Here is a 72089-nt window from a genome sequence, read left to right on the forward strand (position 1 = left end):
GCAGGGCTCTGCCAGCCCGGAGGTACGCGGGAGAGGCGGTATCTGCCTTTGCCTACCAGCAAACGCAGCCGTAACTCCTGCACCACATCTTCTGTCTGCAGCTTTTAAAAACCCAACAACAGCTCCTCTAAAAGCGTGAAAAAAAGTCTGCTGCACGCGAGAGAGTAACAATCACCACAACGGCGGTACAGGTGGATATATATACGCACCCAGACATTTTATCTCTGTCTATATACACAGATTTAAAGATCCAGGGAGGCGAGGAAGGGCTGCTCGGCAGGACCGCGTTCGCCTGCTGTCCATCAGAGGCCATTTCCAGCGTGCCCTGCGCGGTCCAGTTCAACTCACGAACGCCTCGACGCTTTGGGGGTCAGCGCTGCCCTTCCCTGGCCCTCCTCTCTTTCTCAGGTGTTGAAAGCCAAGACCCCGCTGGAACCAGGTTTCCACAGGGACCCCGCGGAAATGACTTTCTGCGGGAGCCAACAGGCAGCTCTGCACAGTAAACGGCAGGTTTAAAGCTGAGAAGGGACTAAGTTAGAGACGGGGTGCCGAGCCTCACAAACCGCACCTTGCCTGGGCTTGAGGGGCGTCTCCGGGGCCAGCCCCGAGCCTGCTCTCCACCGGTGCGGGGAGCGCTGGGCAGCCAAGCGCGTGTTCGTGATTGCACGCAGCATCTTCGGTTGCTCACATTAACCGATAAAAACCCACTGTGTGTTTCTACAGATTGAAGCAAGGCTTTGTAAGGAACCACAAAAAAAAAAAAAACCTTCTTTTCCACAGGCTGAATGTTTCTAAACTGTTTCCCGTGAAACTCTGCAATAAAGCCTCTCTAAATTATACTCATTAGTTAAATTGGGTTTTATTACCATCCTTTCCCTCAGTGCCCATTACACCAGCTGGATGCTGCATTTCAGGAATCCATTACATGCTAACAACAAAAATGTTTCCTCCTAAAAAAAATTAAAAAAAAAAAAAAAGAGAAAGATTCATTTGGTGATAAACTTGTTCCTATTTCTTTAAAGGTCCAAGATGTCAGAGAAGGGGAGGCAGATGAAACAGCTTGTTTTGGACACCAGAGTGCTCTCCACAATGCCCCCTTCTTACAATTTGGGTTTTTTTAATAAGCATAATTAACAGAAGCAATAAGTTGTTATCCACGTGGGCAGCTTTTTGACTAATTCAGGCCCTCTTTTATGCACTCGGCAGTCTCTAGGAAACCTGGGCAAGACAAGCCAGCACAGCAAGGGGAAGGTGGGCTGGCACATGGGATCACAGCTAGTCACCCCCTTGAGCTGCTCAGATGTGGCATTTGCCACCACTAAAAAAAAAAAAGAGAAGAAAAATGAGACGTTGATAACGGACATGTGCAGTACCAGCCTCAGGGCTTACTTCCCTTAATTTCATGTTAGAAAATAAACTAGAATCTTGCAAAACCTGGATATTTCTAAAACCTGACATTTAGGTAACCAAACTGCTCTCTCCACTGCAATCTGCCCACATCCAGGGATTTCACTCTGTTTCAATCTGAAGGTCTTTCACACATATTTAGGTGTTTCAGGTTGTACTAAACTGGTGAATAGAAGAAAATGAGAAGGCTTCTGCCTGTTGGTTTTATATATAGGGTAATTCCAGTCAAGCCAAAACCAGAGCAGGCTGTGAGCTTCAGTGCACCTGCATTACTGAAAAGCCCAAAATTGAAGGGTGGGAGGGAGGAGCAAAGAGCATTTTTAGCATAAGTTAGTTGGGCTGAGAATGCACAGCCTTTAGACCATTGCCAACAAACTCAGTCGTGCCATGGTACTTGGTAAAACAGAAAGAAAACTATTACAGCTATTTGCATCCCTTCCGTAACAAGGGGAAAAAACCTCTCCTATTGCTATGTGACAGGCTGAGTTTAACACTTCCTCTGTAATGAAAACTTTATCCCAGCATGGTTACAGTTTTGGAAACTGCTTTTAGTGAGTTTGATGAGTTTTGGAGCTAGGGTTTAATGCCGCTTTTAAATTTAATCTTATTCGGATTACATTTAATTTGATCGCGCTGTGGTGCCTACTTGCATATGAGCATTTTACCGTTTTGCTACGTATTCACCCCTTCGCAAGCAAGACACCCCCCTCCCCGGGTGCTGGCCCCCAAACACAGCACAGTGGGTGTTCATAAACCACAGGGTGTCCTGCAAAGCCTACAAAGCTGCAATGTTTGGGGGTCTTGGGGGGTTCTGTCCCCTCCAGACGTACATGCTGTCTAGGTTCTGCAGCTACTGCTGAAGAGGATTGCCTTTCCCACACACATACATACATTTTACCTCCATTTCTCAGTGGTTCCCAGCACCACGTGAGATGAGGACAAGCCCTGTCCTGCCTCACTTACCTGCTGCAGGGTTTCCCATCTCCTCCCCAAGCAGCTTTCCAGTGCCCACATCACAGAGACACTGCCCTTGGTTTTGCTCGCCCTGTGCTGCTTTAGCTCTTCCACACACCTGCCTTCAACGCAAAACTAAGTCGCTGCCGATCGCTGCCACCTTTCTGCCACCCACATCTTTGGCTGCAGCTGGCAACAAGCAATATGTGAAGAAATTGGTAGGTTATGTGCATTGCTTCAGTCCTTGGGATGTCGTTCAGACACAGAATAAGGCTGTAACCCCCCTGAAACGCAGCGTGGTGGGCGCAGAGGAGGCGAGCAAGGGATCCGCTGCTCTCGCACAGCTCACGCAAAGTCTATGTTAGTCACTCTTGGCCTCCCTGATCTTATAATGTAAAATGTCAGCAAATAATTTAGTCTTTACCATGTTTAATTCACTCAATTAGCTCGGTAAAAATTTTCAACTCAGTTAGCAAAGTCAAAACAAAGCCAAAAAATGTCGTGGAGGAGCGCAAGGAGTCAAGCCTTGCAGACCTTAGCAGTCTTCCCATCCTCCACATGCCCAAGGACGCAAGAGAGTAGTTTATTAAAAGACCTTGGAGAAACCGATATCCAACCTAGGAATCCAGATTTCCAGACAGCTCTTAAGCCAAATTTTCCAGTGTGGCACAAGAGCAGGTGCACATTTCCTACAGTCTACATGGCCAAGTGTATTGGTGACACCACTAATTTGGGACATGAGCAGAAGTTAGCTGTTTTGGCTGCTGTCGTGAGTCGGGGAAATGTCAGAGATGGCATGGGCCGATGGCCAAGAGACCTTACTGTTCTTTTTGAAGAACACCCTTGAAGCTGGTGGGTTTTCCTGTTGCATCTCACCATGGTACGTTCACCTCCGCTGCACTAACCTGAGCGTGCAACTTGAAACTGAGGAAGTGTCTGGCCTTCAGGATATTTAATAGTAACAGAATTAGGGAAAAAAGCTCATGTTCTGAGCTTCTGCAGAAATGCACAGAATTACTTCGCTCATTCTCTTCTCCTCTTTGATCTCAACTGGTAAGTTTCTAAGAAAATTAGTAATTAACAAAATTAATTTAAAATAATGCAATTTTATCTGGATTGGCTTGGCTGAGCCCTGGGCAGAAGCAGCACTGCGTAGGGAGCTACGTATTGTCATATGTTTTTCCGCATACTCCTCTAAATATATCATTTCAAAATGTTACTGTCAAATAGATTTTTACCCTCTCTACATATAGTATCTGATGAGTGGGAAAGCAGTAAACCAGGAGTGTTTCTTCTGGAGAAAAAAAATCACCCAGGGATTCGAATGGGAGTGTGGGGTGTGGGAAAGAGGCGGCAGGTTTAAAACCCCTTGTGTAGCAGGGCTGGCACGGCTGTCCTCCTCGTCTTGCTGATTTGCAGTGGGTCGTCTGGAGCTGAAACACCTCCCGTGGTCTCCACCAGGCTATGAAGCCCACTCCAGCCAGGCTTCAGCTGGGTTCAGGTGTTGGCTCTGTCCAAGCCAAGCTGTTACCCTGTCACCGTTACGGTATCGCAGACGGAAGTGACATACTTGGATGACACTTCAACGGGAGAAGGGGAAAGGAGAAGGCAGCACGCACGTCCTGAAGACATCCTGGTGGGGTCACCTTCTTTTCCCATGAAATACAACTTCTGTTCACCAGCACCCATTGGCAGCTGACGTTTCCTCCTCTGGCAAAGAAGGGCTTTGAATCCTGTGCAGCAGAACCCTTGGTTTGGTTTTGAGTGTAAGGCCAGTCTTAACCCATCTGGTGCCATGAAAGAGGGCAAGGGCACAGCGTCCTGGCTGAGAGCCCCGACTCTCAAAGCCATATCAAACCTGGGCTCTCAGGTTTTATTGAACCAAAACGGTCAGTTGCTCCCGGTGGCACAGACCAGGTGGCCAAAGAGCCGAGAAGACAAACAACTTCCAGCTCCTGGCTGTAAACCAGGGCATCGCATTCCCTCCCATCCCAGAAACAACTCTCGATGTGGCCTTGTTCGTGCTCCAGTGTTCTCTTCTTGAATTTCCTGTAATTTTTCTCAGCCACAATATTATAGGGTTTATGACATTTTCTGTTGAGGCACAGTGAAGGTTGTAAACATGCGTCTCTCCCACTGTTAATGCTGAAGGTTCATCACTGGCAACATGGCAATATCTGGGATTCAATAATGAAGATGGCTAATAAAAATGGGGCAGAAAGTCTTGTTTCATGGGTCACCTAATCAGATTTTTCCAGCATGAGGGTGGGCGTGATGCATGGCACAGAGCTGCGTCCACCTGGCTGAACTTCCTTCCATGAAGAAATAGCCATGGTGAGAGGGCAAGGTATCCATCTGCCAAGGTATTTTTTTAAGTTCATTTGATCTCTTTTCCCCTTTTGCATGCAAGTTCAGGATTGTGCAACAGGCAGGAATATTTACAAATTGTCTTTAAAATTGGGGTTTAATATTCATGGTTTCATTGTAAACGAAATCAAACAAAACCACGTAGCTGCTGTTGCAGCTGAATTGGTTGGAACCTCTGCACCACCAATTATCCAGGCTGGTGGTGCACCTCGAGGGCTGCTCTCAGTTCTTTCTGTTGGCCTGCATCTGCAAGCAAAAGAGCTGAGGCCACATACATTTTCTGATTGGCTAGAAAAATTTGGATACAGCCTCTGTTGGGATGTATAAATAGAAAGCAAAGTATTTTAGACCTTTCACTTTGAAAGCAGAGCTGTCAAGGCACATGAAAATGCACAGAGTCACAGCGGTCATCCTCACGATTGCGATCTCCAGTGGTGAGTTAGCTGAATTCTGGTAAACATTGCTCATTGTAACCTGCCTTCTTCTTCTTTCTCTTTTTTTTTTCTTTCCTTCCCCCCCCCCCCCCCAATGAAAAGTATCTGTAAGGATTTAGGAGCAGATTTGTTCTCTGCCATTTGTTGCTTTTGAAAATAATGCCTCTCACATTGCATAGAAACCTCCATGTAAAAATCCCTTTTAGGTATGATAAAGAGTTGTGGCAAAATGTTGTTGGAGTAATAGTGTTGATTGAATAAGAAAGAATCAGCTGAGACACATCAATGACTAACAGCATGCGTTTTTTCTTAAAAGTCTTTTACTTAAAGATCAGCCCGCTGAGCGTTCCCTGAGATGCTTCTGTCTTTAACGTCATCACCTTTGATTTAACAAAGAATACACAGTTCATTAAAATAAATGAAGACTACCTAGAACAAAGGGCTGTTTTGCTTGAGAAAGGCATTAGAGATTTCCTGCACCCTTTTAGCACCAGACCTTCAGCGCCAGCACATCATTTCCCCTGTTTGCGTGTACTCCTAGAGCCCAACGGGGATGGTGGCTGCCGACCTGCTCACGCACACGAATAAACCTCAACTCATTGGTTCTTGCTGGACCAGCCCCATTCTCGCTAGAGCATCCCGTGGGAAACCCACATAGTTTTGGTGGGGGGAGCAGGGCTGTTGGAGGCTTGTAGAAGGTACCAAGTCAGGGGTTGCCTTTCCCACCTTCTATCCTGTAAAGGTCCTCCTCCCGCAGACGTCGCCGGGGCTGTAGGATCAGCACGGGTTGACCATGGGTGATGACAGCTGGAGTCTGGAATAAAAAACACGAAGATGTTACCCTAACTGGCTGCTGCTTTGCAATAGTACCACAGAAACACTGGGAGCTAGAAAATGCAATTAGTATAAGGTAGATGACAGCTTTTATTTTTGACTGGATCTCACATTAGGGAATAGGAACGGACTTGGTGGGTCTTTCTCAGCCCTGTTTTTACAGTTACAGTTCAGTGTCCCAACATCTTGGGTGGCTCAGGTCACCTTCCAGGCAGAGACATCCTCTTGCTCCAGCCCCACGTTTGCCATGTGAATGCAGCACGTCTGCCCTGGGGCAACGGGGGGAGTGGGTCACCCCATGACGTCCCCTCCGGATCTATTTGTTCTGCATTTTTGCTTTGAAGCCACTGCTTTAAGTACCCTCAAATGTCATTCGACAAAGCATAAAACAAAAAAATGGTCTGTTTCATTGCACCCCTAAAATCAACTTGCATCGAAAGATGAACAACCTTCTAGTTCCCTGAAGCCTGATCCATGATTACAGCAAAATCCAAACGGACCTTGATATTGATTAAACAGCACAGGCTAGGAAACTCCTTTTCTAGCTTGTGGGTTTCATCTTCTGTTCTGCTCTTCTCTTCTTCTTTTCTAGCTGCTGCAGCACAATGGGCAAAAATCTGCTCAAGTCAACCTGCAAACAAAATCAGAGGCTGTGACTCCCAGGGCTGCGGCACATACGATGACCCCAGGTCCTGGGCTGGGCTGATGGGTGATGGCAGCGCTTGAAGTTTTCTCAAAATAAAAACAAGGGTGAAAAAATGAGCGTGGAAGAGCCAGAGTTCTCAGAGACTAAAAGCCTCTGGAAAACCATTCACAGGGCTCAGCAAAACACAGAGAGATTTCAATCTTGTGACTGTGTCCCTGGAGTTTGCCCTTTTTTTCTAACAATATTAGGTGTTGTAAAACAGTATCTTCCCTTTCCCCCTTTCCCTTAGATGATTCTATATTTCGAGTTCGCTCTCGAGGCCCCGAGGATGACCCTGCTAAGCCATCATCGGAGAGCATCGCTGGGAAGCAGCTGTCTGGCTTTGGGCCTTCTAGCTGGCCAGGCACTCTGCTGCAGGCTAACCCGCCTTGCTCCTCTTCTTCAGAGGCGGGAGGAAGCACCGGGGAGTGGACGTGGTGTGCGAGGACAGCTCGGTGGTGCACGCACCCTTCGCGGGAGAGATCGACAAACAAGCCAGGCCCTACGGAAACGGCAACGCCATCGACAACGGGGTCCAGCTTTCAGGATCAGGTACCAGCGCTGGAAGACGTGCGCCTTGCAAAGCCTGACTGCAAAATGCTCCGATTCGTTTATAGAGCTTTAAACTGAGCCAAAAATCATGAACCCAACCCAAGCTGCAGTGCGCTTGCATGGGAATCCAAGGGAAAACTGTAAATTTGAAATCTAAGTTCTGTTAATGCAGGAAAATTGATTGAAAGGATTACAGCATTTCATCTCTATTAAAAAAGCCAAAGGATGAAGCTGGTCCCTTTGTACATTTTGGATGATTGAAGGAACAGCCTCCGACTTGCTCCTGCAGCTTTACCCACCTTAATCCCCTTCCCCACCCTCCTCCATGTTAATTTATTTCTTTTCGTATTCTCTCTTCTTGATGCTATAGGAACATCACAGCGTTTTCTGTAACTTTTTCTGCTACTGAATCTCTTATCATTTTATTGTCATTTGTGTTTTGCTTCTGAACGTTATGACTTTGCCAGGCTTTTAAACCATTTCATAGCAGCAACAGTTTCCCCCTCTTCTCTCTCCTCTATTAACAGGATTCTGCGTTAAGATGTTTTACATCAGACCCATCAAGTACAGCGGCCCCACCAAGAAGGGAGAGAAAATCGGCGTCCTGCTGCCCGTGCAAAGGGTCTACCGAGGAATTACGTCCCATGTCCACATCCAGGCTGTGACTTAACAGACCCTACTCCCAACCTGTAGATGGGAGGCTGCGCATCAGGGGCAAAGCCTTCGGCCCCCACTTGTGTATTCCTCACATTGCTCGGGCACAGGTAGTCACTCCAGTGAAGTGGAAGCCACTGACCCTCAAACAGTGAGCCCTGCTGCAGCTCACCCAGCTCGGACTTCTCTCCTCTCTTTGCAGCCAAACACAGAGATTTCTTCAATAAGCCAGAAATTTTACTTGTGCTTACATACGGAAAACCACATTATTAAAGGGTTGCTTCACTACAAATTGCTTTGAATGTCTTCGGTGCTGCCATGGAGTTTGGGCTGGGTTCTGCTTTTTTAATGCAGCTGGGGAGAAAAAACCCGGATAAAGCTGAAACCCAAATCTTTCCTGGGGCTCATCACAAAAAACATAAAAGAACATTAATGAAGTAACTCATTCCTTTTTCCCAGACTCCTGCTTCAGGATTGCCTTGGCACACCCCGGTTTCTTTTTGTCCAAGTGAGGCATTTCTTTCCCTTAGTAACTCAGCTGAAGACTTTCCCGGGACAAGAAGCTCTTGTTAACGGGACAGGGCTTTTCAGGCCAAGGCTACCAACATGCTACCGGGAGTCTCAAGGGCTCAAGCGCTGCAGGCTCACGTATCTACTAATGCAACTGCAGCCTCGGATAAGCGGGGAAGCTGCTTCAGTGGGAGCCGTGTACGTCCTGACAGCAGATTTGGGTTTTTCTAAGAAACTACAGAATAATATTTGCTACATCTGTGAAAAGTGCTTAACCTGCTGCGTCCCATTCACCTTCCCCAGGAACCACTTTAACTTTGCTATGAATGAAACATCAGCACATCTATATAAACAGACAGCCCAAACGTGCAGAGACAGATAGCAACCAGACATTGATGGTGAGTCAATACAGCTGAGTTTTCTGTGAAAAAAACTTTTCCTTAAACTGAAAGCAGAAACATTTCAGCAAAAGTCCCCAGTGGTTTTCCAGTTTTGACCAAATTTTTTTTATTTTTATGATAATAAAAATCATCTTCCACCTAAGCGCCACTTGGTTAAAATCCCAGGTTTTTACCTTGTTATCAGCTTCTCAGAGGTGGAAAGGGAAGGTCCCAATCAAGCACCCACTTCTCCCTGCAAAGCCTAATGAAAGAGTGAGCTGACCTTGCTGACTGAGCAGGGCTCTGAGCCTCCAGCCAACAACACACCTTTGCTCCTCTACAAGGAACATTTTCACCTGTACATTAACAATAGCAGCTCAGCACTTTTCTGGTCTGTCTCCACAGACTGGTTTCACAAACCTTTTCAGCGAGCGATTTTTTAATCTGAGTTTTTCCAGCAGCACAGGGAGGTGCAGCACTTTGGTTCAGGGATGCAGGATGCTCCTGCAGGTGCCTGAGAGACGTACAGGGCAAATGCTAAAAATTCCTGTTTTAACTGGGGCTGTCACCCGGCAGCACGGAATCACAGAATCATTAAGGTTGGAAAAGACCTTTAAGATCATCAAGCCCAACCATCAACCCAACACCACCATGCCCACTAAACCATGTCCTGAAGTGCCACGTCTACACATTTTTTGAACACTTCCAGTGATGGTGACTCCACCACCTCCCTGGGCAGCCTGTTCCAATGCTTGACCACTCTCTCTGTAAAGAAATTTTTCCTAATATCGAATCTAAACCTCCCCTGGCGCAACTTGAGGCCATTTCCTCTCATCCTATCGCTGGTTATGTGGGAGAAGAGACCAACACCCTCGTCACCACAACCCCCTTTCAGGTAGTTGTAGAGAGCGATGAGGGCTCCCCTCAGCCTCCTCTTCTCCAGACTAAACAACCCCAGTTCCCTCAGCTGCTCCTCATCAGACTTGTGCTCCAGCCCCCTCACCAGCTCCGTTGCCCTTCTCTGGACACGCTCCAGCACCTCAACGTCCTTCTTGTAGTGAGGGGCCCAACTCTGAACACAGGATTCAAGGTGCGGCCTCACCAGTGCCGAGTAAGAAAAGTAAGAAAAAGTAAATAGTGCTTTCTATTTTAGGTTATAGAGCAGTGGGGGCAAACGGTGTAAGTAAATCCGGCTTTATCCCTTCAGTCTAGTAAAAAAAAACAGGCTGCAGAGGAAGGGAAAGTACAATTTGTACGTGATGCTGGGAAGGAAAAAAAGGGCTGGTGAAACACACGGTTCTAGAAATATTCAAGGTGAGGGGAAAGGGTGCTGGGGGAAGTAACGGGGGCAACTGGGCGTTTCTGGAAAGAGCTGGCAAACTCGGGCCATGCAGGATTGCTTTGTTTCTGCACCAGGACTGCTGGGATCCTTTTCCTTGCTATCCCTTTCATTTTAGAAGTTTGTACCCCAAGGTCCCAGACAGAGAGACAAGCTGGGATCCCAAACTGTGAAAGTCCTGACTGCCTAAGGCTGCAACCCAAGTCTGCACTATTCCCTTCTACTTCCCTGAGCATTAAAGGACTTTAGGAGGATTCATCCAGAGCTCTGTCCTCCCCACAGGACAGGACATCGGTAGCAAAAAGATTATCTTTTGCGTTCCTCCATCCTCCCCAATAAAACTCGCCTAACTCAATTAAAAGGCAAAATAAATTCGAGATGGACTTTTCAATCAGAACTGTGCACCAGCACAACTTCAGCTTCATCTTCAGCTCATTCTTCGCAAAAAAGGAAGGCAACATCCTCAGACCTCAAAGACGTGCCCAGCCATGCCTGTTGGCTGATCAGCTAGCGCAACCTGCTGATTCCCCAGCGATACTACAGTACAGACCGCGTACACAAAGCTTAACTGGTCGTTGTGGCAAAATTCCTCTTCTCTCAGCCTCGTCAAGTGATCAGAAGCCTGAATAAATAGCGACTGCCATTTGTTTTACGTTGCGCCAATTTGATTTTCAGCGTGAAAGCCTGTGCTGCTCATTGCACAATTCTTCTACAGTAAATTTTTAAATCATAATTTGATTTGTAATGATTAGCACAAAGAATGTTATTTATTTTCCAGAGAAACAGCTTTTAAGGTTCTTTAATAACATGTTGTATGAAGATCAGCCAGGAGACAAGCGCTCAGCATTGATTTGTTCCCACGCTGAACACACCGGGCGAGCCAAGAAGGAGAAAGCCAATTGTTCTGTAAAATATAGAGAGAGGATTTACCTTTTCAATTGCCTGCTAACAAGCCTGGTAAGCCTACAGTTATGATACAGTAATATTATGAAGAAATAAGATGTGCAGTGCTCATTTATCCAACTCACCGGGGCTGCAGCCCCACAGAGGTTGCAAAGAGGAAGGACTTTATGGACCAACTCATCCGTTTTTGGACGTTGGTTGAATCCCACCGAGCTGAAACGTGTGTAAAGAAAACGGTGAAGAAACCAGCCCTCACTTGTGGGCAGCAAAGGGAGGACGGCAGCGCCGCTGGAGGGAGACCGCAGGCCTTGGCTGGGGGCTCGGACTTGCCCTGGCTCTGGGTTTGGCCCCGGCTTTTGCTGATGTTTCCACTCAAAGAGCCCACTACCATTGCCCACACGTGTCTCAGTTTGCTGGCATTTTTCCTCCAGAAACCTTATTCCATCATTCTACTATCCGACTGTTCTTATTAAGAGATGACATTAAGATAATGAATATGTTAAGAGGGACTAGTCTAACGTTTGCAAGGTTTACGGACACATGCATGGCAGGTACCATCCACCCAAAAGCCCTGGCAACTGGCAGCGGACCCTCCTGAAACACGACATGATTTACCCAGCGGCGTCACGAGGAAAGTTGGAAAGGCTGAATCACAGTTGGAAAGGCTGAATAGCAAAATAGGAACTTCTCCTGGACAGCCTCAGGCTTAACTCATTCGCTGCCTGTTGATATCAGCCCAAACACTCGCATTTGCCCGCTGCACTCTTGCTCAGTCCACGAGAAGACCTCGAAGGGACTTACACACCCAGGGGAGTTACTACTGAGATAAAAGGGGCAAAACGGGGAACTCGCACTGTTCACGCAAGAGAAAGAAGTCGGCATTTCCCAAGCCAGCATTCACCAAGCCCATCTGTGCTCGGCATGCTCCTCGCAGTGCTGCACGCTGGCTCCTCTCCATCTCCCTCGCTGCCCACCGCAGGGAAGGAAATGGCACAACCGCAGCTCCCAGGGGCTGTGCAACACCGGCGGGTTGTTCCAGATCCTTCTGTTAGCGTGTGCTAAGCAGCCAGTTCGTGTCTTTCACAACTGCACCTCACAACTGTTATACTAACGCCGCTGCCCAACGCAGGAGTCCCACCGACGGCGGTTCAGGGCTTCCTCATGCCCAAGGTGAGAGGTCTGCACCTTCCAGCTCACCCAGCAAAGGTGGGGAACACACTGAGAAATCTCAGCTGCAATATCAAACACCTGAAAACTGTTTTACTAAGAATGCTTTACCAGAAGTGCCTTAGATCTATTATTGTAGCAAATGACATTTTGACATTGTTTTAGAAAGAACAGAGCAAGATACAATGCTGTTAAGATCTCTTACGGAGAAAATATAAAAAAAAGTACACAGCTACAGGCAATTTGGAGCCAGCTCTGTAACACAAATGAGATGGAAAAATCACAAAGAACTGGCACCTTAGAGCCATTTTACAAAACACCAGACTGCAAAACAGGACTCTGGGAAAAGCTTCTTCAGCATCTGTGCACCTATAACACTGTTGTACTTCTCTCTCGTGCCAGCCAGCTTGGCTGGCTCTACACCCAGCCCTTCCTTTGCAAGACCGTGTAGAGTGGATTGAGGTGCTGCAATTCCTTCCTTGGTAAAATTAGGAGCATGTGAGTTCACAGAGGTCTATAAAACCATTAGCGTTTCAAGGCAGATCTGCCCCAGGTAAAATTTAAGTAATGAGATATTTACAACTCTGCTGGTGCAAACTGGCAGTCAGGAATAAATCAGAAATAAAATCTGGTTGAGAGACATCATTCTTGCAGAAACCCCACTGGAGACCCCTCAGCTGGGAATAGCCAGGCACCACCCAAGTAAAGTCTTTATTTTTAAATGGCTTTATTTCCAGTAGGGAAAAAAGCTTACAGCAGCTAGTATCAAGCTGGCCAAGCTTGGAAATACTTTACTACCTCTAGGCTATGAAATCTTCATTGAAAGATGCCACCCTCACCACCTCCCTTGCTGATTCTCTCTGCTAAGGAGAGCTGAAGGGGTCTGCGGGGAGCTCGTGCCAACTGAAGGCGAGCATGATTGGAAAGCTGGAAAGGATAGTAACTAGCTCTCCCAGCTCGCAGCGACAAAGGCCGTTTCTGGCAAGGGTCACACAAACCCCACATACCCCTTCTTTCAGTTCAGGGCTAAGCAGCATCCCCAAATCTTGAATACCCTGCTTTTACCAGCACCTTGTACCATTCATAAGCCCAGACTCCATTATATTGAGCAAATTGCAACCAAAAGCCCCATCAAAACCAGACTGAGGGGACATAACAGTTATATAAATATTTGTCTGGTGGCTCTGAGTGTCAAAACCAGCAGTTCCTTCCGGCAGGATGGGGGAGAAAGCAGCAGGGGTAAAATCAGCAAAGCCACTTGTAATAACCCCAGGGAGGTGTAAAAGGTTGTTTGGGGATTGAATATTGGCTGCAAAAAAAGCTTGGAACCACAGCAAAAAATTTGTCTCCAGCTGTTGGTCCATGAAGATTCTCAGAAAACAGATGCTCTTTGCAAACTAGAAGTGGGGCAGAGACATCTGTTTCTCCTCTGAATAAAACCTGCAGGACTTCCAGAAGTTTCTGTACTTGGAATATCAGATAGTCTATGCGAAAGCACCATGACTCATTTTAAATTTCATATTAACTAAGAAATGCCCATAAAGAAAATCTAATGCTTTTCTGTAAATAGTGCAGGAAACAAACTGAGGGATTAAAAGAGATGCTAAGGAGCCTGCTTAACAGTACAATAACTGAAATCAAGAAGATACTAAGTTAATCATTTTAAAACCTAGCATTTAACTCCATGTCAATTGTGCCATGCAACTTGGGTTTGCAACTGTTTGTTTCAGAACTTGAAAATGTTTTAGTAAGAATTTAGTTTTCTAAAACCTAGGGTTTCAGTGAAGACGTCATGGATTTGAGTCCAGGCTAGGTGATAGGCAGCTGAACAGGAAAAATAGACATGTTTCCATGCAAAAGCATCTGTATTTCTTAGCCTACGTGAATACTCATGCTACACGAAAGGTTACGCATGTTCTCTGTCACTCTGTTAGAAAGCTCTAATGGGCACATACACCTGAGGAGGTGGTACTGGCATGAGCAGCAAAGGACAAACTGGTTACATCCACCGTGGAGTTTTGCCCTCGTTTCCCTCCAACTCAGTCCTCTGGACCATATTCTTGGTTCCTACCATTTTTGACCTGTGTGCCCTTGCTTCAGGAGGGGGAAGAAAAGGTGTTAAGAAACGGTTCAACCAGAGCTTCCCAAAATGTGGGATTGTTCATCTCCGTCTGTTACTGTGTGCTAAGAGGCCAGTGCTTTTCTCCGTCTTTCCCAACCAGCTCTAACAACTGTTAGAGTTTGTAGACATCCTCAGTGCCGAATATGGCAACACCATCTGCCCGTCGCTGTAATACTTTGCTCAGGATTGATTGGCCAAGACAGCAGACTTGGGCTTTCAAAAACACATAAATACCCCAGGCAGCGACTGCTCAACGTCTTTGATTCGATCAAAGAACACCGGTGAAACAGCCACAAGATGCCAGCTCTCAGCCTGGTCGCTCTGGTCAGCTTGGTGTCCACTGGTGAGTTGAGACGGCTATATCGCAGTTGGTCTTGACTGTTTTTAAGCAGACACTAATGAATTAGTAAAATTTGCTCCAATATAAAGAGTGCTAAGTTTTGTTCAGTCTAGTCTTAATGAAGAGTTATGATAACGTGCATAATTATGACTATTCTAAAATAAGGAATTAGGTGTGCATTTAGTCATACAGGAAAGTGTTTAGAGGTTTCATGAAGAAAGTTAAAATAGTTTGACTTATTTCACAAACTAGTATTAAAAATATTTATCTACAGCTTTGCTTTTTTTTAGTGTATGCACCTTAAAATTACTACGACGTAAGACCTCAAGAGATCAAATCTATGTAACCTTTACCTACAGTTTCCGATATAAACACCCACCAGCTCACCTCTTCCTCTTTAAGCACACTATTTTGCAACTTAACACCTTCTATTGTACTGTAATGAGAACATGGTTGAATTTTCCTCATTTTCCTCTTTTGCATGTGAAGTTTTCGCCAAGCAGTTGGACGCACACCCACCCCAACAACAACACAGACACTGGGCACAGATCTGCAGTGGGAATCCCACCAACAAAATCCGCGGCTGCGATAGATACGGCTGTGGCCATTTCGGCGCTGACAGGTAACGCAGCGGGGCATCAGGAGTCTGGAGCAGTGGGGTTTACGGTTGCTTTCCTAAATAAAATGGTCACACACAAGAAAGAGTAGAGTTTAACCAGAGTTGACACTTAAGAGTGAGACAAGACTGTTGTCTGCAGGACCTCTTACTCGTTTTTGGGAGGTTAACTGGCAATCTCACTGAAGTGCACTAATACCACCATTACTAACTGATGCACACGTGAAGAAGTGAGACCATTATGTGAATTAGCAGCTGGAGTAGTAAAGGAAATGGAAAGTATTTTAAGGATTTGCGTCATTTATTGTTGTTGCTTATATATAACTAGCATTCAGCAACAGCTTACGGGAAGCCAAGTACATTAATTTACACGAGCTAAAGGTCTGCCAGCATTGTTGTCTTTAAGCAGGCACCTCATAACAGAACAGGTTATATTTCCCTGAAAAATGCTATTATACGTAGAATGGTTCCTGCCTTCCCTGCGCTTTCCTGTCATCTCCTCTTTTCAGACACTATAAGAAGCGTCCATTCCCATCATGCCACTTCTGAATTTCTACATGAGTAAATGCCAAACCTAAGATTCTATTTTACACCAGCACAGATATATTTTGGGGTGGAACAGGGGTACTTTTCTCTCACAGCTTGAAATACCCCAGGAACTTGGGAAAATTAAAAACGTGTTTAAAACTTGAGATCTCATCCCCCTTTAAAGATCAGAGTAATAGAAACATTTTGCAATAAAAACCAGATGGATCAAAGCCACTATTTCTTTCCAGTTTAATTGCAGATGCAAACATTTTGTTAGACAAGCTTCAGATATCGTACTGTTTTAACTGATCTATCTATACATAATGTTAAGCCTGACAGACTTCTCTAATTACGTATTTATGTTTTCAGACACAGTGGTAAAGGAAAGCATGTGGGTGTGGATGTCATCTGTGCTGACGGAGCGACAGTGTATGCTCCTTTCAGCGGCCAGCTCTCTGGACCCATTCGATTCTTTCATAATGGAAATGCCATCGATGATGGAGTCCAAATCAGGGGATCAGGCAAGTAATTCATAGCAGATACACTGTGAGGCGTGCACAAGTAATCATTTTATTTACTTGAGTAAGCTTTCTGTGGCTCTTCAATTCAAGGAAAGAGTTGATTCATCTTACACTCTCTCCAGTTCTTACACTGAAGCACAACTACACTGCTGCTAAGAAATACAGGAACTCGGCACCAGCAGGATGTAGTCCTTTTCCTATACGTTTTCTTGGAGAGGAGGGAAGAAGGGAGTTGAACAACAGGTAGCAGGAAAACCACCACCCCAAATAAAATATAAAAAAGGAAACAGTAAAAATAAAGTATCAGAAATATGCCATCAATCTTGCTGAGAGAATGTTTTGCTGTTCCTATTTTCCAACTCCCTCTTTTCCATAGCAATCCAACTAATTTTGATTTCAGCATTGTTGCTACCTTGACTACATTTCTGCTTCATCATTCCAGTCTCCAGTAAGAGGCTAAGCACGGAAGGTTTCTTGCTCACCCCAAGAAGATGCAGCGATGTTTCCTGACCTCGCTTCCTCTCCTGTCTCTTCCAGGTTATTGTGTAAAGCTCGTCTGTATTCACCCCATCCGATACCATGGCCAAATCCACAGAGGACAACAACTCGGGAGAATGCTGCCAATGCAGAGAGTGTTTCCTGGCATTATCTCGCACATCCACGTTGAGAACTGTGACCACTCTGATCCTACTCATCTACTTACGCCTGGTAAAAAAAAAAAAGTACTCCAAATAAGTAGTATAATAATATAATAAATGAAAAATTAGTATTTCAAATAAGGACAGCAATATCAAATAGCAATAGTCCCCTTGGTCTTGGGTTCTGACAGCAACACCCAAAAGAAAGAAAATATGCATTATAAATACAGCGTAATAGGACTGCAGACAGTGCTACAGGAAGGAGAATATATCAGCTTATCGAGTTGTATTTTTTGCCCTCCCACAACAGAGCACCATCAAGTCTCAGCAATAAACCGAGTCCGACATCTCATCTGTTTGTACCCTTTCACCTACTAGCAATGTTTTCAGTATTGCATCTTAGCAGCCTTTGGGATGATTCTTTGCAAATACAAATACTACGCTGGCAGTAACGGAGACTTGAGGGGTCCAGTCTCATCAATAAGACACAAAACTGAGTCTTTTCCTATCCCTCAGATTACACTCTAGGAACTGTGATACTCTTTTTGAATTTTTGTCTTTAAAGCATGCTCCTTATATGAGATAAGTCTAACCTAGAAACATTACAATCCAGTCTTAGGTGTACACTCTATTTACATTTCCTAAAGTATGACCAATTTTGTGGAGGAGACATCCAACCTCAATGTGTGGGATGTAATTCCAGTATGTTCCTACCTAACTAAAATTAAAACACAGTAGTTACAAACATGCAACACTCAGAACTTAAAAGTTAACTTTGATGTGCTATGTTTCTGTATTTCAAAGTTGTTCCACCATTCCCACAACAAGATAGACACTGGGCAACACTGTGCTCTGGGAACCCTACAAACGAGATAAGAGGCTGTGATAACTATGGCTGCGGATACTACGGAGCTCCAAGGTACTACAAGTCAAACATAAGGGGTTTTCTTGCTGCTCCAAGCAAGAAAAGAGTTGAACTCTGTTTAAGCAATTTCAGAATTACAGCTTTGAAAGTTTAGGTTGGACATGAGGCAACATTTTCACTACAGGGGTAATGCAGCACCAGAACAGGTTGCCCACATAAAACCTCTGTGCTTGGAAGTTTTTATGACTCAGACTAAGACATTCCGGATCTGACCTGGTGTTGGGAACAGTCTTAACTCAAGTGGAAGGTGGTACTTGATGTCCTCCACAGTTACCTGCCAACCAACATTTCTGTGACTTTACAGGTCCATTTAAAGGCTTGAAAGAAAGGTGTGTTGTTTTTTCTCCAATTTGCAAACTGGAACTCTAACAGATCATCAACCCTACAGGGCATTACATTATCTACACCAAAAAACGTCTATCGCTTCTTCAGCCAGTCAATTATGTCCACACCGTCTCAGTACAAACAACGCATTTCCAGATCTTGTAGCATGCTAACTCATCTATCTCTATACACTGTTAGGCCTGACACAAGACCTCTAATTATGTATTTGTTCTCAGACGCAACGGTAAAGGAAAGCACACAGCAGTGGATGTCATCTGCTCTGATGGAGCAACCGTATATGCTCCCTTTTCCGGCGAGCTCTCTGGACCCATTAAATTCTTCCACAACGGAAACGCCATTGACGATGGAGTCCAAATCAGGGGATCTGGTAAATAGTGACTTTTCATTTAATATTTGTCTTGAGGTCATAGAAGATGTATTACCTTGCAGCTAGCCAAGTAGGTAAGAAAGGTACACGTTTTGAAACACTGTATCTTCTATGCATTTACATGCATATGTTAGAATGCAAATAATTCAGTTCTGTAGAATATCTTCAAGTTCTTCTCTTTACTAAAGCAGGAATTCCACCAAGCCAACAACTCCAACCACAATCTCTAATTTTATGACCAGCGTCTTTGCTACTTTGGTATTTCCGCTATTGTGCTCTCAGCGGAAAGGACAAGGCAGAAAATATTTGTATTTCTGAAACAGAGTTACTACAGAAGAACAAATGCTTCATCAGTCATCTGATGTTTTCCTTCCTCTTGTTTTCACCAGGCTTCTGTGTAAAACTAGTCTGCATCCATCCCATCAGATACAACGGCAGAATTTCTAAGGGACAAATCCTTGGGAAAATGTTGCCAATGCAAAGAGTATTTCCTGGGATCACATCTCATATTCACGTTGAGAACTGCGATCGCTCAGATCCTACCAGCAATCTTGAAAGGGGGAAAGGGCAAAGAGTGTGAAATGGAAATGTAGTAAATTCCAAATAAAGTAATCTCAGCATCCAAAAGTTGTTTTTTCTTATCACGTGGACTGTCTATCTCTGTAAAGGAAGGAAAAAAAAAATCTATTTTACAGCATTAAAAAAGTTACACAACATGCACAACAACAGTTTATATTACTACTGATTCAATACTTTGGGCCTTACATAATATTGCAAGGTGCTACCATTAATATACACTCCAGATACCAGTTAGGTACTGTTTTTTAAATACTTGTCATTGTTGCAAACGTTGTATCTTAGGCTAAATGACAAACTTCACTACACCTTGACAAACAAGATTACTTTAGATTTTGAAGCTACCTAAATGGAGGAAAAGTAGAAGGAAGTTCACTGAAACACTCCACAAGGCATAAAAGATGCTGTTTGGAGCTGTCATGCCAGACCAACCAACATCTGTACCGGATGGCAAAAGAGACTCCACACAAGGAAAAATTATTTCAGTTTTTGTTGGACTGTACATGTACAAGAGAATCAGGAAATTAGCAATGACTAATTATAAGCTTTCTCAAGGAGTCTGAAAGGTCAGCGAGGGTGAAAACTAGCTCAGCCCCTCACGTGGCAGAAAAGGTGCACTACTGTTAGCTTCTCACTGCAACGTGGATTTTTTAGGGAGCCTACGAATCTCCTTAGCATATCAGGTGTAAATTCTGTACTTCACTTGGAGGGCTTTAGTTACTCTAACAAACTGTATCATTGCATTATACACTTTCAAGGTGGAGTTTTAGAAAGCCTTTGCAGGGCAGCAGAACTAGGAATAAGCCAATAAAATAGACAAAACTTGCCTTAGCTCGGACACGCAGAGCTCTAAGTACAGGCTACTCAAGGGATAGTAGGAAGCAAAGGCAGCAGGCAGCTATCTACAGGTTCTTGCCAAGTGCAATACCTCCGCTGCAGTCATTCAGGACGACCTACTAAAGAAGGAAAAGAAGAACTAACGCTGCTTTACACAGGGCAGTGTTTTGACACTCCTCCCCAAAGCACAACGCATATACCTTAGCACCAACACGACACTAGACAGATCTAACGCTAAAACTATAAAATGCAACATTAACATGTCAGAAGTTACCTGCAATTAAAATTAGCTTCCCACACTACCAGTGAAGAATCCGTATTTCACACTGAGACTAATGTATCGATTCTGTTGGCATTTAATCATAAACACAAGTAGCAATTGGTCTTACTTGTCAAGATCAGTTAGCAGAGGAAATGCACCAATAAAAATAATCATTGCATCAAATTCACAACATTAATAAATGCAGGCCCATTTTTCTAGAAGCTTGGAGCTGGAGCAAGCTAACGTTCATGGCTTCACAGAAAAACTGCTTTAGTAAGAGGGACAGAGAAAGGGACAATATTCAAAGAAGCACCTTAACAGTCTCCTCCTGAACTAGTGTTTGGTACTTCATTAATGCCATTACATTGGCTAGAGGGACACGGACTCTAGGACTCTACCAACCATCTACGATTTGTCCACAATCCATTTTACAGTTTCAGCATGTCAAAAATCCTCAAGTTTGAGGCATGAACGTGAAATGACAATGACTAATTCACTATAATCCAAGAGTTAAACATTTCTACGGCCTCTCCCCAGGTTTGTCAACTATATAGTGTCTAACAGGACAGAACCTTGCCTAACAGAAGGATGTGATACAACAGATAGGTAGGAGTCTACTATCAGTGCATGTATTAGATCACTTTATTGTTATCAAACCACACATCTTAAACCAAATATTGTTTAGAAATATTTACATCTTTTGTTTAAAAGATTTAAAATGAAATTTAAATTTAAAATTATAAAACCCCTTGGTTACGGAAGCAAGTGCTTGGATAAGAGGTGCTAGTAACCAGAGTCAGATGCTTCTTAACTGTGCGACAGGCAAGAAACGCATTACTGATTCAGACAGGCATTATGTGTTATCTTAAATCCTGTAGCTTGCAATTGGGAACAAGTCTGTCCACGACAATGGTGGTTTAACCATTCAGCTGTTATTTTTGCAGTAAAGAAGTGATAAGTGTGGAAGAAACTGACATTTTATCTGATGTGACAAATACTACCAGCAAATCAAAGGTAGATGTCTCATTATAAATAGGAAGATAGAACAACTACAGCATGAAAATAATTACAGCAAAATCTGTATTCAACACATTTCAGTTTCCAGTGTGCAAAATGTCGACACAAAAATACATACTTTGATTCACATCAACTCACCACTCCTTTCCCCTTCAAAGAAAGTAAAGAAATAAAATAAAATCTTCTTCCTCAAAACCCAATTAACAGCAACAAGTATTAAACAGTCCTGAATTAAAAATTCCAGGATCACCTCCAGCAACCCTCACTCTAGAAATCTGTGCTTACAGCACAACTCTGCAAGATACAGGCAAGACTACTACAGGCCATTCTGGCCTCTAACTGGCAAATCATTTGTTTTTTAAGTGCTGTAAATCCTTGATTCCAGATAGAAAGTGATCAAAACCAACTGTATTCCATTTGATCCCTCCTCTTCACCAGCCACATTTACGAGATCCTCCTTCTCTCTTAATAAAACATGGAACAGCATTCAGATATTAATCTAATCTTTGTAATCAAAGACTTGAATTCTCCCCAAACCAGAAGCTATTCCTTATACTCTGGCAGTTTCCAAAATGCTTTGTCATTCACCAAAGCAATCTAGATCCAAACTTTTAAATTCATTAATTTTAACAAGGTCTCTTTCCCATCCATTTAATGCATAAGACAGAAAAATAACATACTGTACAATGCAGTCTCTACAGTTTAGCTAATCTGACAAAATTGTTAAAGTGCAATTTAAAACTGGAAAGGTTTTTGTAAGCATAAGCTTATTTACCACAATGTTTTAATATACTGGCATGAGTTTAAGCTAGACATTTGAATAACCTGGGGTAGCGTAAGTATTTTAATGTACATGCTTTTACATTTATAACAGGAATATTGTGAAAAATAGCTGCATAAAACATAAAACAAGTAACACTGAACTCCAAGTTGTACCCAGCTTCTAATAAAGACAGATTTGCTAAAAGGAGAAAAGTATCTCTAGCCCCCTTCTGACTACATTGGAAAGACTAAACAAAGACATTAAAAAAACCCCAAACCAACCACTTTAATGTGAATGGAACATTTAAACTGAAGCTCAGAGAAGCCCACCTTCAATGAAGCACCTATAAACCACAAACATACTTTCAGAACTGTTAAGTACACTTAATCTATTTTCTATTTCAATATACCATTAACATTCTAGAATGTCTTGCTGTTACATTACTAGAGGTTCTCAAGGTAGAAAAACTCAAACCCGGAAATCAGTTTTCACATTTCATTTTTAAATTCTTGATTTGCATAGAAAGCAACACCCTCATTCTACCATTTTATCCACAAAGGTAGAGAATTTACCACGTTGGCATCATATCAGGAAACCACATTCTTCCAAGGTGTTTGGAGACTTCCAAATGAAGTCGATCTAAGCTATAATCATTATCTGGAATCAGTACCTCCTCCATTATGGAAAGCTGCGTAAGCCTGCCCCCACACATCTTTACAAATTCAATAAAACCTCTGCAAGTTACTTCACATTCACCAAGTCCCATTGCTGTTAAGTTCTTACAGCGCTCAGCAATCCGAATAAGTTCATCATCCAAAGGTTGAAGTCCATTAGCACACACAACCAACTCAATTAACCTTGGGCAATTCATGCCAATACGACCCAACATTGCTTTGCTTACTGCACGACCAAAGTAAAGGTGTGTAACAGGGGTTTCCTCTCTGAAGAAAGCATCAAATTCTTCTTCATATAAGAAGAAATACATTACAATATTGACTTTGGGGGAGTGTTTAACAAGAGCATCCCAGCTTTGCTTTTTAATGGTGTGAAATTCAACTTGTCCGGGATTTTCACTCACAACATCTATGCGAAGGTGTTCAAGATCAACATGTTTTTCACTCGAAAGAGCCAGCAGCAGTTCATCACTTAATATGTAGTAGTTCAAAGCCAGCTCCTTAAGTCCATGACACTGGTCAGCAACACAAAGAATTCCTAAGGAACACAAAAAATTACTCTGTAAAATGAAAAGTGAATATAAGCACAGTTGTTTGCTGTAAAGCTCAAGCAAGTACTAACTGTATTGGCTTGAGTATTCATGCCTATATCCCAAACCCCATGAAATGTGATGAAGTTCTATATATCCACATCCTTTTACAGGGTTTTAGTCATAGATACTTATCAGTAAAAGAAGCAAGTCTAACTAGTTGCGTTCATCTTGGATCTGCACTTCCTCTTTGCTCTCCCCTGTGCAGAATTCCCTCAACTTTGAAGGGGCAACTGAAATCAGGTAAGATCCAGCTGAAGTGACCACTGTTCCCTTCCCTAATACCCCTTCCTTCATCATTCATCTACGTATTCTATTTAAGTGACCATCAGTAGCCTAGTTTGATAGCTATGCTAAAACAGATCCTTTCATAAACAACATAACTGCTCTTATCTGTTGGAATACGAAGTACACAGAGTCAGTCACTTTCTGTAGACTCCAGATAAGAACATAGGAAAGAGATCAGATCAGGATTCCCCTTCCCTAGCACCAGGGTTTCAGGAGAAAGGTATATGAGAAGGGACCTAAAAGCCCTCTGAACTTTCTTGCAGGCCTGTACTTTGAAGGGACTGAGCCCTTCAACAACCCATGCTAAAACAAGCAAGTTCATACTACCAGATCTGGACACACGAGGGCACTACAGAAACTGAAAGACTGAAGTCTTACACTACCAGTTTTTGAAATTTGTATACGCTCCATCTTTTTTTAATATAACTTTGAAGTATTAATACTTTTGCTCAGTGAGTTAAACTCACAGCACCTTGCAAAACAGGTATTGACAACTGCTTTCATCTCCCTTATCCCACGAACCAGTAGTTGATTCATGGATTGGGGATTTTGTGTCCGTGTTCCCACAGAATGCCAGTTAGTTAAGTTGACACAATTGCACGCATTAAGCAGCACACATTTGGTTACCTTTACACAGAACTGGCAATGAAGACCCAAGTCCTTGGAGCATGTGTTAAAAGCCTGCACTAATTTTGGAGGCTTTTCCTCCTCAACGCCTACCATCAGACGTACTGAAGCAGCTGAGAAGAATGAAGAAAAAAAAAACATCCCCAGGATTCTAGAAGATGCAGTCAGGCAGGACCACCTCCAACTTCATTAATAAAACTCATTCAGGAACACAGAGACATTATTCTTCCCATTCCAACTGTCCAAAGCCAAGACTCAGTCAATAAAATGCCTCTGCTAAGAGACCCAGAAGAGCACTAGAAGTTTTATGAATAATTTGTTTCAAACTAAGTCTTGACAATTGTTTTATGATACTTTACGACTACATTTTTCATACATATTCACTACTCACCAGCAGGTGATACATGCGGACAGCTGCTCATTTTTAGCAGTTTTAGAGTATCACTATTGTTAGCAACAAGAACTTTCAAGGAAGGATCATCAAGTGGTGTGTCATCTATCTTGATTGATGATAATGACTTGGAGTTTACAAAAGCTACTGTCAGTGCTGAAGCAAAATGAGCCTGTTTGGAGAAATTGAAGGAAGGAGAAAAGATATGAAAAGACAGGTGGAACTTCAACATCTAAACCTCAGGTTTTGCATGCAGAGAAAGTAGAAAAATAACCGTAGGCATTCCCTTTTTTGTGTAATGAAGAAAGGCTTATTTGAACATGAACATAGGAAATCTTTAACAATATGCTGCTGCATGTGACAAAAATTAACTTTACACTCAGTAGTTAACTCATCTACTCCAATTTATCTTTTCACTGTAATAAAACAGGGATAAGTGGACATAGCAATGAGCCTGAAGTATCTAGAACTCATTTGCAGAAAAAAAGGAAATGGCATTTATTTTCAAGCAAGTAACTCTGCTGTGACCTATAGAATCAAAGAAAAACAAAATCTCCCAAACAATTAGTATGTTGCAGCATGTGGTCATTGTATCTTTTAACCCAGAAATGAGGAAAATCAAGCCTTCTATACTCATCTCTATGCCACAAAGTATCAACACTACTAAACTTAATGAATGGAATCAATGCTTATTTTCCTAATACTAATGGATGCCACAAATTAAAGAAGATATGCCAATACATACAGACTGCTTCATAAAAATTACCATCAACTGAATAACACCACAATAAGAAAGCTATGGTGGTTTAAGAGTGAATTAAGTTACTCGAGTTACAGTTTATATAATATTACCTTAGAGACATTCATGAAGCTTGGTTTTGCTGTAGAAATCAAACCCAGTGTCTTGATAGAGCAGTTCACCAACTGAGAAAGGATGTCACAGGCTGCTTCTGCTGACTCAGTACTACTGTCAACCTATAAAAGCAATTTAAAAATAATGAAGTCGCTTTTTATTATTATTTAGAAAACAGCATCATGGATACCCAAGACTGCAAGTTGCACACTCACCCAGCTGTACTGCACCAGACTGCATTTACCACAAGGACAAAGTGCAACATTCATTAGAAATTTCATGACAAGAAAAAGTTCAGGAAAGTTAGTATTAGAAAGTTTTCCTGAATATGACTGCTAGGTACTTCTAGTATGAGCAGACAGCTTAAATCTAAGCCTTCTCTTCAAATAATCTCATGCCTTCCTCAACAATTGTAATTAGTACAACTGTAATTAGTATTGGTGTTATGATAGTGGTATGTATGCACCTGTTTTAAATGCCAATTCTAGACTCTTAGAGCAGAAAAAAGACTTGATAAAGCCTAGGTGTACTCCAGCAAACTAATCCATTTTACCTGCAGGGACAACACCTCTGCATCTTGAATAATGAACTGATTCTCAACTCATCTATAAGCCTATGACTGACTTTGGACAAATCACTATTTCATCTCACCTTCCTCCTCTGTAGTAGCTGAGATGATAAAAGAGTAGCTGAAAACGCATAAAAGCTGCATTAAGACATTATAATGTCAATTCATTATAACCAGTTATATGAAGTGCAGAACTTACAAGTATTTAACAACTGATCATACATGAACCGCTGTGCAACCAAATCACCTTATCTCCAAATGTAAAACTGCTACCAGTGCTAAGAAATCACAAGCTTCTTTTTTCATCCTTGCTTTAGTATCAGTCCTTTCTTCTGTTTTTCCTTCATAGCTGAGAACTATGACCTCCTCTAAGGAGGACTGACTGCCAAAAGTGAAGAAAGCACCTGTAGTTCCAACTATTATCTTCTCAGATTAGCAGAGTGAACTGTACCAAGTATTCAAGTGAAAGAAGTCCAAATTTATTCAACCCTGACTACACAGCCGTCATTTAAATCACTTTTACTATTACTATTATGTCCTTATGTGTCAATGACTTGAATATACAGGTATAGAATCTCTCTCCCTTACTCATACTTTTTCAAAGCAGGGTTCTAAAACTTCAAGACATTCTTCACTGTATAGTCTTATTTTGCAAAAAAATTATACACACAAGATAAATGTGTTCCCTCAAATGCTTCCATGTGTAAGAAACATTTATCTGCACAATAATCTACTGAGTACTCAGATTGCCACTAACACCGATTCACAGAAACTACATATTCTGTATATTCTGAAAACATATCATTCAATCTTCAGTAAGGTATTGCACGATGTTAGCTCTTTACTTTGTAAAGATTAGAGTACAGAAATAGAAGGCAACTGTGTGCATGCGTGGATATAAATTGTTGCAGTAGTTGCATTTTTAAACATAAGACTTCCCAGGTGTAACTCCTGAGCCAACCGACACAGAGAAGCTGCATACATTATGCACAGTAACGTGGCAAAACAAGCCTCCGCTCTTCCAAGACTTACCTTGAAGCTGACATACTGCAGATGATCAGCATGCCTCTTGATAATCTGCTGAATGAGATCAGGATGTGTAGACTTTAAGTAAGAAGTAGCTGGCTGGCTAAGTTCAAATTCAAATCTCCTCCAGAGATCTGGGATGTGAAAAATTTCATTCCACCTTCGACAAACAGAAGATGCCCTGGCTCGATCTACTAAAGGTAGAAACTGAAAAATACGCAGAATAACATGGTGCGGAAGGCTTCCCCAGTCCATTGAGGCACGCGAGTCAGATTCACCAAACACTGAGCCATGTAAACAAGTTTTCTGTTTTTTGCTTCTCTGTGATGTTTGAGGAGCTTCATTTTCAACCTCAGCTTTCTGCCTGGCTCTCTTCATCATGAAAGTTTCAGGTATCTGAACAATCAGCTGTATTCAAACTGCACAGTTTCCTGAAAGGTGTCACATACAGTAGATCTCTGGAAAAATACAGAAGATTAGGGGAGGAAGGGAGAGAAGGTAGTGAAAACACAGTAAGAGATAACAAGTTAGTAAAATTTAAATAGAGCATGTTACTATGAAAAAAGGTACGTCCAGATGTCAATATCCAGTGCACAGACATTAACCAAGGATCTTCTTTCTCGATACCTTTTATTTTGTACAACTTGACTTGAATCTGGAGAACCTGCGTTTGTTAATTTACCAAGTATAGTTTTAGGTGTTAGCACTTCATAGCATATAAAGCACTTTGTAGAAAAAAAACAGTATTTAACAGCAATTTAGTTTAGAAGTAGCAAATTATGTCTGCTTAAGTTTAAACTCAGCAGACAAACTACAGAGTCTACTCATGATTTCTAGAAGAATTTTATCGACTACAAACCCCAATTCATAAACTCCCTTTTTAAACAATGCTGAGCTTGAAACAGACAGATTCAAAAGCTTTGCCTGCCTGCCCCACTGCTTTGTCTGGTTGTTTATTTGCTTTGTTTTTTCAAAATCATGCCAGACAGAGGAAGAATGTTTGTGCAACTAACAACAAACAACTTCAGAGGCCACTTATCAAAACAGGGCAAAGTAAGTAAGGTTCACATGCTATTTTTCATCAGGAGAAAAGAACTGTGACCTTGGAATGCAGCAAACTGCATGAACAGACTTCACTGAGGAACGTTTGCCATGTGAGAGTTCAGAGAAGACCAGTATAAGGAGAAGCTCTGCTTTCACATGCTGAAGCAGTGCAACCCACTCATGTCCATTCTAAACTGAATTCTATTATTCAGTTAATTCACAACTGCCTTAACTGTTTCAAATACCACTTCATGTTATGGTGGGATGAGGCCCCTTCTCAAATGTCCTACTAATTAGATGTTCAGCGAGACCTTATCTCTTCCCAGTCTGAAGCTAAAATTTTCAAAGCAATCATGCATTCTTCAAGAACGAACAGAAAACATTATCTATTTTTACTGAACAATCTTCCATGGCAACCCTCACAGCATGGTTTTTCTGGACTGAAAATGTTCCACAGTATCTTCATTTGGCAGGGGGTGGTGGTGGAAGAAATAAAAAAATAATCCAGAAACAGCTGCCAAAATACAGCCTACCCTATCAAAATCTTATCTGGCATTTTCCCCAACTTATAAAACCTGATCTGTATGGCTGATGAGAAGTCTGATATGCAAGTGTAACTCCATTTTTATGAAAAGAAAGCATGTGCATTCTTTGAGAAATGGGAAAGAACAACCTAGCCAGTTAATCGAGAGCTGTTTGTACGACCAGCTTCACTACTGTTTGTCCTCCTGACAAATCATCTCAACCACCAAGGAAGTTATTCTAGCAGTCTTCAGAAATCTTTAAAGATCTCAGCCTCTCTAAAGTTACATTTATGATAGTGATAGGTGATATATGCAGAAGGATAAGCTAGTAACACTCTTTAAATTACATTTAGTAACAGAAGTTTCTTCTCCCTGAATAGACATATGTGCAAACATTAACAAGCAAAGGCAGCAAGTCAAAGAGAATGAAGAACAATACACTCCAAACAATACGTTAGGGTTACTAATGTAATGAAGACACAAGCTCAGCATGAACAAACATTTTGCTACTAGACCATTTCATCAAATTATTATCTACATGATCATGTTTTATGACTTCTGAGTGCTTCAAGTCACACAATGAATGGGCATTCCAAAGCAGCATGTGTGCATGTAGTAATTAACTATTACATAACTCTCTCCCAGTTGCTCATACCCTTACTAAGTTTAGCTTGAGTCAAATACCTGCTTTTTTTTCTCCTCCCTCCTTGAGAGAAATTACAAATTCAGCTGTTTCCCAAAACTAAAGCCCAGAACAAAAAACAGTTAAACAAATTCTCTATGCTTTTCCTATTCTCATGCAAATTGGCAACATTTCAGCAAAATGCAAGTTTCTCAAAAAAAAAAAAAAAAAAAAGGAAATTTTCACCTCCTTATTTAAGCTTCATAGGTGCTGTTCTGGCTCCCACAAAACCATTTTGGCATCTGAGAACTACCAGAAAGGGCATTCCCTGAAACCACAGGCCAGCCTATAGACCAGATGCAGCATATCCAGCCCAGACATATCAAGAGATGTGACAAGGTATGCATGGCATACATAGTATCTATGCTCTCGCTGATGAAACATGACCATAACTAGTTTTTGTTGTTACATCCCTTTAAAACTGGTAACTCCAGAATTTCTATTTTTAGTATTCTATATCGCAGTACTTTAAACTAGCAAAATTGTATTATATTACTCACTCTGGAATGCAAAGCCAGAAGAAGGTTACATTGGTTATATACCACAAAGTTTTTACCAAACATGAAGCCCTAATATTTGCTGTGAAAATGTGAATGCGTATTTCATTCCAAATACTTAAACTATCAAGAGTATATATGTTAAAACACAAGTTAACTAAATTATAGTTCCATGTGATATAATCTAGGTAGTATTCAATGAGAGGTTTACATGCACACATACCTCCAAAGAATGTGGAAGTTCCTGTCAAGTTACCAGGACCTTTCTGGTATCTGAACATCCGTCCCACTGTTGAGTCATCCTGTATGTGTGCATGGACTCCTTAACCGGAAGGCAGGGATGGGTCCCAGAAGATGAACTGACCTGTGAAGCCACCGACCAAAGAAAAACTGTTCTGCAAAGTCTGGGAGACCCACTGGAGGGACTAAACTCAGTTTTGGAACAGACTGAGATGAATAGTACATTCTGCACTGCAGGGCAGACGTAGAACGACAGAATGTGGCAAGTAAATTAGTTTTACCAAATGCTATCTGAAAACTATCATTTAAACTAATGGGAAGGTGTAATTGTTGGCATGAATCTAGTTTTTGCACTATCTACAATTTTAGTCATATCAGTACCCTTATGCTGCACAGATACACCTCTGGATTCTTGAATATTACCTAAAGAGATTACAAACCTGGGTAAGAAAAGTAAATTTTTTTCAGTTTATCGTATACTAAAAAAACACATGAATCGAAATAGTTGTATTTAAAGATATGACTTCTAATATTTTAAAATTTAAGGACTCTTGGCTTTAAACATTACTCACTTTTACTCCAAAAGTATGCTTACTGCATCATGATAATCTTGACAGTAAGCAAACTATTTTGGCTAATTAAACTCTATCTGGAAAAAAAGATACCAATGATGTATAAATATGATCCCATTTACTAATACAAAACAACCTACCCTGTATATTAGTATGAAACAGTACCTTGGTCTGCTATAAGAAAGTATACCCAAAACCTGCAAATTCAGTTACCCACTTTACATTATTTGAAGATGGTTTAACGGAAAGCTATAGGAACAGAAACACACAGCTTACTAAATTATGACGTTTGAAATGAAAAAGAAGTTTTAAAAACTGAACTACATTACAGCCTAGGGATGTTTACAAAGTATTGTATTCAACCAGTAATAATATCTTCAGAAACCCTGTAACACTGAACTTTTTCATTTTTCTTTAAAAGATGGGAGACATGAAGTTTTTGATTCTCCCGGGTCATATGATCATATTTTGAAAAAACTACCCAGTTCATATCAGCTTTACAGTTGTAAAGTTTAACACAGATGTAGTATGCGTTAATTTTGAATACAGGAGAAGCTGCCCCTGTCTCCTAAGCAAAATCAAACTCAAGTACCGAAATCTGTGCAAGTAATGTTGTTGCTCAGCTCACACATCAGAAAATTTAAGAGCTGCGTAGTCAAGCTTCTCTACAATTAGAAAGCTGATATACATTAGTAACTTTGTTTGTAGATGGCATCTGAAGAAATCTGTAATTTACCGTGTCCTTGTATTGCACGTACAGTCTGCAAGTATTCTTCATGTTCTTCTGTGAAACGAGCAGATTGTCCCTTTGCTAACTCTGCATGGTGAACAAAACTCACTTGCAGAAGTGCTGCCAGTTTCTAACTCATAAAAGGTAGGTTTATAATGACACATGTAAACAGAACACATAAATAACATTATAATTGAGAGACCAAAACACTGAGATGCAATTTAAAGATTCAGCACAGAAGTATATTAAGTGTAAGTTTAAAAACTGCACAACATCATTTGAAGGGGCTTTCTTACCTAAAGAATGCTTCCAAGTTACAACAGGCAATAAATGAATGAACTGAGGCAGCTGCAGCCATGGAGCACTCACAAGCATCTGTCTGTTTTCCCCTCCTGTCCAGATAAAATTCCACAAAAACCTTTATTAGTTTTTGGGGGAAAAAAAAAAAAAAAAAACAAAAAAAAACACCCAAACCTTTGTATTACATCCCACGCAAAAATGACAGGAAAATACATCGACATCAATGCATACATTTTCTTGCTTTACTAGAGAAGCTGGAGGGTATCATCTTAACACAAGGTACCTTATCCCACATTGCAAATACTGTGTCATCAATAGAAACACAAGGTCAGATTAAGTATAAAACTGATGGGAAACAAGTGTTGTAACTGCATTTATGTTGTACTGGCCAACAGTACAATGCAAACAGTAAGTTATTCAGTATTTGCATTATCATTACCATTAGCAGTGAAGTTTGGTAAACACCACTGTCTGTAAGTACTAATGTAATCTAAGAGTCATGGAAAACACACATAAAAAAAACAAAGTGGTTTTTCCTGCCTTTTTCCCTTCATTGCCAAGGCTGTCTATTGGCCAAGGCAACTACGTGACAGATGATCAAAACGGAGGCCACGTGGCACAGCTTCCTACCACCCAATGTGCAGCAGCCTTAAGTCACCAAGCCAGTCCAGCCCTGGGGACGCAGTCACATGCAAGGAGCAAGACAGGAGCCGCAGTCTGTCCACAGCACACCACCCAGCCTGCAGCCTCCTCCCTGTTCGTGAGCTCCCAGAAAGTGGGCAACAGGCTGGGCAACCTGGTGGCTGTACCACAATCCACCACATCAGAGGGGCTTAGATTAAAAGTCCCCTAACTCCCTCCAGACTATTTTCTTTTAATATTACATTACATTACAGAGAAGCTTGTGTTGCAGTGTCTTCCATTATAAATAATCATTCAAAGCTTTACCCCCAAGAGTATCACTAAGTTTGCTTCTATAAACACACCAAATAATTGAAATCTTCCTCACAATAAACTTCACATCCTTACTGGGGGGGAGAGTTTACCCTTCCCTCTGTTCTAACTCAGGATTTCAGTATTCATAGAATCATTAAGGTTGGAAAAGACCCCTAAGATCAAGTCCAACCATCAACACAACACCACCATGCCCACTAAACCATGTCCTGAAGTGCCACGTCTACACATTTTTTGAACACCGCTTTCTTCCCAACACTTCTCAGTGTGGTTGCAAGCAAAGTAGTTGTTAATAGTAAAATAACATCTGAAAATTAAGAATAGTAATATAGTAATATAATTCTAGTAATGTAGTCAAAGACTAGCTGCAATATTCAGCAGGCTTCTGACTTTCACAAAGATTTGAACCTAAAATAGCTGAATACTTCCTCCTAACCACAGATTACCTCCTGAAGTGAGCTTCTCTTTCACAGACCTGTCCTAGATTCCCTCAGTGCAGAAGGAATTTTATACTTTTACACTGTAGATAAAAATAGCAAAATTTTAACTACTACATTTAAAAAGTTACTGAAAGTTCTTGTTAATAACAACAGCAAAAAATTAATCAGATGTACAGTCTGATGCTTTAAGTCCAAGGCCACAAGAACCATCCAAAGCAGCTTAAACCATGTCAGCTCACGTAAGGACAAGTTATAAATAATTTATAATAAAAAATAACTAGTTATTAGAGATGCAATTGAATACAAGCTTGTTATGTAAATAACAGTGAATTGTTAGTCTAAGGTAGTTACCCGAATTATTATCAAAGACAAACCGCAGCAACACAATAGCTGAAATAAAACATTTTGATAACTGATGAGGTTTATCAAATCTATTCATATCCTCATTCGTGTAGAGAAAGGTATCAAATACTAATACATGACCCTATAACCCTATACAGCTGCTTTCCTCCGTGAACTCTTTGGACTCAATGTCCCATGACCAAGTATTTTGCACGGCTGCATGTTATCCTACTCAAACAAATTCAAATACACAAAAATCAACAGGGATTCAGAAATCTTCAAGTTAAAGAACTGTTTCTGCAGCTTATCCTGGTAACAGAACTGTAAACTTCTGCTAAAATTAAGACGTTAAAATCTCTCCCATGGCATGGGGGTCTCATCAGGGGATTCTGAGAAGTGGTCAGCAGCAGCTTATGCTAGCAGCTGTTCACGACTTCCTATGCTATAATGTTAGTTGCAAAAAAGAGGTTTTATTACTATAACCCAACATATCACAGATTCAGGCCACAAAGAAATAACTGCTTCCTCCGATTTGTAGATTCCCCTTTCAGTTCTCAACTCCAGGACTCAGCAGGAAATGATAACACCATGAAATCAGGTCTCTAACAGAGACAGTAAAAAAAAAACAAACCCAAACCAAAACAAATTCAGCAGAAATGAAGTTCCTGAGAAATAAAAAACCTTTCAATAACTAAGCTTGGAAATCCACTGGGATAACGCAGGCATCGTGACAATTACGCTTTAACTTTATAACATTTGGAAATTAATGACTATGGATCTGCCTTTAACAGCTGAAATACTTGTCACATTAATCATAGTGTCTTTAAGAAATCACTGTTCAGTGATAGTATCAGGGTCACCCACTCACAACATTACGGAATTCAGAGTCCGTCTGCAGAACGAGAGCAGCAGATACCGTACACAAGAAAGGCAGTGGTGAAGAGCTGTTGCAGCCTCAAATTCAGTTGCAGAGTATATTTCAAAACACAGATCAAAAATGCATTCTAAGCTTAAGCCTCAGATCTAGTCCTTTAGCATGATGAGGTCCAAGATTAAGCTTTTTCTTCATTTAGTGCACGGCAATCTTCAATGGATGGCATTTTTGCTTCTCAACAGGATTCTTTCTTTTAAGTCAATCCTCATCTTTCTCAAAACCGAACCTCTGAGCCTCTCAAGTGATTTATCACATTCTTAATATGTTTGTGAAAAAAACTCACAGATCTAAAAATAACAGCCTTCAGATGAACATCTTAATGCTTGCATTAGTTTTAACTGAAGAAATACAAACGCGTTGCTGCTTTTAAGTTACTCGGGTGACAAAATTTAGCTATTCGTGTTCTACTGATGCCCTATTTTTAGAAGAAAGCCACCCCTATCTGAATAGCTTTGAACAACACCCAAGACTCGCCTTGTTTTACTAACTGACACATCGGAAGCTCCACAGCTCTTAAAAGAGTTCTCTTGAGGGCTTACCCCAACATTACACGGCAGAAGAAAAAAAAAGAAAGAACCCCACATTCTTCCTATAGGTTTTCTACAAATGTTTCTACCCGACTTTAACAAGCCATTCAAGCTCTTGTCATTGGGAAAAAAGCCCTTCTCTTCCAACCGACGGCTCCCGGGCATCCCCAGCGCCCCGCTCCCAAGGTGCGCCTCCGGCTCGGTCGGATGCCCACGCCGCCAGGTCCCTCTCCTGCGTGGGGACAGCCAGGCGACTTGCAGGGGGGGTACAAACGCGACGATAAGGCACACCAAGCCCGTCCTGTGCACAGGGCTTTCTGTCTGACCTGCACCTTCAGCACAAGGCGGCTCTGACTGACTGAACGCAGCCCAGGGCAGGGCAGTACCTCTCCCGCCGGCGTCCTCAAGGACGGGACGGGAGCGCGGCCGGGTCCCTGACCGCGGCCCGGGGCGGTGACCTCCGCTCAGGCCGAGATTTACGAACGCCACAGGTACGCGGGAGCTCTGCTGAGGTCAGGCTTCCTCACGGCTCAGGGAGAATTAAGGTCTCCAGGCGCGGCGTGCGTCCGCCCGCCCGGCGCCGCACCGCCCTCCCGTCCTGCCACCGGGAACCCCGCGGCCTCTCTCCACCCGGCCGCCGCGCAAAGGCTGGTGCCCCCGCGCCGCCCCGCCGCTCACCGCCGGTTCCCACGCAGTGGTAGGGCCGAGGCCGGCCGCAGAGCAGGGGGAGGCGCCGCCAAGAGTCCCGAAGCCTCCGGGCCCGCCGAGCGCCCTGGCCACGCCGCCGCCCGCGGAGGGGAGGAGCCGGCGGCGGCCCCGCCGTCCCAGCGCGCAGGCGCCGTGCGAGGCCCCAGGTAGGCGGCGGCACGTGACGGCGGGCGCCATTTCGCGCCACGGACAATCTCGGCCTGCGGCTAAAATGGGGAGGGCGGACGGCGGGGTCGCCGTCGCCTCTCCGGAGCCGGCCGTGTTCCCCCTGCCAGGCAGGGAGGGGTCCTGCCCCTCCCCGGAGCAGCAGTTGCTTCTCCTGACGAGGCCTCCTGAGGCCTGTGCTGCAAGCTCTTTCACGGGTTTTCAGCCCTGTGAATTTTGCATTGTTTCCTTACGTAAAGTACCTGTAACCCCGTATCTCCTTCAGGCTGAGGCAGAGCTGGCCTGTGGAAACGACTCCATGAACCACTTCAGGAGGTTTTTTGCTCCAGGCACAGCCCTTTCTGGTCCCTCTAGTCCAAACTAGGCCTCCGGGAAGCAGCTTTCTGGTGCTGGGGGGGAGGAGGTCAGTCATTTCAGCTGCTTTTGGGTTTGGAGGCCCAAAATCGATGGAGGAGCAACACCCCTTCTCTGCAGCCTTGCATTTCGGTCCCCGCCAAGGGAAGCCTCAGCCAGCCCAGGCTGGTCAGTCCCCAGCTGAATGCTTACACTTCAAAAGAAGATGGAGCACGAGCAGCTTTTACTGATTTTTAGCTACCTGTTGGCCAAAAAGGGCCCCATTCTGAATAGCAAGGCTTTCCCCACTTGCTGCATGCATCCTCATTGCCTGCCTCTTCAAGACACCCTGCCAAGGACAGAGGGCTGAGCACTGCATCGTATGTCCAAACTGGAAATGCCAAAAGTATACCTCTAATTTACTACCTAAAGCATAATAAAAAGGATTGCAGATTTTATCTGTGCAGACAAAGAAACACTGACTAGTGATGAGCTGTTAAGATTCTAGTTATATCAGACCAATCAAATTTTTATTATCAACTGCTACAAAACACTTGCAACCACAGATTTCCTGGCTCTTGCGTATAGTAATAATTAACCAATAACAAGCCTTTATAGCATCTTTTTAGGAAGAGATAATACTAAACATGAAGCATTTCAGTGGCAGATTACATCTGCCCTATATAAAAGCAAAGCTGGCAAAATGCAACTGAGTATGTGTGACATCAAAATACAGTTTCTTCACACAGATCTGAAAAACTAGAAAGTGAGCATGTTGAAGGGCTAATGAAATACACTGAAAGGAATATTTATCATGCAGTGACTGCGATATCTTCAAAGTACACTATTTCCTCAAACAGAATGACAAAATACACTGCATGCTTAAAATCATTTCAGTTTAGAAAGATGTAACAAAACCAGTTACCTCTATGGTTCTCAACTGTTTTATTCAGACCCTAAAGGAAGTAGGTGATTGAATTCCAGCTAGTTTTTTGAGCCTTTTGTTCTTAGTGTATTTTTTTAAACTGATTTTTCAGTAAATACCGCTACAAAAAGCGCCTTTAACTTGGAACTACTATCTGTAGACAGTAATAGAGGATAGATTGTAAACAGAGATTAATGCGGGTTTGCAGCTAGTATCTAAATCCACCAGTCATGGGTTTCTTTGGTGCATTGCCAATAACCTTTGGGCTGCTGTACAGGAAAAGGTTCAAGTGTACTTTAGAAAGATTCATATAGACTCTGAGGCTTTCTGTATAGAAGAGTTTCCTCTTTTGATGTAGTCTAGCAGAGACGTACACCTAACTTAAAATGGAGACATGTAGAATAGTATAGAAGAATTCTGTGCACTTCATAGCTATACTCATTATTGCTCTGAAATGCTTACAGGTATATACGAATAACAACAAAAAATCAACTACAGATTTGTCAGTACTGGAAGGAAACAAGCACAAACACAGGCACACACCAGGAGCTATCTTCTGCTCATCTACCAGGTATCAAATAGGTGCGTGGCACAGAGCTGCTGCTTGTGTCTCCAGATCATCCATCTCATACACAAGATGCAAAGAGCTGAAGGCAAACTACACCACTGGACATATGCCCCCCTTATCTAACCTATTACTGTGGGCTGCCCACGCCATCCAGCCACTTGAAGTCAAGCTTAGCCTTCCTCCTGTGGTTGTCTCTTCTGGAGCCAGGCTTACAGAAAGAGATACTCTACTCGCATCTCATGTTTACAATGGTTACAGGAATATTTTGCATATTATTTCACACAGGTTTCATAATATATTCTTTCTGTACTTTGATCAAGAGTGATATTCACAGTTTTTATCATTGGTCTTTGAAGTAGTAATCAAGAAAAACAATTTGAGTAAATCCATGTGTTAATTAGTGTAAGAAAGCTTCCAGGAAAACAGAAGTTTCCTAAGAGTGAAGAATGAACTGGTGTCAGATTAGAATCAGTACACCATGGACTTGGAAGATTTACAAGAACTGTGTGAAAAGTTAAAGAGAAGTCTCTTGAGATTATTGGCCATTTCTTAACTAGTTTTTAACAGAAGGACTCCAGAAGTGAGAGAAGAGAGTTGGGGGGGGAAGAAGGAAGTAAAGTCAAGGATGTTTATTGTCAGATCAAGTAGGAAACCATGCAGTATATTGTGCTGTACAATAGTTCATACAGATAGTGGTCACAGAGAAATCACTACCAGCTTTTCTGATACACTAACTCTGGCATAACTGAATTCCATAGCAGGACTTCTATATTTTAGTGCAAGCCCTGCTTCACTTTCATCATCACCATGATTCTGACCAGTCCACATGACCAAAGAATACTCCTGGCTGCACATTTGCTATCTTGAACGGTAACAACGGAGGCCAGCGGTGCTGGTCTTTGGCCAAAGTTTCACACAGGCACTGCCATTTCCATGCTGAACCATACTCGGTCTAGCTTCAATCCGAAAGTGGTTGTGTTTGTATCAGTGTGTGTGACGGACACACTTGACAAAGTCACACTTTGGTTGCGGCTGACTAAGGAGCAACAGGCCTCATACCCTGTGGTGAAACACTGAGCTGGAAAGCTCCTGGCTCGCATACAAGGGAGTGAAAGTGCCTTGGGCAAATATTTCAAAAGGTGGTTTTGAAGTCCAAAAATGCAAGATAACCAAAGTACAGAACAAGATACCAGAGCTAAAACAAAGGCATCCATCTTATCTGTACTATTGACTAGGAGCCAGTTACTTCATTCTGTAAATACTACCATAAGGATGAGCCCAGTTTGAGCTCTCCCTGAGCTGCAGCTGGGCTGCACACCAGGTGACTCTCTCCTTGAGCAGGGACACCTCTCAAAGTTTGAGATCCCTTACCTGAGCCTAGGAGATCCTTCCTTGCCAAGGCGGAGAGATCCCTTACTCACAACAGATCCTCAGTAAGTGACTGATAGCATGCTGAATTAATACTAATGAAACATTACTGATCCATGTAGCTACTCAATATTAATTATTACAAACCTTGTATAGGTACTTCCATTAGACATAAACAATTGTCCACGTCTGAGATTAAGATTGGACCTAGCTACACCCAAGATTGGAGCCTACCTAAACCTTAGGCTCCATAAGGAGTTTAGAAAGCAAGGCAGTCCACTCTGAACCTTGTGACTCAATGGAGGGTCCTCCTTACTCTTTGTTTTTCTTCCATTAGACATAAACCATTGTCCAACTCTGAGACTAAGATTGGACCTAGCTGCACCTAAGCTCCATAAGGAGTTTAGAAAGCAAGGTCCACTCTGAAACTCGTGACTCAACGGGAGGGTGTTCCTTACCCTTTGCATCTCTGGTCTCTGTGTGAATCATTCTAACTCGATTCTAACTCAATCTTCCTTTTTATGTTTCTTCCATTAATAAGGTAAACCTTGCCATCAAGCTTACTGAACCTTGGTAAACCACTGTTAAACTTTGTTAAATTCCATCAAATTTATTAAACGGTCAAAATTACTGTTTTACCTCAATAAAACACATTGCTGCTGCTCTCTTTTGAGCGAAATGCATTCCACTCATCCACAAGAATGTGTGAAGCCAAATAAGTACTATGTTGTAGCTTCTCCTATTAAAAGCTTAATTTTAGAAAGAACCATGTATTTCACAATCAGTATGGAAAACACAGTGACATACTGTCATTCTTAATTTAAAACCCAAATACTCAACACTTTGTGATCAAACACTGCAGCTCTAACAGTTTAAACTTAACTGAGCAGACTAGAGTAGCCAAGGTTGATCATGCCCAGAAAGTAGGTTAGTATGTCATATTTGCTGGAGGCTTGCGAGCTGCTCTGCTAGGCACCAGCTGCTGCACAGGCAGGCAACAAGAAAGCCACCTGTCCTAGGAATAGAAATCACCCAGGTTCTTTTGTAAAAGTTTCTGTAATCTACACTGAATCCGAAATAAAATTAGTGAAAACAATAGCTTATTTACATGCCTCTTTGCAAATGCCTTCCTTTATAAGAAAGGGTTAAACCATGGGTTTATATGGACAAATCTTTGAGACTATATTAAGCTTTTAGAAATGCAATAACAGTCTAATATTATCTCTCCAGAAATAAGCATGAATCACTAAAGGGAGTCGCTCCAAGGATGTTGTAATCCTATCCTTTTGTTTGATGGTACAAGTATATAAGATGGTATAGTACAGTTGTTTTATATATATGCTAGACATATATCTTTCAGACAAAACTGTTAATGGGTACAGTTAACAGTGCCCACTAAACTGCAAAACAAGTATAAGAAAATCAGCAATAGAGATGCTATATATACTTTCTGTGGAATATGCCACCACAAAGGCATATTAGTAGTTTTTAACTTGGCTGAAAATAAATTCTGTAGAGCAAAGATGTTGCATTCCTACAGTACACTATAGGCATGTTATTAAAATCTCATTGGACCAATACATTTTGATACATAAATTAAAAAACCCCACACCAACTCTAACTAGCAGATACCAGTTTTTCAATCATTAACTTTTCTGAATAAGTTTCCAGTCAGGGCATCACCAGGGCTGGCTGGGAGCCAGGGGGGACCACAGCCAGCTGGGCAGGGGCCTCACCAAGGCAGGTCCAGAGATTGCAGCCACGTTCAACCAAGAGCCCACATCATCAGGCAAGTCCCTGGTGATGCACAGGTCCAAAGTGAAGCCAGGGCAGGGTCCCCAGCCAGGTACAGGGATGGCCAGGGCTGCAGACCAGCACTCCTCCAGCCCTGCTCAGGCATTGAAGGGCCAGGGCTGAGCTTAAATGGGCACCTGAAGCCCTGAAGGCTGTGGGTGAGGGCCCAGGTGAGGCTGCTCAAGGCCATTAATACCAATTAGGATATTAACGTATTAGCGCCCTGGCACTTTCAATAGGTAACTCTGCCCACTCATCCATAAAACACAGGTTATTTGATCCTCTGATGGAATATTATCTGTGCAGTGTTAAAAATAAATTGCCAGCTAATTCAACTTCTGCTTACTGGTGTTGATATATAGGTTGTCATTTCTGGTAAAAGAAAAAAAAAGTGCTTCTCTGATTCAGATTTTTTTTGTCATTAGCTATTTGCTAAATACCACAGTGTGGCTGACTGGAGTAATGAAATCCTCAGAAATGGCTGTATCCACTTGCGTTCTGATAAATGTCTCTGAGTTGAGCACACAATGCATTGTCTTTAAGATGTCATCTATAATAACTGCAGTTCTGATTAGCCGCTTCAATAAAGAGATGCCCTCCAAACTGAAAACATCAACCTTAGAGAAGTAAGGCTGTCCAAAGTAGGCAGCTGAAGATTCGATTTGATTAGAAAGACAGCTAATAATAGTAATAACTGATAAAAAGTTAGCAGCTGAAGTAGCAGCAAACATTTTGGGTTTTAATACTAAGAAAAGATTTGTAGTTTTATAGCTAATAAATGCTCAGACAGAGGCTGCAGAGCAGGCAAGCAGAATTTTGGTTGAGGATTGCCTAGATACATAAAACTCCACTTCAGAGCATAGGAAGGGATTCAGTGACCACTTAAGTTCCCGTTCAATCCTATTTTTCGATCACTTGTGTTCTCTTTATGTCAGTTTCTCCTCTTTCTCTACTGGCAAATGCCCATTTTTTTCCATAGATTTGAGAAAATCTGTTCACCCAGTTGGCAGGAGGACGAAGTGGGTTTATTGCAGTTCCTCTGCCAGGAAGAAAAACTATGACAACAATAAAGGTTATAAAAGGGGTTTTGACCAATTTCCTTCACCCTCTTTGGATTTTGTCTGTGGGACCTAGGATTCATGCATAGATAAAATAATCTGTTAGCTTTAGCAACCTTCTCTAACTTTTTGATTCATATTTGTGACAATCTTTTCCAGAATCACATTTCCTTTAATGCTTTTTCTATACTATGCACAGATGGTGTAAACATTTTTTAAAAGTGTTAGGTGAATGGCCAGTGAACAAAAAATGCAGAACTGGCATGTTCTCTGCAATTTGCATTGTTTCTTTGCTCTCTAAAGGTCCGGTTTTTTAAAAAATGTATGGTATTTGTTTACTTTCAGGAATTGCTATAGCATCACTTGGTCACAAGAGGGAACTCGCATATCAGTCTCTATGATTTGTTTTTTATGTTAAAACTCTGAGGACTCCACAGACTAGTAAAGAGCACATGTTAGGATATGTGCGTGTGTGAGTCATGTAAGTGTGCATATATAAATCTCTCTATATTTATATACCCTCCCCTTTTAGTTACCGAAGAAGGGAAACCATTCATAGAAATAAGGAACAATAACCCTAGCAGGCGTTAGGGTTTTTGAACGTCCCAGAAATAACTTTCTTATGGGTATATAACTTACACTGATGAGTATATGCTCATGGATTTTAGTTTATCTCTGTTCCCACACTGCAGTTCTGTAAATGTCAAAGCTCATGCTAACTTACGGTATCAGGACACAGACAAGCTGAAGATGCTCCCTCCCAGCAGAGCCTGACCAGCAGGGATTACTCTCACTCTTAGTTTTAACTTTCTGTTTTGAGCCCAGGATCGCCTTTCACCTTTGCAGAGAGTGCTGTGCCAGACAAAACCTGACTGTACTTGGGATCTGTCCCAGAGTTCCTAGTGTTGAATGTATATGCATATTGCCTGATCGTTAACTGTGTTCATTAAAGGAGAAGACTCAAATACTAATTAATTTTCAGTTTCTGCTCGATGCCAGTGACAGCAGCATGGATTGTATCCAATCTGCTCAAGGCTCATTTTTCTAAAATAAATACACCTAAAAATCCAGAGCTTTCTAACCTGCGAATTAACATTGTCCTCAGAATTTGGTGTCACACATCTTCTTAAACTGATGTGCCCACTGGTCAAGCAATTGGCCAGCAATCCTGATCATGTATTTGCAAGTTGCTTCAAGAAAACACATAATAAATGCCCCTAATAAACTGAGCACAGTATAGGAGCTTTTCTTGGAAAACTTGCTGCGGTTTCTGTCCAGCTGCTAGAGAAGACAGCCCGTGCACAGCTTACAAGATAACCCCTGACAGTTCAGTAGCTGGATTTGGATCTGGATTTGTTGATATTTGAGTTGTAGATGCTTGGGATGGCTGGTTTCCTAGGAATTGGTAGCAACCTTCCTGTGTGAAAGGGAACTACCTTGTCTCATCCCTGGGGTGTGTCTGGTCCCTCACACAGATTTGTTAAGCACTGCTGTCTCAAGCACAAACTGTAGTGGCCCTTTAGCTTATTCCATGGCTGTGAAGCAGTGCCAGCCCACTGCGCTATGCCAACATGAGCTACATAATAGGGTAGTAGTTGCAGCATGCGGTCCTGGTTGATTTGTCTTTCAGATGTATCATGTCCATTTTGCACATTTTCCATTTTGTCCTCTGCCCTTGTGGGTTCCTTAGTTCCCTTCAAGTTTTCTTTCTCTACAACTGCTGCCTTTTAAATACAGCATCACGAAGAACATCCCCATCATGGCCGATGGCACTGCTACAGAGGCAATGGATATTGGGCCACACGTCGGGGATGTGTTGCAATGCATTTGGAGCCCTTGAGAAAAGAGGTGTCCTGCACCATAGGGCTGATTCCTAGAAGAACTGTTACGTATTTTGTTTGGGATCTGGGAGTAGATGTTTGGAGAGATGTGCAGGTTTCAAGAAGCACAGAGTGGATTCTTTTAAGCTGGTTCTTGTTTATGCAGTGCAAGACACTGTAGATAGGAGAAGGCAGCTTTCCCAGAGCTTGCTTAGTGAACCACAAATCACATGGATATCTGTCAGGTTTGATGGATGCTAGGGCTGCTGGTCTTGAAACTTCTAAGAGAAGGTTATGCGTAACTAATCATTATCTATAATCTGCACATCTGATTTATTAAACAATCTTAATTATTAATTTAATTGCACCACACCTGCATACCTTTGTTCTGTTTGTTTAACTTGATGGGATAAGAAAGTTTGCACAATCTGATTTTGAAGATCTTAAAAGTCTGGGATTAGTCCAAGAAAATTACAAATAATGTTAGACCTCAAGCCAGGTGTACAGTCATGAACATGTCTCATGCTGTTAGGATTTACCTGGATGTGAGCACAAACACACTGTCAGAAAGGTGAAAACCCTCTCAAGGCTGGATCTTTTAACTGCTGTAATATTTTTGTGTGCTGTTACTGATTCTGGACTTGGTTTGTGTCTCGGTATACTTTAGATGCCCTTTACTAGTGTATATGTGGCTTTTTGTAATAAATACAGGCAAGTTACAGGACCTCCTTGGAAAAGAGTATGTGGTAAGATGCTGTTGTTATTCTGTGAGTCTGGGCTCTAGCCAATCTAATCCTTGTGGATTAATCTGCAATAACTGGTCTTCCGGCTTATCAGGAATTTTGGTAAGGGTGACTGCAAATATATAGTTACCAAAGTGTGAAGTAAAACTAAAGCATGGCAATAACTGAAATTCATTTCTTAATGGAGCCAGAACAGTGCCTACTGTAGAACCATGTAGCAATGTTTGGTGGATTCTTTGAGAAAAGAAACTTTGAGGAAAAATTAAATGGGAACAAAAACCATTTAGTCTTCCTTATTATTTCTCCAAAGCTTCTCTCAGAACACCTCATTCAAGAATAGGAGTTTTTCCTTAGTTTTCAGTTGCTGAAAATGAAAAACATTTCTGTAAGTTTTCCAGTGAGAATATGAATAGATAGATACTGCTTGGAAGTATTTCTATTTTGAGGAGGCAGACATTTAGATCTTACATTTAGTATGAAAAAGACTCTGTTAGATCTTGTAAGAATTTATTATAGATCCATCCATTATATTTTCCATGTCAGACGAGACTTCTAAGGAGTCATAGGTATGCCAAGTTTCCTTTCATTATTGATAAATCTGGAGATGAAGCATGTTGCCACAAGTACTTACCTGGGTGTTGATTGAAAAAATACCTTTAATGAATGCACTTAGAATTGGCCTTTGTGAACAGAAAACCCGACAACCCGTCCAAGTACAATTTCATGATATACCTAAACTTACTTAACTGAGGGCGCCCAGTGCGGATACAGTTCCCTTCTTCTTTGGCCTCTCCCAGCTGTATGAAGAGTTGGATGGAAAAGGAAAGATGATTTTTATGTTGGAAAGTTTTCACAGCCCCATGATTCCTGCATAGGAAACTGTTAAGCATGGCCAGGTTGTTCCAAAGCCCCAGTGTCCTGGTTACTTTATGGCAGGAATTCTGTCTGTATTTTGACTCAGTGCATTTTAAATGCCTTCCTAAGATACTTGTATTCAAGAAAGTGCCATCTGCTAGGACATGTCGTTTTGATAAAATATCTCTAGTATAAAACAAGTATCAGACTAGGCTTCCATACACCTCTGCCGACTACTTCCAGAGGTTTTCCTCATTCATTTTTTTCCTAGTTCCCCTTCCTTATATCAAAAAAGCATAAAATAAGAGTAAGGTAAAATTCTCAGTTCATTTCTGTGGGTGGTATTGCCTTGCTCTCTGCAGCCGTGGGGCTGGCCGCAGAGCATTCCTGCAACACGCACCTCTTCCCCCTGCTCCACCCACACTGCTCCGCTTCCCTGGTGGTTTCCCCTCATGCAAGGGGATTTCTCAGTTCACTGCCTGGGAAACTCTGGTTCCCTGTAACCAGCGTGTTCCAATGCCCAAGCATTTCCTACCTGCTGGACCCCTCCAGGAGGCAATAAGCAGAGAACAAAATTTTCATCAGTCGTCGGGATCTTCTGGTCTTCTAGTCTGTCCCAAAGTTTGACGCAAAGATAAGCTGATGCAGGGTGGCAAGAACAGCTACAAACAGCAACACTGAGCAGCAGCTCCCACCTAACCCAGGAAGTCTGCTAGATTCTTGCCACTTATTTTTTCTTATCTTCATGCCCGATGTAGATGGGGGCATTATATTGAAATATGCAGAATATGTGCAATATACACAGCTTTCCTTACTTGCACATAAATCAGGAAGAGGATTATTGGAATGGTGAAAGGTACATAAAATTATCCTTCCCTTGCCCATCTTGTCTTCTATGGCCCATCGGTATCACAGTGCCTGCAAGGAGCAGGGAGACCGTACTTGAGAACACCCAAATTTCCTTTCCCTGTTCCCCAAAACTGTTCCACAACTTTTGCTACCTTAGTCAGCCACTAGTGAAGGGGCTCAATGAGTCCTAAATGCCTATTTTCTTAGATCATCATGAGATGTGCTAAAGCAACTAGTCCTAGGTGCTTGCCTCTAAATAAGTGATAACGATTAAATGCTTTTTATCAATTTTCTTCCTTGCAAACACCATGGGCTTTATTTCTTATTGTGCAATGTTGCTGAAAATACCTTGTGGTCACTGGGGATGCTTTCCTTTCTGTTGTGTTTTACTTAATAATATGATGTCAGGCATATGGGAGCATGGAAAAATGAGAGTGAGAAACTTTTTCTGCCGCCGTGGAACAATCTTATATCTCAATGGCTGATTTATATCCTGCCTGAAGTCAGTGTCAGACAGAACATCTCTTTTCTCTCCCACAGGCTGCTTGCAAAGTCAGAAGTAGGCTGATCATTATCTGCATCTCTTAAGTCATGATTTCCCTCTTATTTTGCTCTTTTACAATTCCAATTTTGTGGGGAGTCAGGGGAAACTCCCCTCACTCCTGGGCTTTTTGTTGACTGTTACTCCTGGAAAATATTTATTTAGTCTGAAAGTTATCAAATTAAAAACTAGCAATATGAATGCAATAAACAAACCAAGGACATCTGTTTTCTTGTGAAGTCTCTTGATGATGCTATTTCTGACATGAGTAAAAAGAAAACATACTGATATTTTACATGGAAAAATGTCTTTAATGTAGTTTCTTACTTGCTGTCACTTTTTCTAGATTATAACCTGATACAAGCTTAGGATTGTTTCATGTATTATTGCACTACTAGATTTAAGATAGTGGAAACAATTCATACACATTGCTCATTTGTAAGCATCTTTGATTTTTAAAGCCAGTATGTGAATCAGGAAGAAAGGCCATTATGGCAATCTAGATGTGGTGTTGGTGAAGCAATTTGCCTTCTCTTTCCAACCCTTTCACTCTTTGGTTGCCTGAGCCATGCTGCTGCTGAGTTATAATCCATTCTGTGTCTCAACAGGAAGAAGACAACATTTATCTTGTATCTCGTAACAGTAGTGTGAACATTCAGGATTATTTACAGAAGTTCATATAAGATGACAAAAGATTACTGTTTGAACGGGTGCTTGGTGTGCAACTCACACTACAAAGTGTGTGTCCATGCTGTAACTTCTAGATCACCATGGCTGCTTCCATGAAAGATGCATATAAAATCTTTCCCAGGAATTTTTACTTCTAAATTTTGGACATTTTTTAGTTGATTGAATCAAAAATGGGAGACAAATTGAGAAGATGGGAAGGGAGCTATAACCAGCTGTGGGCAGGTATAGGCTTCTCTTGGGCAGAAGGCAGGCTGGAAATGGTAGTTACTTTGGCTTTAGTCTTCCCAGTAGCACCACCTAATATTATGTGTGCTGTCATTTGTGTCTTGGCGATGTTAAGCCCTGGTGTGTGTTGAGCTCTGCAAGCAAACGCAATCAGTCTTCAGACAATTGTAAAATGCAGAGTGCTGGGGAGAAATTAGTTCTCTGTCTCACCAAACTCCTGTTTCCTTACTTTTCTATAAAACTAGAAGAGGGAGGCTTGTCCACATGCCTCAGGAGGGTGTTGTGAGGATTAGCCAGATAAGATCAGCTTTCTTATACAAATACGTAAAACTGCTTTTAAATGCAGAGTTTGATTTATGACTGGGAAGTATTTGAATGGCAGCCCAGTGCCTCTCCTTCCCATAGCATGGCACATACTAGTCTTGTTCTTACAGGGGTGCAAGAGACTCATAAAAAAACCAAGAACATACCAGATGCACCATGGCAGTTATAGTCCCTCAAAAAATATCTTCTAAACCGGTGTTTGCCTGTTTGTCCTTGGAGGCAGCTTCTTATTAGATCTTTGACGCTGCTTAGGGCTTGGGCTTGTCCTGCAGCAGGTCGTGGAGTTATGTAAAATCAAGGGTGGCAGACTGGAGCACAAGAGCTTTGGCTCTGCTGCTGTACTTCTGCTTTGGTAAGTATAGTAGCAGAGACTCGAGCATACCCTAAACTTTGTAATAGCCGTGCTACTAAGTGGATGCCCGAACTAAGACAGAGAATATTGCTGTGGAGCTGCAGATCTTGTGAATGGGTTTCTGGCTGACTGCTGTCAGCAAATACCTCTCAAAGAAGGGGTTGTGTGCTGGCTGGTCTTGCAGGATTGGGAGAATTCTTCCTTGTTGAAGAGTAAAGTAGCTTCTCAAGTGCCTTTGTGTCACTCCTAGCATACAGTTTAGCACTACTTCATGCTAATGGGGAAAAAAACCATATAGTTGTGGTGATATGTGGTATGGAATTGGTCAGCACATACTCAACACGTAACTCTCGTGAGACAGACATTTCCCAAGAAAGAGGTGCTATGTACAGAGAAAAAAGTGTTTCTTTCCACTTTGCAGAAAGTAGCCACTCCTGCCCTGCATCCTCAGATGTCAAGGGTTTCTGTCTTGGAAATCATAAGGCAAATAGTGCTCAGAGCCTCCTTTTCCTGATGTGAGTGGCAGAAGCAAGGCAAGTGCGGAACTGTGCATACTTGAAAATGAGCACGCACCTTGCCATGGACACCCGGGCAGGTTTGAGTGGTTGGAAGAAGGGCTTTTTCCTAAAATCACGGTTGATTATTAATTCCACGTTGTAAATATATTCCACAAGATGATCTACTTGCGCAGGCAAATCATCTTGCGTACCAAATGTCTGACCTTCTTCACCTCCTCTGTCCCCCCCTGCCATATGCCACATCCACTCCACCAGAGCATAGTGTGACACCTCCTGCTATAAAGCTGCTAGAGAAAGATAATTGAGATAACAGGAAAAGCTATTTGTTAAGTAATTAAGTAACTCAATGGATTAGTTTCTTTTTGTTTTCATCTGGCAGTTTCACAATCCTATTGTGAGCCAAACGTCAAGAGGAGAGAAGAGGCCCGAGAACATCTGCAGGGTCCCACAGGCAAGAGGAAATGGCCTCAAGTTGCACCAGGGGAGGTTTAGATTGGATATTAGGAAAAATTTCTTCACCAAGAGAGTGGTCAGGCATTGGAACAGGCTGCCCAGGGAGGTGGTGGAGTCACCATCTCTGGAAGTGTTCAAAAAACATGTGGATGTGGCACTTCAGGACATGGTTTAGGGGACATGGTGGCACTGGATTAATGGTTGGACTTGATGATCTTGAAGGTCCTTTCCAACCTTAGTGATTCTGTGATTCTGTGATCCGCTCAGGGGCAGGCTCAGGGCTGGCTGAAGGGATGTTCAGTCCTGCCAAGGGACATCCAGCCCTTCCCATGGGGCTGCCCTGGGGCTTGCAAAGCCTCGCAGGGCACCAGAGTCCCGCGGAGAAGGTCTGAACATGCCTGTGGGGAGGCAGAGGGCTCGAGGGTGGAGGACTACCACTCCAGATCGCAGGGGTTTGGAGGAGGTCACCAGTGCAGCAAACACTTTGCGCCAGCTCACGGATGCAAGGGTATGCGTACAATGACAGTTGGCAGTGGAGGCACTTATTTCAGGTTGCACAATTCTGCACTGAATGAGTTAGGCACACAACGGTCATTGCTCTCACGCAGATTGCAAACCGAGGCATCAGATGAGTAGATATTTTGCAGATGTATCTTCTGCAGTTTAGTAAGTTTGGTTGGTTTTTCAAATTCTGTGCAAGAGTTTCCAATTACTGTCTTGCAGAAGTGATTTGACTGTCTCTTTTACTTGTGCCGCAATTTCACAATTACTGTATCTATCTCATAAATTTAATGAAGTTGTTTTGGGAGTAAAATTATTAGACAAAGAATTTTCTTTTTCCTTGCAGTTGCTGAAAACACAGTTTAGAGCAGCTGTCTGCAGTCCTCGGACTTGGGAAGTCTTTTGCTAATGTATAAAAATGAATCAGCATTTTTCAGATTTTGCACTTGCTACAGATTATGACTAGACACAATGCTGAGTTGCGGTGCACACATGAAGATATGTACATCAAAGCATCATGGAAACACTGAAATAGTTTGGACTTGCACTTGGAAAATATTAACAAAACTGAGTTTCAGTATTTGCTGAGGCAATATTTGGAAATTTGAGATCTGACGGCATACCAAGCACTAGATACACTAAAATCTGTGGATGTTAATGAGCCTTTTTCTTCTGTTCAAAACCAGTAGCATGCGTAAACATTCTGCTGATTTGTCAGAAATGTGGATGATTTTTCTTTGCGCTCAAATGCAAAAAAAATGGTTATTTAGGAGAAAGCTGTCAGAGCTGAATTTGGAGCAGAAAATGTAGGAAGATGTGAAAATGTGAGAAATATGAAATAGTTGTTTTATTTCTTGGTTTTGTCTGTATGAGCATTACCACAGAAATAGTATTTTGTATTTTAATTTCTATTATCTTCTTATCATATTTGAAGCAGGTGGCAGAAACACATCAAGAAATGCATTTGATCTAATATATATTACATATGTTTAATGCCTTTTGTATAGTTGCATCAGATGCATTTCTAGAATCTAGTTCTCTCTTTTCCCCCAAGCCCATATTAATGGAAACCTTAAGAATAATAATGTAGTTGATGAGCATTTCCATCATGCCGTTGATGCTAGAAGCATGTTCAGACCATCAATACCACACTTCATGCTGAAAAAAGAAAGGGAATTATATGCCTGTAAACACAGGTTCCTTGAAGTCTGAAAAATCCACCATACTCCAGTGGCGGTGGTGAACAGTAATGTCCTGTGAGGTCTTTTGAGATCCTCCATCTCAAAGGCCAGCCCTGTTATAATGCCTCGTCTCCTTTGTTCCTTCTGAGGCACAAAGGAGATGAAATCTGACCTTCTTTCACCTGGTTGGGATTTTCCTTTGCGTGAAGAGATCTAAGAAACTACTAGTAAGGCTGGAATAAGTGGCTGAGATAAGCATCTCCCCTTATATGTTGGGTTTTTTCCAGCAAAGCTCCCTTTTTGCCTCTTTTTTTTCTGTTGAGCTGAGTGGAGAGGTGATACAGAAGTATATCTGAGCTCATGGCACTATAGAAAGATCTTCTTCAAAGCCAGTGTTAAATACGTCCTGAGAAAGAAACAGTTCTCCAGAACACATTCCAAATACACAAGCCCATTAAGAACTTGTAATTAACCCTGGGTATGGTCTTGCTTTTGCATGTTAAGATGTTCATGAGTTCTCTACTACTGAATATTTAGAAGGAAAAAAAAAAATGGCTATGGGCAGGAAAATCTGCAACCTTGCAAGACAGAAGCTAAGCAACTTATTCATGGTGTATAGATATTATCAAAAATTAACAGTGATACAGAAAGAAAACACAGAATTTCTGTTTGACTCTCAAGTCCACAAATATCTCTGGTGCTATACAGTGGTCAGAGTGTGCATTTTGCCGTAGCTTCTCACATGAGCGAGATTGTTGGACTGGAGCTTTGCAGAAGCATTTTGAGACTCACTGCTACAAAAACAGGACGTTCGAACCTTTCACCAAGTACAAAACATATAAAATGAAGACTCTTGAATACTTTTGGTGCTCATGTAAATTATAATTTTATTGGTTTAGCAGTTGTTATTTCTACCTTTCATGTTTCAGGTGGACAATAAATACAATAAATAACTTTTCTGTCTCCTCTTCTTATTGAAGAGTTTTGGGATTTTTTTAAAGCCTTTTAATTTTTTTTTTTTTAAGCTCTAGGTTTATTGATTGCTTGGTAGGTTCCCAGGATTTTATTCAAAAATTCCTTCACATTTCCCTTGGTCTTGTATTGGCATTGATCCCCGCGTGCCAGGCTCTGTGATGGAAGAAAGAACAAAGATTGGGTTACCAAAGATTTTATAAAAAATAAGGAGTTAGATGAAACAGTGAAAATATACATTCTTTGGAGCTAAGCAAGGATTTCAAAAACAATTCCTAAAGAGCTGCTCCTTGAGCAGTGAGTGTAAGAGTGGCTTTTCAAGGTGACTAAGAAGGTGACAGCTGGACTGTCATATAGTTATAGCTGAAGTAATTTAAACTAGGCTGTTTCAACCCGGAAAAACAGGGCAGATCGAGCAGTACGAGAAGCTGGGTAAGACCAGGGCAATGGGTCTGCTTGGTGTTGTGATGCCGTTCTAAAACATTCCCCCTTGCAAGTTTGAAGCTAGCTTAGGGGAGCTAGCATCAGCATCTTCTGTGTCTCACTGAATTACACAAGTTTTGCTCAGTAGGTAAATAAAGGGTGTTTCACAGCCTCAGAAAAGGCACCTGGGGATCCAGGAGTCTTCCTCAGCATCATCACAAGTTTGAAGATGCCCAAACATCCTTGAAGAAACTGCAGCTTAGGTAGGATTAATGCTCCAGAAGAGAAGGATGCCTCTGCCTGCCTGTCCCCAGCCGTGCAGCTTCTGCACATCTACTCTCCGGTTTTATATCACTACTATTTAGTGTAGAAACACATGTTGAGAAAGGAGACTAGAAAAGCAATTTAAATAAAGCTCCTCTCCCGGAGATCTGTGTTTAAAGGTCCTCATGCTAAAGGGGTTTGGAGAAGGGAAAGGGCACTAATAAGCTTTCCATTGCCTCACGCGTGTTGCAGCTATCGTATCTGGCTCCTGCATGAAACGAGTATTTAAAACATATTTGAAATCGAACACTTAGCTGCAAATGTTTAAATTATATGAAAAAAATGCTTTCTTTTGTAAAAGACAGACAAAGATCTATAGAAAATTAAGAAAAGTCTTAAGAAAAGTCTTACTTCACAGAGTTTTCTATCCAGCTGAATCTGAAAGATTAGATTAAGCCTTTCAGTTATTGTGGTTGAAGGTATATTGTTTTCCAGCATGTGTTTGGTTCCTTCCACAAAGCATGCCAGTTCGTGGCCAGGCTGTTAAACGAAGGCGGCGTTAGAAAAAGGTACAATGTATTTTGTTTATCCACAGAAAGTAGAAATATGTATTCCTAAACGTGGCAGCCTGTCACAATTAAACGTAATGTATTTTGCATTCTATTGAAGATGGATGCAAGAACTTGGGGGGGTTGTAAAGCACCGAATCATCATATATGCCATAAGAAACGCCTGTCACATCTCTCAGAAAACCTCAAACCGTAAAAGTAACCTCTCGGAAGCATAGTTTCAGCTAATGCTGGGTTTCACCATATCTGAGGAGGCTTACAAAAATGAAATGCTTTTTGGATACACCTAGAGCTGAGCATCTAAGGCCTGACATCTCTGGCCCAGGTTCACTCAGTACTTAGGCACCTAATGATAGAACAAGGTCTTGCAGAGATTTTCAAAGCAGGAGCCTTTATCTTTTGATTTGTAAGTTGAGCCCACAGAGGGCTTTTGCCTGACTCTGGGCTTGGTTCTGATCGCACTGATAATGGAAGGACCTCTGCTTCCCGCCCCACCGCTATTCATCAAGCTTAGTTTGCTGCTACTCGTGTATTAAAATCATCCTTGTAACCGAAAGCAAAAGTTATATAAGGAGCAAAGTGAAAAAACTTCACAAACTCTACAATAGCTTAAAAAAAATAGACTTACCTCAGCAATGGGAAGACATGAACATGACTGAAAATGAGAAGAGTGAGCGTTAAAATCCAGCATTGCTAGCATTCAACACACAAGTACATTTTTTTTAGTTTCGTGATATTCTCAATAGCGATGTACTCACACTGACAGCTGTCTCCCTACATGGGCAACTTACAGGACTTTCCTCCTGAAAGAATAACAAGTGAGAAATCAGTATTTATTATCACCTACTTTACAAGCACACATTTTTACAGAATTAAGGTGCTAAAGAGCCACTTACAAGCAGACGTTTTGTATACCGGATAATTTCACGGACACTGCAATTCTGTGCTTGCACAGAGAGCAGCAAACAAGAGAAGAGTATGTATGACAGCATGCTGGCATCCATGTGCAACTCAGTCTGATGGGTGGCAGAAGAACAGGAGGACACTCCTTTTAATTGAGTCTTCACAAAATTCCCATTCTAATATGGAAAAACCCAATTATAAAACTGATACCAGGTGCCCACTATTTTTTCCCACTAGCTTGGACAGCATTTTAGAGAAATCAAACGTGGAATTGAGTCACCTACTGCAGTGACTTTTCTTTAGTACTGCGGAAATTCACAAATGCTCCTCAGAAGTGATTAATTTGAACATTATGATATCACACCCCAACAGGAAACAATGGTTAAAAATCTACGAAAGCATTTTTTTTTCAGATGTGGGTTTTGTCTCCTGTGCTTATGCAAATTATAGTTCCATGAAAGCGAAGAGACAATAATGTTCAGCATCGCCAAAGGTCCTGAGAGAACAAAGTGGCGGGCTGCAAGCTGCCTTCCCCCTGCACGCAGAGCAGGACCTTTCCCGAAGAAAGTTGGTAACGCTGCAGGGGTCTGTCGAGCAGACAGACAAACGGCCGGAGGTGTTGAGTTGTTGGAGCTGCTGCAGAAGCTGTCACCTCGAATTACAGCTGTAACGACCCCATAGTCCTCGACTGAGACCCCGCCTTTGCCACGCCGGTGTGCAGATAAGGATCGGGCCCGGCGAGTGCAGACGCCGACTGCAATGTCGCATCCCACCCGTTCCCTTTTAAGCAGAAAGGAGTGGATGCAAAAATACTCCTAGGGTGACCAAAACGGTATTAACTTGGAAATTCTCTTCAGATGGAGTCTCCAGGTCATGCTGAATGTCTGCTAGAGCTTTCTGTGCCCAGAGAGGTTTCCTTTTTCAGCAGAGCGAGTGGTAGCCCTTCAGATTTCTTTTAGATCCCCGGTGTTGACTTCTAAGCCTCCCTCCTGTCATGCCTCAAATCCTGTTATTCCTCGAAGATCTTCTCCAAAAGCTTGAGCCTTCTGCTGGTAGGTCTGGCTGAAGGATGAGCGCAACCTCTCTGGAAGCTGTCCTGGAAAGAGAAAACATTGATTGAGGTTTGCCGGTTTTTCCCCGGCGTTTGCCAACCGGCCGCACGCCGCGGGCAGCGGAGGGGGCTCTGCCTGCCGCTCCTGCCCGGCCTCCTGCCCGCCAGGCGCCGGCTCCGGGCTGGGCGGGTGCTCCCTGCCTGCTCTGTGCGATTCGTCCTTAGGTGCTTTAGCGCGGGAAGTGTACGTCCCATTTAGGCAGCTACAGCTTTCACACAGGCCCCAGGGAATGGCTAGAAAAAGCCAGAGAGCCTCCCTGGCAAGCTCAAGCTGGCAGCGGGCTACGATACGGCCCACCAACAGAGAGAAGTATGTTACGAGGACGGATGGCATCCGTGAGCCAGGCAGTGGCATCTTTCAAGGCACTGGGCTGTTAGAGAAGGGCCAAAATAATTGATTTGTGATCGAGAGCCTGTGATTCCCTGAAAAGCAGTAAAGAGACTTCCGTGAGGGGCAGGTCTCCCTTGAGGAAACGGCTTTTTGCTCAAGCCAAGCAATGGGTGTGCTGCTCTGTGTTTCTTCAGCCGGTAAAGCCCTGCGGCAAGAGCTGGAACAATTAGTCTGAAGCGTAAGTCCCTGAAGGAAATAAAAGATGTGTATCACTTGTGTGGGACACTTGGTTTCTCAGGTGGTCGAAGAAACAATTTTACATGGTTTTAAAGGAAAGAATTCAAAAGTACCTTTGATTCAGCCAAGGTTTTGCAAGGAATATGGTGAGAAACCACGGGGAGACAGGGGCAAGGGGCTCTTTGTGAAGCCCAGAGTTTCTACTGCTGCTTTTTTTTAAGGAAAATATGTCCATTAGAAATCCCATTTTGCCTAGTAGCTGCTACGCTCTGTCTTTGCAAGGATTTTACAAAATCTGATATACTTAGCAGGATCTCTAGGGCTTCTTCACCTAAGGAATGCAGCTGCCATGCTCTGTAAGTGAAAATGGTCGGTGCCATAAATTGTGTGCAGGATACATAATTAGGACCTTTCCATACATGACATGTAATTAAGACACTGAACAGTGAACAGATCAGACAACTTCCTCCCAGACCTATAGCCCAAAAGATGGACAAGATCCATATTTTTGTTACTGGTTGAAAAGCAGAGTGGCAGAGCTTCCAGAGATGCTCCTGAGCTGCTCCCCGAGCCTGAGGTTCCTCCTCACAGTCTCTCTCTGCCAGCGGTGCCAGCGCTATCTCTACATCTGCTTATTTCTGTTTGATTGCTTAGTGAGATCTGTCTCATGCTGGTGTTGCTCCGGGGCAAATAGGTCACCAGAGAAGCTATGTTCAATTTACAGTGAATCAGAAATCACCAGAAGTCAAACTGGCAGAGAAGGAACTTTCCATGTATTGGTAGAGCAGCAGCGGATTGGGCACGGAAGCGGCTGGCACCGGTTACGGCTTCTTTTTGGAGAGTTTAGGCTCTATTCTGGCATTTAGAGGCTAATCCAAAGACCATGGAAATTAATATTTGCTGCCATCCCAGGAAAAAACCAGCTTTTTAATATAATCTTTAAAAGCTTCGTTTTGATATTTTAAAAGTCTTCATTTTGATGACCAGCTGCAGCAACGTATTTTCACAAATACGTTGTAATTTGTGCATTAATCATCAGAATGATTAATTGATTATTTACTTATTTAATTGATTATTAATTGATTAATTAATCATCAGTTTCTTTTTTGTCCTCACATCCAGGTATCTGATCTCCCTCTGGTCCTCTCCCTTAATCTCTCTTTTAGCAACGCAGGCCAAAATGTAGAGAGGAAATAGCGGTTTTTCAACCATCGCTCAAAAAAACGGAAACAAATTCATAATAAATTCAGTCGCCAAACTGCGGTAGGTAGGAAGGTGACTGTCTGAGTTCACTTCCCTCCAAGGTCACAAACCCACAAGCCTCAGGAGGCCGGTTGTCAAAGTGGGGAGCCACCAGTGCTAAGTCTGGTCTTTCTAAGCGTTTTTCTTCCCTTTTAAGTTTTCTGGATGGAAAAATCAGAAACAAAACGAAGAACTGAAACCCAGGATTTTTAATAAAGGCCACCAAGCTCAAAGGTGCATTAGCCCATAGGAACATCCCCTCCATTGCCATTTGGAAACCCGAGCGGGGAAACTGGCTGCGGGTCAGCCTGGGGCAGGACCGCGCAGCAGCAGATCGTATATCCCCCCACCCCATATCCCTTCCCTACACACTGAAGGACGCAACGGCTGAGCAGCGTAAGAGCTCCTTCAGCCAGGACTACTGCCAGCGCCGCGGCAGCGCAGCAGCCGCGTGTGCCTGCAGCAAGATCGCAACTTTCGAGTAACAGGGTTGTAAGATTCCAGCCCAGAACGGGTATTTAGAAAAGGTGAACACACAGAACTCGCCCGGTACGTTTCCGTGGTCTCTTACAGGCTGTTCCCTCTGACTCCTTTGGAAATCCTCACCTGATGTCCTGTGCATTTTTGGTTTATGCGTAAGTACTTGGGAGATACTCTCTTTTAATGCGTTTATTTTGGTGAGAGGTTGATTGACCGAAAGTGCCACACAAATGTCCGATTTCCAAATAACTTTTTTGGCCTGGTCAGCATGAACCTCCAGACCTTCTGAGTTCTCATGAGAGAATTTGCATCCCACTGTAGTGTTTCCAAGAAACTCTGTACAGTTTGGGGTTTTTTTAATGTAGAAAAATGATTCTCTGTAGAAGAAAAATACCAAGATAACATACCAACTTATTTTACATTTGCTGCGTACAGAGATCAAGATGTAAGAGCTTGCAAAGACAACGAATAAAAAGATGCTATTGATAGTTTCATTTTCCAGAGATAAGGTGGCTTGGAGTATTTTTTTCCCTTTTAGATAAAGATGACATACGCTAACATAGAAATAAGGGAAAATAGGGTCATTCTAATTCTTCCACAAAAGGGTAAACCATAGCATAGTAATAGCAAGATTGCCTGTGACAGAAAGGTGTAAAACCCAGATGAACCCAGGGAACACTTCACGTGCCAGCTTGAAGAGGGCAGTGGCACCTCCTGATAGCCGCACGCTCTGCTCTGTGCTGGCAGATGGGCCACGGGACGTGCTCAGTACTCACGTTAGCTTCTGAAGGTAATGGAGCTCCCGCTACTTTCAGAAGAGCTTTAATTAATTTGAAACCATTTAAACTGACTAATCAAAAGTAGCGGTGCTCGGGAGCTGTGAGATGGGGGAGCACACCTGAGAGGGACCTCCAGAGCTGCGAGTCATCCTTGTTTCGTGCAATGGTACAGTTCCCGGAGCTTGCCGGGTTTTCTAGCAGGGGAGCCAAGCTTTCCATGCTACAGTGATATTTAGCCACAGCCGAGGCTAAAAAAGCAAAAAGCCCCGATGGCAACATGCCAGCCATGAGGGGCATTGCAGATATTGCAAGTGCATCTCACAACCGACAGCCTCCAGAAGTAAGCAGAGGAAAAGAGGAATTGTCCACAAAGGCCACCAGTTCTCTTCTATTTTAAGGTTTTTGTGATGCCGTTGCTCTCACTTCAGCATCCCCTTTTGTGGGCCTGACCGCTTTCACACCGGGAAGGAGAAACACTGCAGAGCTGTCAGATCGTAAGTCACAGAATCACAGAATCACAGAATCACTAGGTTGGAAAGGACCTTCAAGATCATCAAGTCCAACCATTAATCCAGCACCACCATGTCCCCTAAACCATGTCCTGAAGCGCCACATCCACACGTTTTTTGAACACTTCCAGAGATGGCGACTCCACCACCTCCCTGGGCAGCCTGTTCCAATGCCTGACCACCCTCTCAGTGAAGAAATTTTTCCTAATATCCAATCTAAACCTCCCCTGGCGCAACTTGAGGCCATTTCCTCTTGTCCTATCACTAGTTACTTGGGAGAAGAGACCAACACCCTCGTCGCCACAACCCCCTTTCAGGTAGTTGTAGAGAGCGATGAGGGCTCCCCTCAGCCTCCTCTTCTCCAGACTAAACAACCCCAGTTCCCTCAGCCGCTCCTCATCAGACTTGTGCTCCAGACCCCTCACCAGCTTCGTTGCCCTTCTCTGGACACGCTCCAGCACCTCAACATCCTTCTTGTAGTGAGGGGCCCAAAACTGAACACAGGATTCAAGGTGCGGCCTCACCAGTGCCGAGTACAGGGGCACGATCACTTCCCTACTCCTGCTGGCCACGCTATTCCTGATACAGGCAATAGTCACTGTCAAAAAGTCAGTGTCAAAAAGTTGTCACTGTCACTGACAAAAGTCCACTCACCCTTCCTTGCTTGTCCCACTGTGAGATGACCCTGGGTGCTGGATGGCCCTCAGTGCAGCATGCAGAGGAAGGTTGAACAGGCAGGACAGACAGACAGCGCAAGACATTCACTCTGTGGCTGTGTTGGAGCCCTCCGCCAGCCAGACCCGCACTGTAACTTGCTTTTCATGGTGGAAGCATTGAAAAACCACCTGCAGACTGCTTGATTGAAACACAGCAATCACAATTTCGTAACGACATAAGCACAGATATTGGTTCACACCTAGCTGTATGAGTAAGAATACGCTGGCCCTCTTCCATAATGGTTGGCAAGATTTTCTATACTGCACACAGTAGGCTACATCAGTGCTAAAATGTTTTGAAAGGTGGGGGAACACACCACGAGCCAGTCCAGTCCATGAAGATGAGCTATGTAAGTCCTGGTGCTTTTACAGCACAAGGCCGTGCAGGTGCCGGTCTCGAGGCACCGAGCGCTGGCAGCACGGCAGTCTCAGCCGGTGCTTCCCCAGTTGCCAGTTTCTAGTTTCTCCAAGCATTTCTCCTTGTGACCCAAGGTTATCCATGGCTCCCTCCATCACACGAAAGGACCTTTGTATTCTTCTCAGAGATTTGGTGATCTACAGTCCGGTAGCCTTGGTATTTCACCTGTACTAAGAAAGGATTTTTTGATCTATTCAGCATTTTATATCTTACAGTGAACCCTCATATGGAACCTCTGAGACCCCGTTAAAAAGATACTCTCCTTCTGCTGCACATATGGCCCTTAACAAGTTGGTTGTTCCACTGTCTGATACTGGAGCTGTCGCAGAATCTACAGTCTAGGAAAACTGCTTTGAAAATCAGTGTAACGGCTTAAATTTCCCCTCACTGCACAGCTTAATTCCCTTTGGAGCCCATCTCTGGAAGGACACTTTACATACTGCTTATGTAAGTTGGCAGTGATCAGCCTATGCATCACTATAGGAGCATATATAGGCAGAAGATAGCTTTAGAGAAAAGCAGCTGTTCCTGTGCAGTTTATATTCAATTTAGCGACTTGAATTTCTCATTTCTCTCCTTGGATCTCACCATTTCTTCTGACTCTGAACTTCATCTTTTTCTTCACAGGTACAAGACAGGCATTGGCCTTCTTGGCTTACATGAATGCAATGTCTAGGAAAGAAATGTCTACTATAACAACCTCTATGACAAAACGAGGAACTTCAGATAAACCAAGGAGATGTAATGTATCTCAATGCAAAGACGTCACCTACTCCTCTCTCTCTGAGTACAACAGAAAAAGAAACTGAGACGGGGGCTGTGATCTCACCTTCCCCCGAGGTGTGGACACGCCAGGCAGGGACTCCTGAGGTGTGAGAAAATCTCAGCCTGGCCTGGAGCCATCACAGGCACTGAAACCGCCGGGCGCAAGCTCCTGCACGGGATATCTGCTGCACCCAGCCTGGGGGAAGGGCTCGAGGACACTATAGGTGCCCACAGCAGGGATGCAGAAACAGGGAGGTGAGGTGGCCCCCTCCTTGCCCCTGGCCGGAGGTCAGCCCCAGCCTGCTCCCACCTCACGCCCCATGGGCATCACAAGGCTTCTCCTGGCACCAAAGACCTTCCACCAGGTCAGAGCTGTTTTCCAGAAATATAGTTTTTCACTGGGAAGTTGGTTCCTGTTTGGGCTTTTTTTGGGTTTTTTTGTTTAACTGGGCAAATAAGCTGCTGTTACCTTTTTTTATCTTCCATAGCACTACATAGTGTATAAACAGCTACACAGCCAGCCTCTCATTAAGTAATATGAGGTGTTGTAAGAGCTGGAACACCACCAGCGACATGAAAGTCGGGCAATTACAGACTCATTTAAGGCACGACACGTCTGAGTATGCTTTCATATCCCAGGCAAGGAAAGTGTAAAAGTGGGTATCCCCGGTTCTTTTGGTCTCCATTCCCGTTGTTTACCAATTTTAGGATTTTCTGCATTTATCTTAGAATGGGGCTCTGTGAGCATCTGGGAACAAGCTATCGAGCCTTCGCCCGCTCCAGTGTGTGTGGTGCTGGGCAACGTGGCACGCATGGCAAGTCACTACGGCCACAGCACTGACAGGGGAGCAGGTCTGTATCCTGAATTCCGCTGACACGGGGGATTTTTCTTTTGTGCAATTCAGGGACAAACCCACCAACAAACGCAACTGGTGCCCCATACAAGGGATTCGAGTCAGCTGTACGTATGGCTGTTTGCCTGCCAGGCAAGGCACTATTTTAAGCTGCCATCAGCAGATCCACAAAGAGGATTCCTTAGAGCTCCTAATTTCTATCAATGGGCAATGATATTATCTCTAAGATTAATGCATTTGATGTATCAGAAAGAAAAACATTCACAAGACACAGACTGCGTCCCACCACTGGGCCTCTTTCCTCAGTCACACTGCCAGGCACTCACTGTTTCAAAAGCAAGACTGAGTTATTTGTCGGGCTCCATGTGCAGGAATCCGCGGCAGCGGTCCATCGCAGCGATGGGTACAACCGTGCCACGAGGTGGTGTACCTCAAACGCTGCTTGTCCCGACCCTGCTGCACCTCAGCCAGCATCAGCCTGACTCCTGCGTGGTGGCCGGGGCTGCTGTCTCCTTTGAGACCCTCATGCTCCAGCCCAGTGTTGCTTTGCCCCACTCGTGGTTTTTCACGCGGCGATACACTCATTAACCAACGCATCCAGGGCTTGCCTGCCACGCTGCCGGGCTAGGGCAGCCTTTGGCAGGGGACAGGCACTCCCAAATTACCTGCCCGCTGCCCAGCGTGGGGCTGCCTGTTGGGAAGGGAGCGTGTGCTGGCCTGGCAGCAAACCTGGACTCGGGGTTGAATGAAGCAAGGCGGAAAGAGAGCGCCTGGCAGCTCAGAAGCGGTGCAGCGAGCGGCACACAGCAGTGCCCTGCCACGGACGAGGATGCCATCATGTGGCCAAAGCCTTTTATTCACTTCCCTCTTGCTTTGCATATTTTTATATTAAAAGCTTTCTGCCCTCTGCTTCCTTTCGACACCAGATAGTCCACAGCTCTCCCTGACAGCTCCTTCTGGGAGGTGTGTGTTACACGAGAGTTTTGTCCGAGTAAATCCTGGGCATCTGTCTCAAAATTGGTTTAATTGGGTGAAGACTATCAGGAAAAATCACCATTTGACTCCAACAAGGGTCTGAGGGCTTTGCGCCCGCAGGGAGACTGAACACACCAAACCTGGGCACCAGGAGGGCAGGATCATTCAGATACACAGCTTTTTGCAAACCTCATCAGTTTAATTAATTCATGGTCCATTTTACATAATGCAGGCAGATAAGCAACACCGTTTATTTGCACTGAAAACCCAGTCTCCCCAGGTATTATCCCTGGAGACATATGATATTACACATCTAGAGAACGTGTTTCACGTATATGCATTAAAATAGGTAACATGGGAAGGATGAATCCTTAAATGCAGCCAGCAACAATACCTGTGTGAAGGGTCATCGATTTGTATCCATATTGTTTATCAAAAACAGCTCCCTGTGTTCTTGCCAAGCTCAAAGGCACTGTGAGCCTCCTCGCCTGCAAGTCCTGAGATGATGCAACACCAACTGTGTCTCCCACTCTTTAAGGCCGGTTTTGGGGGAAGCCACACTGTTGTGTTTAATTCGGGCCCCAGTGAAGAGGAGTCCAAGGTTGGGGACCCCATTTCTGAGTACTACTCCAGACCCAAGTTTTTAGGCACTTTCTGCTGAGGTCTTCAAGTCTTGTCACCAATTCCTCCATTCATCCAGGGAAGAGGACGTAGGAGTTTCTCCCTCCTTCTCTTTTTTTGGAGGAAAGTGGGATGGCCACTCCAGGTTGCCTTCAGAAACCTTTATTGAGGGCATCTGCTAAAACTGCCATTGCTGGGCTTTTCCCCCAGAGCTCTTCATCTCCAGAGGAAGATGGGGAAACCATACATTTCCCAGACAACAGCATCATCCCAGACTATTTCCCCATGCCGCATGTCCCTCTGCATGTGAGGCTGTTACCCCTCAGCCTCTCCTACCAGTGCCATCAGAGTCCTCTTGTCCCAGCAGAGCTGGTCCTTCTTCATTTTTGGTATCAGAAGCTCCATGCTTAGAAAATAGAGCATGGAGATATTTAACAGCAATAATCATAATGTAAAAGATCTTGGAATAATTGAAAGGCTGAGGTAGACCAAAGAGAGACCTGGGTCTCTCAGTGGGATTGCAGCAAAGAGCTGAAGGTCTGAAGCTGGCTCATGTATTTTAGAGAATAGTTTGGGATAAACTCTGCATCCTTTAAAGAGACTTCCTTTGCAGTCTTGAGAGACCATCAGCAAAGTGATGTCTGCACGATTTGGCCGTTGGAAGCTGGACTGTCACGTCAGTCTAGCTGATACGCTAACGAGATACCTCCAGCAGGTCCCTGGAGGGCTACACAAGGCGAGTCAGGTAAATTAACAGGCAGCCATCTATATGATACGCAGACTTGTTCTGTTGTTTTCTGAAGAAAAAGAGCAGCTTCATCTCTGAATTTAACATCCTCCCGTTTCCCAGTTTAATGTATACCTTGGATAACGAACTGAAGTTGTTGAAGCCCTTCACATCTTTTCATTATAATCTTGCCGAAATGGTGGCAAACTGGAGAGTTCTGTGCTGTAAAACATGAGTATCCATTTGTACGGGTGGAGTCATCCATTTCTTTGATCCTGAAAGCAGGCTAGGATTTGGTGTCAGTCCAGACTTCCTGCATGAAAAGCACCTGTGCACCCATCACACCTCCTCCTTTCCTTGTTCACAAAAAAGAGGAACTCATACACAGTGTTGCACAAAAGACGCTCCCTCGGCTGATGTCGGCTGGGCTGGGTTTGAGTATATCCATCTCACTCGGGTGGGTAAGAGAAGTAAGTTGTCCTCTCAGTGGGAAAAACGCCATCAGTGAAAAAGCCCAACACCAACATGGGAATCATTAAGGTGCTCTTGGACAACAGAGTGAAAGATTTGATAAGAAAAAGGTCTTTGGATTTGATTGAGCTGGTGCAGTTTTCGGAGTCCCGCAGGGACTAAGGCCATGGCAGAAGAGAAAGCCGATGCCGTAGGTGCAAAGACAGGAGTCTTCGATCAGAGCGGCTGAGCACTCACCAACACCACACTACTGATTTGGCTCAGGAAAGTAGACTTTCAGGTCTTCTTGGGAACACTTTTGAAATAAGAAAGAAGGAGGTTTATAAAGTACTGCAGAAAACAGCAAAGACTTCCATGAATAATCTTGAGTATTTAACTGCTAAAAAAGTTTCTGTAATCAGATATTTTTAATGCTGCTCCTTTATGCAACCCTGGGTTTATGAGGGAAAGAGTAAAACTGTGAGTTGATAGTCAAGACACTTTGAAAGGGCTTAATTTCAGGTCTTTGTGGATGGATCAAGGGAGGAAAGGATATTATGCAGGGAGTTTAGTGAGAATGATATTTCAAAATGTGTAAAATGTTAGAGAATATTCTCCCTTCCGATTTTCTTTTCTGATTCACACTAATCAAAATAATCACAATAATCAGAACGGATTGCAATGAAATTCCAGGAGATCTAGAATGAAACCAAAATCCATCGGCACATCTATTGTCTGCTCCAAATCCCACAGACCCAAATTTGAAAAGTGTTTGACTATCCAGATGTAGGTACCCATGTAAGTTATCTGACTTTCAGAGGATCTATACAATTGCAACTCCATTTGATTCAAAGATTAATTCTCTAATTTTAATAAAGCTAGAGGGTCTTTATGCGCTGACCTGGAAGTTAAGGATTGGTCTCAGTTTGGTCTCTTTTCATTGCTTTGAGGGAAAGTTCATAGCCAAGAAACATGGCTGAACTCATTGGGAATCCTCGCACTGCATTGACCGTGATGCCCCTAAAAAAGACCTGTTGGGGATGGAGAAAGGTTAGAGCATAGGAATACACTAGCTATTTTAAGAAGAAGAAAACATTGGACAAAGTCATGGTGGGATTCTGAAGAACCAAATCTTGGTTTGCTCTGGAGATCTGCTCTCACTGCCGGTCTTTGCTGAAGTCTGCGCTAGAGAATGGAAACGCAATGGAAAAAGTCACTGGTTTGGTATCGTTGTGCTCCACATTCTCTGTGGACCCCGCCCCGTATCTGCCAGCAAGAACTACAAGAGGTAAAGGGTAGAAAGTGGCCTCAAGCCACTGGTATAGAGCAGAAAGCAAGAAATCTAAAACATCTTCCAGTGTTGTCCTACAAAGGTCCTCCTTCCCTTTGCATACACAAGTGTGTGAGGATCGTGCAGACCCCAGGGTACAGCAAGAAGGCTGTTGCTTTCAGGCAGCAAATGCTCTGACTCCTGGGGCTGCATCTGTGGGCACAGAAGATGTTTGGGAAGTAGAGAGGAAGCGGTGTGGCTGCGAGCACTGTGCCACACGGACTATTTTGCAGGTTTCACTTTTGAGCATAGAAACAATTTTTCCAGCCACAGAAAACTAGACTTACTCTGTACCTCACTGAGAACTAGCCCTCGCCACCATCTCTGGAAAAAAATTTTTGATAGAAGCTGGTATTTTCACACATGGGTTCCTAAGGTCACTCTTTGGTGCTCATACATATCCCAGAGTTTTCTTTCATCAAGATAATAAACATGAATTTATACAGCCAGACTTCCCTATTCTGCTGAATATATATATTTTTTTAAAGATGCTGGCACTTACAGGAGCGAAAGACCCTGCGGCTTTTAAGTGCTTGAACAGTGAAGTGCTTTTGGGAAGTGGAGAAGGGGCCTTTGTCGCTCCTGGCATTGGCTTGTCTCCCTTCAAACCCCCCCTCGCTACAAACACTACTGCCCGGTACGTGCACGGGTGTGCACAAACCCCTCGCTCTGGGGTGAGCCTCTTTACAAAATGATGATTGCAGGGAGCGTCTTTGCTGGCCTGTTTCTCACAAAGTCCCTCCATTAACCACCCAGGCTAACCACGGCAGTCGCTGATCTAAACACCAGTTCAGAATAGACACGACGGGTAACATCAGCAAAGCAAGCCCCCTTCCAGGCTCTAAAAAACCAAAACTCCCACGGCTACTGTAAGAAAGCATGGAAGATCTCGGCCCCAGGACCAGAAGCCCATAGATGTAAGTGCCTAACCACTATGTCCCCCGAAATACTGAGCTCTGCTAAACACAACCACATCGTGTATCCAGTAAATCCGGTGCATGGTGCTGACTTGTACGAGACAGAACCAAAACATCTTCACATTGTTTAGGATAGAGTTTGCAATATGGGGATATTTAGGATATTACTTGATTTATTGGGGTGTTTTATTTTCCTAGGAAAGATAGAATTTTCTGTGAGGAAATTCAAATTTTTGCAGTATCCATAAAGTAACACGAGACAGCCAGGTTAAATAATTACAAAGATTTACGAAGAAAAGCCGAGAGGCATACATTTTTCTCATCAGAATGAACACACCTGACTATGGAGAAAGAGGAGGGCTATATTTACGCTTTTTTGTGTGCCAGGCAATTATTTTCAGTATTGTGAATGCTGTTCCTTTGTTCTAGCATGAAAATACCCAGACCCAGGTTTGCCATTTATCAGTTCTGCGTCTCCCAAGATACAAAAAGATTTTCCTTGTGAGAAAAGGATCCAGTCTTACCGTCAACTATTACTCAATCCTACCGCTGGCTTTGGTCAGGGTGCCAGGCACGATAGCAGAGAAGCTGCAAGCAGCTCAGACCTCAAACAAAAAAAAAACCCAAGTGCCTGAATTCAGCCGGTGCCCGTGCTTCATATGACTGTGACTTTCTTCACCCAACGGCAAAACCAAACCAGACTGCAGCCTTCCGTGACAGCCAGCATGACATAGTGGCATGTTGGCAAATATTTAAATCCCACCGACTTGTGATTTTGTAGGTTATTTTTCTTTTTGTAACTTGTTACTCGTTTCCCTCAGTGTGTGAAGATTAACACTTTGGACCTAAGAGCCCACGTGATGTTGTGATGACAACATAAATACAGATTTATTTCTATATCAGAAGATGTCTTCTCATAGCTATGCATTGGCAATGCAATAAAGCTGCAAACCCTGGTTCTCTGCCATTCACATTTAACTGAGGAAAAGTTTGCAGGTAGAACAAACATCTTTTACTACACTAACAGACAAAGTCAGAAAAAGGAGATAAGGGTTTTTTTGGCACGCAGCCCTTCTTCACATTTGAAACCAAAGCAATTCTGATTAAAGAACATTTCCAATCAACTCCACCTTGGTGCAAAATGAGGGTGCGCAGTGCAAAATGCAGCATCACTTCCACCAAAGCACTGCCCAAGGCAACCAAACACACCTCGGGTGCCAGCGTGGTCCCACTGGAATCAGTTCCCATTGACTTCGGTGTCAATGGGAAACACTTGGCCTCTGCACTTTGTTGAAGCAATCACAGAGGCAAGATTTTCTACCTCTAATTTACAATAAGTCAAACCACATCCACAATTTAATGCACTGACATGAAGTGTTATTTTAAGTTAATTACGTCAGCAGACCATGACCCCCAGTCATTCATTTTTTCATTGCTGTAGGATGCATTATTACTCTCATTATTATGAGTTAGAAAGAATCTGCACTATAATTACCTGCTGTCATATTATAATCTAGCAGTAACTGGCTTTAGCTGTCTCTCAACCCTGCAGATAGGGTTGTAACAACCATTGTATTTACAAATTGAAAATTAAATGCCTAATGCCCAGATTTTACTTTAAATAGCACTTACTTTTAAGCCCTCGTTCTGGTAGCTCTGCAAGATACAGTCAAGGGTCCCTTTGTACTTGTTTAAATAAACTCCATCTGCCTGAAGTCGACTTTTCACAACGTCCATTGGAGTAGCAGTCCCCCAGGAAATGGCTCCTAGAAAAATGCAGAAGTATTTGAACAATTTCTTCTCTATATTTCTTTGGCCACAGGTCAATGAACTCAGAAATTCACCTCTCATCTACCACACCATATTCATGGGATTTTCATTTCAGGTCATTCACCCTGCTCAGGCACAAGAACAGTATTTCTGGGAGCAAAGTTCCTTGTTTCTGGAAGAAGCACTGAGGTTTTGGGGGTAATCAAACGGAGGCAGCCCAGGAGGTGCTCCCCCAGGTGCAAATACATCTTCTGCTGTAGAGCATGGACATGTCATGGGAAGAGCCCGAGCTGCAGACAGCTGCTGCTTGGGGCAATTTCAGAAAAACTGGAGTCCTCAGATAATATAGTTGAAAAGCAAATTTTAAGCTGAGAGGGCAAATAAGAGGCAGGTTCATCTCATGCAACCAGGATTAGGTTGCACACAGCTGAGATACTTCATCATTCCTATAAAGAAACGGTCTATTCACATTGATTAGCCTGCAGCTGAGTGGGATGTTTTGCCTCTCTGGAAAGGTCAGCATGTGACCGAAATACATGGCCCAGTTGGACAGGCAAGAGCTTGTTTGGTCCTGCGTGAGTGTTGGGGCATGCTAGAGAAGCTGTCCAGGTGGGCCAGGGCTCTCTTTATTTGCAGGAGAAACAGTGTGGGCATTTTGTAATCATTACCTGAGCTAAGGATTGATCTTCATTTAGGGGTCTGCAATTTAGAAATGGCCAAGAAATGGGGAGTGGGTATTACAGATGTAAGCACGGTGAAGGATGCACGTGCCGGTCTTACTAGCAGGTATACACAGGAAAAAAAAAAGATGATGACGACCAGTAACAGTCAGCTCTGCTCCTGCTGCGTGCAGGTAGGGAGCACACCCTCCTGGTGGGCAGCCAGCGGGTTGAAGTCCTCTTCTGGAGGCATCTTGGCTGCCGTGTATCACTGAGAAGGTGACACGCAGGCTGCCGTGAGACATCCAGGGAGATGAAGGCACTGGCTGTTTTCCTTCTCGCTGACATTGAGCCCGATGAAGGTCTGATAACATGACTTCCATAAAGTTTGTCAAGTCATAAAGTGCAGCAGTGGTGCCAGGGGACTTGGCCCTGGGGGAGGAAGGTTGTTCAGCCCCAAGTCCTCTCCTGGTGACCAGGAGGATGTGGCAGCCCCTGAGCCACCCCGTACATCTGCCCTGGGAACCTTCCTGTCCTCGTTTTGCCAGCATTGGGGGGAAAAATGGTGCTTACCTGCTACACCCCCCGCCAGCCAGATGGAGGAGGGATTAGGGGAAATGCATCCATCAGGGGTAATCCATCCACAGAAAAATGTGTAAGGGATGAAATAGAGGCAGTACCCAGGAACATCCCTCAGCAGCATTGCTCCCGCGCCTCGGTATATTCCTGCTATCCCCTCTTTCTGTAGGACTGTCCTAAAGCAGTGAATTGGGCCTCGGTACACAGGAAATCCAGGAACTGTGGGCTTTAGTTTAATGTTTGCTGCAAAAAAAGACACAGCTGTTATAATAGCTATATTGCTACCCAACTCCTCGCAAAAGCCCACCGCCGCCGACCAGACAGAAATCGCTGCCATCCATTTGCTTTTGCTGGGATCAATATGTAGGGTGTGAAAAAAGTCATTAAGAAAGAGGACTTGGGCACATTTTTAAAAGATATTTAGACTCCTCAGGACAGATTTTTCTTAGTTGCATTGCAGGCCTCCCAACTGGTATGTGCCCAGTGAGATTTTCAAATGAGTTTAAGGCTATGTGCCAAATTTGCATAGATTTTAATCACACCTGGTGCCAAGCTGGATCTTTGGAAGCCTTGACATCTTCAGAGTCTGGCCCTTCTGATGTAGAGGACTGAGCTGCCTTTGGAAAGCTTAGGAGCATTAGGTTGCTCACCCGCATGGAGGCTTTTAAAAATGGACATAATATTGTTTTATCAAAGCAGTACAAAAATGTCAGCGTTTCACAGTTAAAGACCACAGCTGTAGTCATGGGAAAGGCGTTTGCGAAAGTGCTGAAGTCCAAGCTGTCCAGCTCCGAGGCTGCGCCGTCTCTTCCTTTGGCTGCGCATGTGCCCCGGTGGGGTTTGCTCCATGCTGGCAGCCTGCAAGGAAATTCAGCCGCCGCTTCGAGCAGAAGCAGCTCCTCCTGCCTGCAGCTTCTGGAGAGGTTACAGCTGCCCACTCCCATCCTGCCAGCATCCCCTCCTGGCCCATCTTGCCTGCGCCTGGGTGCCTGTAACCCTGCCCCGAATATGCAGTGGTTTGCAACTGTACGGGTGAAAATTTTGCTTTTGAACAGAGGAGGGTGGGATAAGAGAGAGGGGTTTGTGGGCGATTCTGTGTGAGACTAAGAGTGTGCAGCAGTGGATGGGGAGCTGGCATTACCACTGGTAGCCGTGGCGCTGCTGGCGGGAGCTCCAGGCTACCCGACAGCCCGGGGGCTGCGTGGGGAAGGCAGCTCCTGCGGCTCCTGGTCCTGAGCAGACCTGCTCCTGCCTTCATTAGAGGTCGCACTCAGTGGAAATGCCAGCAGAGGTCTGATCAATGTCACTGGTAAAAACGCTCCCCTTGAGCTGAGCAGGATGAGGTCCATCCTGAGGCTGAAGGAAGCACCTTTACCCCAACCGCGGTGGCACAAGGCAGCAGAGAGATGGGCCTTGAAGCAAAGCTGTCCTAAAGCTCTCGGTAAACACCAAGGACTGGCAGAGAAAGGAAAAAGTAGCTCTCGCTTCCTACCTTTGATGTACGGCTGCGTTTGCAGCTGTAGCCTTATCTTTACCAGGTCCACAGGAGTGCCGATGCCCACGGAGATGAAGCCTGCCACCATGCTGGCCAGAGCCACGTCGGCAAGCACCGGCGCGTGAGATGGGTCTCCGTGGCGGAGCTGGCTGAGGAGCCGCTGTGTGTTGCTGAAGACGCCGAACACCACGGAGCTGTAGACGGCGATGCTGGCCAGCGGAAAGGACATGCCTTTGAAGAAGCCGGCCACCTACTCAGGGAAGGGAGCAGGAGTTACCAGAGCAAACGGGACTGAGCAGCGTAAACCTCAATGTCTATCAGGTGAGAAATGCAAATGCAAATAGCAGGTGTCTCCTGGAACCAACCGTTCGCACGTGCTGAGCAAACGAAAATTAATTCATACTTGTGACGATTGTGCATGGACATGCTGAAAGTACAGGAACCCTCTTGTGGCCAGCTGCTTTCCTGGCATCGCCAAAGTCAGCAAAATGCCTCTGGTCGAGCTCTGCCAGCAGGTACAGGCAGAACAGCCACTGTGGATGTAACAACCAAGGTGGAAACATGGGCAATATCATTTATCACTCCATGCCAGGGATCTGTCTTTGCCCTATAGGAGTAACCAAGAGACTTACCTTAGAGTTAGCAAGAGAAGGCTGTAGGAATCTGCAGTCTCGATTGCACCAACTTTATTGGTCTTTGTATAACTGTTGGTGTCAACAGTGATTTTGTATAATTGCTTTATATATTTACCTATTTATCTACTTGCATTTTCTACCAGCACATTTTAAGTAAGATAAAGTACTTACAGACTCATTTCTGTACACAGTGAGAACACAGTTGAATGTATTTCCATATCCTTGTCCAGCTTGCAAACGAGTCTGCAAAAGACATTCATGAAATGTGATTAAAATGCCATGCTTCCAGCCCAGTGAAAGCTCATGCTACGTAAACAATGTGTACTTTGCTTTGAGAGCGAAGCCTTCCGTAGTTGTAAAGAAAACAGAGCAATAAAATAAGATATATATGCATCCACCCCCCTTGAACTTTGCCAGAATGGGATCTCAGAGGTCTGAAGCTTTCTGCAACATCTGGAATCGATGACTGTGGAATTGCTCTTGAGTCCAGACCAGCCACCTTGGCCCGGCACCGCGCTCGCTGCAGGCTGCTGGTGTGCAG

At 43.3% G+C, this 72089-nt stretch overlaps 4 protein-coding genes across 6 annotated transcripts in view; 2 read left to right on the forward strand and 2 right to left on the reverse strand.

The window, feature by feature from the left end:
- Positions 1-5110: 5110 nt before the first annotated feature.
- LECT2 (leukocyte cell derived chemotaxin 2) lies at positions 5111-7972 on the forward strand (the record flags this gene model as incomplete). Its single annotated transcript, XM_082006409.1, has 4 exons — positions 5111-5162; positions 6589-6685; positions 7088-7233; positions 7761-7972. 4 exons carry the CDS (start codon positions 5111-5113, stop codon positions 7901-7903), a joined length of 438 nt encoding a protein of 145 aa, XP_081862535.1. The 3' UTR covers positions 7904-7972.
- Positions 7973-14605: 6633 nt separating this feature from the next.
- LOC309410082 (myeloid protein 1) lies at positions 14606-19168 on the forward strand (the record flags this gene model as incomplete). Its single annotated transcript, XM_082006408.1, has 7 exons — positions 14606-14651; positions 15138-15270; positions 16162-16313; positions 16851-17021; positions 17756-17870; positions 18437-18588; positions 18978-19168. The coding sequence occupies 7 exons, from the start codon at positions 14606-14608 to the stop codon at positions 19166-19168; spliced, it is 960 nt and encodes a 319-aa protein (XP_081862534.1).
- A 3443-nt stretch (positions 19169-22611) lies between these two features.
- On the reverse strand, positions 22612-27441 carry LOC309409794 (F-box/LRR-repeat protein 21-like; the record flags this gene model as incomplete). Its single annotated transcript, XM_082006013.1, has 4 exons — positions 22612-23255; positions 24614-24785; positions 25466-25588; positions 27067-27441. The coding sequence occupies 4 exons, from the start codon at positions 27439-27441 to the stop codon at positions 22612-22614; spliced, it is 1314 nt and encodes a 437-aa protein (XP_081862139.1).
- A 37630-nt stretch (positions 27442-65071) lies between these two features.
- The window catches only part of SLC25A48 (solute carrier family 25 member 48), a gene marked incomplete at both ends in the record, with an annotated part of 12304 nt that continues 5286 nt past the window's right edge, over positions 65072-72089 (reverse strand). For 2 of the 3 annotated variants that reach the window (XM_082006193.1, XM_082006194.1), the window contains 5 exons: positions 65072-65194; positions 68043-68176; positions 69413-69661; positions 70911-71163; positions 71720-71791. In XM_082006193.1, the coding sequence (XP_081862319.1) occupies positions 65072-65194; positions 68043-68176; positions 69413-69661; positions 70911-71163; positions 71720-71791 (831 nt within the window). Of the gene's footprint in view, positions 65195-68042; positions 68177-69412; positions 69700-70910; positions 71164-71719; positions 71792-72089 lie in introns of all 3 variants that reach the window. The other variant, XM_082006192.1, reaches the window with a different exon arrangement.

The sequence above is a fragment of the Phaethon aethereus genome (assembly GCF_964289735.1).
Source record: "Phaethon aethereus genome assembly, chromosome: 14".
NCBI lineage: Eukaryota > Metazoa > Chordata > Aves > Phaethontiformes > Phaethontidae > Phaethon > Phaethon aethereus.